This window comes from Citrus sinensis, chromosome 5 (assembly GCF_022201045.2).
Source record: "Citrus sinensis cultivar Valencia sweet orange chromosome 5, DVS_A1.0, whole genome shotgun sequence".
NCBI classification, from domain to species: domain Eukaryota; kingdom Viridiplantae; phylum Streptophyta; class Magnoliopsida; order Sapindales; family Rutaceae; genus Citrus; species Citrus sinensis.
This window is the reverse complement of record NC_068560.1, coordinates 15,998,875-16,069,785: the sequence shown is the minus strand read 5'-3', so window position 1 is coordinate 16,069,785 and position 70,911 is coordinate 15,998,875. Positions and strand designations below refer to the sequence as shown.

Sequence of the window (70,911 nt, the reverse complement as noted above, 5' to 3'; positions counted from 1 at the left end):
TTGTTGAATGCATTGTAAATTTTTAGTTACAAATGACAAAAAGAACAAAAAAAAAAAATGGTATGTTCATATTCTATATGGTTATTGGTCATCATCATGAGCATCTAACTGGTTATTGTCATGTCAGATGTCAGAATTTTCTTTGGGTGATGTCCCTATAAACTTAATCTATTATTATTATTAATTGTTTTAATGATAAAATGATAACTACTTTTTCTTCTACTGTATAATGGAAAAGCTTAATATTAACACTTGTGTCTGTCAAATAACTATTTAATTTGAATTGGTGTGCACTTCTTACGGTCAGTGCCAGAGTGAGAATTTTCTTAGGGGAACATCATAAGAATATATTAAAGTTATATATTTGTCCAAGCTAGATCTAACCTTTTAGACACATGTATATGTTATATTGAATTTGGATTTTGTTAACCGGTTAAGTGGTGAGAATCATGTTTTTATCTTTAGATTATTGAGCTTGGCAAGAAAATGTTGCATTGATGAACTGCATAATGCCTGACAAAAGTACGACCAAACTGTTATGTTATGTATAAGTAATTTATTTTATTTGTAAAGGGTTTACGTTAAATTTTTTTTTGAAAGATATCATTATATTTATGAAAATAATTTGAAAAATATTATAGCTTTTAATGAATTAAAAGCTTTCAGTTTGGCATTTTACGAGTGCTTTTGATTGCCTTTATAAACTGGGATTGTTAATTTTGTGATATTCATGAATTTCAGAGATATGGATGCATGCAATTGAGTCAAGCTTAGTTAACTTCATGTACTGATCTGAAAATAAACTTTGAGTAGTTAATATATTCTTATGATGTTCCCCTAAGAAAATTCTCACTCTGGCACTGACTGTAAGAAGTGCACACCAATTCAAATTAAATAGTTATTTGACAGACACAAGTGTTAATATTAAGCTTAATTCTCACTCTGGCACTGACTGTAAGAAGTGCACACCAATTCAAATTAAATAGTTATTTGACAGACACAAGTGTTAATATTAAGCTTTTCCATTATAAGAATATATTAACTAAGCTAGCCTCTTAAACTACTCAAAGTTTATTTTCAGATCAGTACATGAAGTTAACTAAGCTTGACTCAATTGCATGCATCCATACCTCTGAAATTCATGAATATCACAAAATTAACAATCCCAGTTTATAAAGGCAATCAAACGCACTCGTAAAATGCCAAACTGAAAGCTTTTAATTCATTAAAAGCTATAATATTTTTCAAATTATTTTCATAAATATAATGATATCTTTCAAAAAAAAATTTAATGTAAACCCTTTACAAATAAAATAAATTACTTATACATAACATAACAGTTTGGTCGTACTTTTGTCAGGCATTATGCAGTTCATCAATGCAACATTTTCTTGCCAAGCTCAATAATCTAAAGATAAAAACATGATTCTCACCACTTAACCGGTTAACAAAATCCAAATTCAATATAACATATACATGTGTCTAAAAGGTTAGATCTAGCTTGGACAAATACATAACTTTAATATATTCTTATGATGTTCCCCTAAGAAAATTCTCACTCTGGCACTGACTGTAAGAAGTGCACACCAATTCAAATTAAATAGTTATTTGACAGACACAAGTGTTAATATTAAGCTTTTCCATTATACAGTAGAAGAAAAAGTAGTTATCATTTTATCATTAAAACAATTAATAATAATAATAGATTAAGTTTATAGGGACATCACCCAAAGAAAATTCTGACATCTGACATGATAATAACCAGTTAACTTCATGCAAAGCCATTTTGGTACTTGGGGGTGCCATGGCTCCTAAAGTAGCTCTATTTTGGTGCTTGGAAATGCTCCTACGAATGTAAATAGTACTTGCATTAAGTTAGGCTGTTGTAGTCTACAATAAGATAGAGAGCGTAAGAACATAAAGGAAATCATTTGTTATTAATAGATTGAGTTGGGAAATTGTTGTATATATACATGAGATGAATAAGAATGGCACTGATGTATATTTGGTGAACTTAGATGAATAAGAATGGCACTGATGTATATTTGGTGAACTTATACAATGTTAACTGACTAAGAAGGCTGTTTCTTAGGATGTGATCAAAGCTCAAGGAAAGAAATTGTAGCTTTTCTTGGGCAATTTTCAATGCTCAGTTGTGCCATAAATTTGACTCCGGAATCTGATTCATTCATTTGGTTTTTAGAAATCATACGATAAAATGTAAACATAACTATTAAAAAGAGATATATGTATATGTCAGCTTATAGGTAATGTTAAGGACCTTTTCACCGTTTTGGGAGACAAATTTTTCATACATCTGCTGTACGGGAGTTGACCTGCAATATTGTTGTTGATCATGCATTTCATGAAATAGAGCAAATCCTCTTTGTGAAAGGGGTTCATTCATACAGTTTGATGTCTGCCTCACTGTATGAAATAATTTTAATCTTGTAATTACTGATTCAAGGAAAATCTGCCTTCAAAATGGGATAGATTTATTCTTTTCAGTTTGGACTTCTTTGATGTTCTAAGGTGGGGTTTTGAAATTTCTTTCTTTTGTAAATTATTGTTAGTGACTAAAATATATATATATGTATCTGGCTTCCTCTGATTGTTCTTTTATTATAGGGTCTTTATCTAAGATAATATTTATTTTTTGCCAGTTGCCTGGTCGTACAGATAATGAGATAAAAAATTACTGGAATACCCGAATCAAACGACGCCAACGTGCTGGTTTACCTCTTTATCCTCCTGAAGTGTCTTTCCAAGCATTGCAAGAGTCTCAATGCCAGAACATCAATGGAATAAACAGTGGGGATAAAGGCCATCATGATCTCCTGCAGGCCAATGGTTATGAGATACCTGATGTTGTATTTGACAGTTTGAAGGCCAACCAGGGCGTCCTACCTTATGTCCCTGACATTCCTGATATTACTGCAAGCACCATGCTGATGAAAGGTCTGGGTTCTCAATACTGTAGCTTCGTGTCGCCGGTAATGCATCGACCGAAGCGTCTTCGAGAATCAGTGCCATTATTTTCTGCTTATGGTGGAAGTGTTAAAAATGAGTTCTCATTTGATCAGTTCCACAATGATACTTCGGATAAGATAGCTCGATCTTTTGGGCTGTCTTTTCCACTTGATCCCGATACTACTCCCAAGGCCCCCGAGTCTTTTGGGATGTTACAGGGTAGCCACACCCTTTCAAATGGCAATTTCTCTGCTTCTAAGCCCAATTTGGGGGCTGTGAAGTTGGAGCTCCCTTCACTCCAATATACAGAAACTGATTTAGGTAGCTGGGGAACATCTTCCCCACAACCTTTACTTGAGACAGTTGATGCTTTTATCCAGTCTCCTCCACCGACTGGGACACTTGACTCAGGTTGTCCTTCACCACGTAACAGTGGCCTGCTAGATGCTTTAATCCATGAGTCTAACACTCTGAAAAATCATTCCTCGGATAAGAGTTCAAATTCGTCTTCTGTTACACCTGATGTTGCTGATAGTTGCACCCGGAATTTTTGTGAAACAGAATGGGAAGACTACAGTGATCCTCTTTCTCCTTTGGGTCATTCTGCAACCTCTCTCTTTAATGAGTGCACTCCCCTTAGTGCCAGTGGAAGTTCCTTGGATGAACAAGCACCTGTGGAGACGTTTGGTAAGCATCTACATTTGATCTTGATTATTACTTTGAAAGGTCATTCTGGAACTTTTGAGTCATCCTTTTTATGAAATGGTTTAGTGCAGTTATAGTCACTAAATTGATTGATATCTGAATTACTTAATTGAAACACGGATGTTACAATTTATTTGCATTATTTGCATATTTTCTTGGTGTGATTAATGGGTTTGTCTTAGAACCCCCTACGCCAACTATTGTACAACTGTATGAATTCCCCCAGCTTACTGGTTTGGGCTATAGTCTATCAACTTGCTTTTTATTGTTCTGTAGGATACAAGGTGAAATCAGAACCAGTTGACCAGGCATGGACTCCAGATAGAGAGAAGGAAAGTGGTAACTTATTTGTTAGTCAGCCTGATGCTTTACTAGCATCTGATTGGTTTGAGCATGGTTCATCTTATGTTAAGGACCCAATTGTCATGAATGATGCTATAGCAACCCTTCTTGGTGATGATTTGCGCAGTGAATATAAGCAGATGTCCACAGGTACTTCTGCACCAAGTCAAGGATGGGGCTTCAGCTCTTGTGCATGGAATAACATGCCTGCCGTATGTCAAATGTCTGAACTCCCTTGAAATCCGCTGTTTGCCAAATGTATGAACCCTTTTTTGAAACTTTTGGCGCTTCATTAATGTTGATGATTAGTTTACTATTGGTAGTCACTAGTCAGGTCCTGGTGCCTGCTAGGTTTCATAGTTCATTTGGGATTGAGACTTGTAGTATGATTTGTACGGAGTCATGGTTATTTTGTTTGTGGATTTTGATTTCTTGCTTTCTGAACCAGTGTGATGCCTGTATGCCAATATGGAACTGATTAGGTGTGTATAAATGCATTCAGGCTTTTGTTACAGTTGTTAAAATAATTATGCACTTCCAAGGTGATATTTGCTTGCTTTCATGTGATAGATTTTACTTGTTTATATTGAATTTTGTGTGCAGTTTGCTGGTTTGAGCTCTGAAAGGAAAACAAATTTGACTTGTGCTCAAAGTATTAATCTATCTTTAAGCTGTTTAGGGTTGTGTTTCAAGTTAAAACTGCTTTGTCTACTTGATTTTGGGTGTAGCATCTTAAATGTTTACTAATTCATTGAAAACTCCATTCTCGGTAATGGTTCTGTGGGAATTTTTATGAAACCCTTTCATTTGGTTCTCTTTGATGGAAATTTATATTTTCCCATAAAATGATATACCTTTGTTATATGGTAAACACCCATTTTTCTTTGACAGTTGCTATTTATCAACCGTCATCAACGTACTTGGACAGCCAGCAATTGAAATGATTTCTTTATGGATTAGTTTTTGCCGGAATCAGGTTTCAGATAATGTCTAGGATTGGGCATTATGTGTTAACAGGGTTGCAACAATTCTTGTGATGACGTGATCATTTTTGGACAATTGTGTGATCATAGTTCATAAGATTATACTTTGAATGGCTTTCGAATAAAAACCTAAAGGTGGTGATCATAGTCTTCACTACTTTCTGTTCATTTCAGCCAGTTGATTACTTAGCTGCATTTTATACCATATAATTATGTAAAAAACTACAGGAGCCACGACTTAAGAATATAAAACTGGTAGCACATGCTTGACGACATAAATATACAGAATATTCTAACCACCACACATTCATGCACTTGGTTACGATACCAATCTGATGGTATCTTGTAGGGAGGCTGTCCTTACATAGTGCACATTATTAGGCTTTAACGATCACAGAAACAGAAACTTTTGTGCATCACATCTAAATGATCATCTCATCATAAAGCACATAACCTCTTCTCTGCACGGATGAGGTAGATCTTCTGGCTGGCAGTGACGGCGAAGGTGGATGTCTTCGGAAAGTTTGTATGGGGGGTGTTGGTGGGTACCTCACATTCATGCTACTAACCGATGTAGTATCGACACTCAAGCTTGTATCTTCAGATTGAGATGGTGATTCAGACGAGTCAGAGTAGCTGGTGCTACTTCCATAATCCGATCCTGGGGAGAAACCTCTGATATTGCTAGTTGCAGTGCCTTCCATTATGGATTTCAATGCATCCACCACCTTTAAGTTATTGTAAATATAATTACTAAGAGATTGAATTCATAAAATGGGACAAGTAAGTCTTTTGCAAGAACACATACCGTATCCATTGGCAATCTCTTCTGGGGATCTTTGCTCAGACATTTTTTGGCTATTTGAACCATCCAAAACAGCTGATGAACATCGTAGCAATCTATGATTCTGGGGTCGATTAAATCTGGGTAGTTTCTTTCCTTTAGCAGCGGTCTTGCCTGTAATGAAAATACCGGTGAACTTTGAAAAGATTTCCAGTTTAAATTTCACTGACAAATTGTGTGTGGTGTTTGCTAGAAGTCCTTACCCATCCCACAAGACCTTTCTCTCCAAGTGTTTTGTCATTAGTCTTGAGTCCTGTTATTAGCTGCAACAGAACCACTCCAAATGAGTACACGTCTGTTTTAGTTGACAATTTCCCACATTCAACATATTCTGGAGCCAAATATCCCAGAGTTCCCACAACTCCTGTCTCTGTAGAGTAATCCGAATCTTCGCGCTGAGTTTTCGCGAGGCCAAAATCTCCAAGCTGTCACACAAGCAATGTCACACTCACAAACATGAAACAGAGAACCAACCAAGCAGATAAGATATTGTGAGTAAATTGATAATTACCATTGGTTCAAAATCATGTGTCACAAGAATGTTGTTTGGTCCCATATCTCTGTGGATGATGTTGTTTTCATGCAGATACTGTAAGCCTTTGGCTGCCCCCAGTGCTATTTTCATCCTCTTTTCCCAGGTCAGATGCGTGCGTGTGTGCTCTGTGATAATCAATTCCTTCCAATTAGTCTTGATGAACAAGCCACAATAAATTTGGTAATTAAGTCAATTTAAGTTTGCTTACTTGATAGATGTTGATCCAAAGAGCCATTGCAAACATATTCATAAACAAGCAACCTTTTGTTTCCATCAGAACAAGACCCCAATAACATGACTACATTCTCATGTCTGGCTTTGCTAAGAACTTGAACTTCGGACTTGAACTCCCTGTCTCCTTGGCTGCTTGCATCTTTATGTTGCTTTACAGCAATCATTAGACCATTTATTTCTCCTTTAAACACAGAACCAAAGCCGCCTTCTGATAAATATTTCGAGCCCGAAAATCCATCTGTTGCGGCTCGTAGCTCAGCACAAGTAAAGTCTCTTGTCCATCCTATCTTTGGCCTTCTGTTTTGGCAAACTGGACAAATGGAGTTGTCAAAGGCTTCGTTAGGACTTGTTGCAAGCCAACTTTCAATGTTTTTGCTTATTTGCTTTTGGCTTTCAAGATCAGCATCTGGGCTGCTTGTAAAGTTTTCTTTATTCAAATCAATGGAAAAAGTGTCGTCTTCTTCTCCATTTGGTTCCAAGGGTGAAGAGTGCTTTGTCTCAGTGTAACCTGAACTTGAAGCTTCTTTGCTTAATACCCTAGAGATTGTCAAAAGCTGATCACTTGATGAAGCTTTAGGAAATGAAGTAGATTTATTCCTATTGTTATGCCATGGGGGTTCCCCTACACCGTCATCTTGTTCGTCATCTGAGTTTGGCTTGTGAGAAATCTGAGACTCTGAAAAATCAGGAATTAAAGAGTCTTTGAGTAAGCACTTTCAACAAAAGTACTTTTGAAGTACTTAGGTAGTCAATACTATCAAGTATTTTAGTATTAGTAGTAGGAGGGATAATGACACATTAATCTCTGAGGGAGATTAGTTTTACCAAGATGGTCTCTTATAAAGTTTTAGTACCACATTTCATCCTTGTGTTAACTGAAACTATGAACTTGAGGACATCGAAACAAAGAAATTGGCTAAAGTTCAATTAAGACAATTATCTTTCTCAGAAATTTTGTTTTTTCTAGCACTATGTTCTACTGTTATAGGTTTAAAGATAAATAATAAATGTCACTTTTCAATAAAAAAAGAAAAAAAAATTGACTTATTTTGATTAACACATCTTTTGGATAACCAATTGGTATATAAAAATATCGTGCTTATCAATTTGTTTTTCATATTGCCTCGAGTTCTGGCCAAGTAGTTTTAAAAAGTTTATTTAGCTAATTATTCGAGTTTAAATAAAAAGTTAAACATTAATTTGAACTTGACACACCTTCCTATTTTTTTTTAAAAAATATAAAATTATAAAAATTAATAGATGAAAATCTGTGTCTTGATTTATGTTAAAATATGACTGGGGTGAAATTAAGTGACTCACTTTTGGCCGAGTCTTTTCTCCTTGGACTTCCAGGAATCATTTCATCATATGAAACTTGGTCATCCTGATTGATTTTTTCGACCTGTAATTTGTTCTTTGCAATGGCTTTGTGCCCTCTTAGATGTTCCATTGAGTTGTCTCGTTTCATCCTTGATATTTTGCATGAAAGATTCTCCAAGTAGTAGCTTTTTTGTTTCACGTGCCTGTGCATGTCAAATTATACAACAATCAAAATATAATAATTTATAGAGAGTGTTGAGTCACTTGTGTATTTAACAACAGTGTGGGGGCTCTTACTATTATTTTGTTCTAGAATTCTAAATTTTAATAACTTCTTCAAATTTTAATAAAATCTATATCTTGAATTGGAATATTTCTACTACAACATTATAATTAGAAGCTTAAAAAGTTATCTCAAACGCAGTTATATAATTACCAAGATTGAGATTAATTTAGAGCTTACCTATCAAGTATGATCCAGGTTGCTTTGAATTTTTTGGCAACTCTAACAGCAACAGTCTTCAAAGAGACTCCTGGACGTACTTCTATTTCAAACTCGATCTGTGAATTTCAGGCCCAGTAAATTGCCACGTCAAAGATCATAACATCCTTAGAATTGCAAGATAATATTACAAATGACAAATGATAATTAGTGACATATCAGATAGAATGCAAATAAAAAAAGTAGAAGTAAAACTGCATGGATGTAAGTTGAGTCCATGATGGAAGCTCCAGGTTTGAATTTGCGATTAAAAAAAAAAACTACAAAATAAAGCACAATGATTTACATTACTCTTACATTTTCTGCTTGGCATAGCTTGGAAATTTGTTCAATCTCCACATTTGTTTGGTACTCTTCCTTCTTCCTTGAAATATGTTCTTCAATTATTTTCTGGTTTGTTCTAACCATGGAACTCGAGTCCAATCTGATCTTGTATCCCACTGATCATAAAAATTAAAAAATTAAAAATTAAAAAAGCTAGCAAAATGAATTTTACTTTACTCAACCGAATCAGTTTCCCTTTCCTTTGCATATCTCTCCTCTTCAATTCTCAATTCTGGTGTGACCCAAATTCAAAACTCCAGAGAATTTTACATTTTTTTCTAATTTCTATTGGGAATCTAGATACATATATTTTATTGTGCAGTTTAGGATTTTAGCTCAGGAATCTACTCCCCCTAATAACATCTGGGGAGAAATCTGTCCTTATTCCATGAGGACAGGAACCAGCCCATCATCGGATTACAAGTACAGGCTAAATATTTTACGAGTTGAACCAACTAACATACACAATACAATATTACCAAGATATGTATGTCTATTAAGATTTGGGAAATAATAATAATAATGGAAAATTCTTATTCTATTTTGGAGGTGGCATGAAAGAAAACGTACTAGGATTATTAACCTGATGAAGAACAGCAAGAAATTTAAGTGAATCTCCATGTTTAAGTGACAAGTTTTTCAGGATTCCTCCGATTGCACTAGAATTCACATCCCTTGATGCATCCTGAATCACCACCACTCTTTCACATAATTCTTCTGTCATTTTCTATGAATTCAGAAGCAAAAAAACACTTTGAGGGAATATACAAATTAGATCTTAATAAAATACAGCAAAAATAACAATGTCGAGAGAATTTTCGGAGAAGATGAATCAGAATTGAGATGTGGTTTTGTTGATAACAGAAAATGGGGTGGTCGTGAATCCAAGCAAGAATCAAATGGAATCAGTTTCAGAGCAGATTCGGATATACGAGGAATGGCCCTGGCAAATTTTCTTCATAGTGAGTGTGGTGAGAATTAGCTAGATTTAATAGTAGTTCATTGTTGAGGAGTTTGATGTTTCCCATGCTCAATTAGTTAATTATTGTTTTAATTAATTTCTATGATTGTTTAATTTTGATGATAACAAAGAATGTTGATGGTGATATTTTTGACGGTAGAAAACAAGAGAAATGATCCAAAAATGAGAAATTAAAAAAAAGAAAAGCTGAATATGCGAAGCTGGTTTTGCAGAACTGGAAGTGACATTATTGATAATTAAGTAGCTTAAACTTGTCTTTTGCTAAGTTTTATTTTACATTTTAGAAGCTTGATTCTGTAGACGCAGCAAAATGTTCATGGAAATGCAGTATCCAGGGCTTTAACATTATTTTTATTTTTGGGATTTTTTAAAGATTTTCTTGGGAGGAATTATTGGCTTTATGTGTGTGTGTGTGTGTTTTTTTTTTTAACGACTTGTAAAACATTTAAGGGTTGAAGGAGGCAAGTCCTAGACCATCTCAAGATTACGATGTCCGATAGAAAGGGTGAGAAAATAGAGAAGAAAATACAAAAGTATGTTATTAAAATTTATAATTGTAAACAAAATTAGTATTTATGTATGTTTGGTATGACTTTCATCCAATGATTAAAAGTATCATCGAATTAAGGGTAATTTAGACAAGTTGAACTTTTAAAAATAGAAGTTATACAACTTTTTTAAAGGCTTAAATTTTTTAAAGTACTCTTAATTTATTGCACAATCTTATATGATATATCATTCATTTCATAATATAATTTTTTAAAAATTTGTTTATTGGAGTAATTTTTTAATTTTTAGAAAAAAATTCTTATTGATAACAAAACATTACAGATATTTTTTTTTTAAAGTTCTATTTATTAAAACTCTATTAGTATAAGCTCTATTTAAAAAAAAAAAACTGATAAGAAACAAATCAGAAAATAACCACTTCCCCTGTTGGAACATAAGCAGTATGATTGGTCATGGCACCACACCGTCATATGGCTACTGTTATAGATTCTAGTTTAAGCGAGTCACGTGCCTGTCAAGTCTGTGCATGTGACCGTGTGTGTCTTTCCTCTTCCTTACGATAAATTAGAAAATTTGCAAAATGTGGTTGGCTATTATAGGTGCCTTATTTTTCGAGGGCCAACACTAAAATGATTTAGGTCTTGTTAGGTATTGATATTGAATAGTTATAACTTAAAAAGTATAATATTAAAGTATTTAGTAATTTTGACTTAAAACTAATATGAAATACCTTAAAACTAATAGGGTCTTAAACAAATGATAGCTAGCTCCCACAATATGAATTTATTTTTTTGCTACTGCGCTGGGTTGCCACAGCGAAGCACTCTCCAACAGGGGCTTTACCCACCATTTTCAAATCATTTCTGATAATTTTTTTTTTTCCACGAAAACTTAATTTTGTTTGTTTATTTCAAGATTTCAATACATGTATGAAGGGTTTAGTAGTATCTTTTGTTGTAGCTTTCTTTACAGATTCTGAAATTTGTCATATTCAACTGAACATGAAAATATTCTACATTGAAGTTATCTTCAAAGCGTTGCTCGACATGTCATGTATGAGCATCAGTCGAATATAAATATAAATTCAGAGGGATTATTGTTTATTCGTTGGCACTTGGCAGCATGCTCTCAATTAATCAATTTCGTTTAATTCAATGGTCAAATATGTAATTAACTAATATAACTATGGTCCTTATCCAAAACAAATATATATTATGGTCAATAATTCAATTCAAGCTCCGTTTAATATTGAAATTAGATAGTTATAACTTAAATATTACAACACTAATTAAAGTATATGATAGACACTAACTGTTGTAAGTTAAAAGTTAAGTTGATTTGATTTTACATTTGTGTGATGAAAAAATTATTATATGTTTACTAATTTTGTCAAAATTATTATTTAAAATTATATTTACTACATAGTACTAACTTTTATTTTATAAATATAATTTTTCTCCACAACAGTTACAATTTAAAAGATACAGTATCTCAATACCAAATAGAGGCTCAATGATAAAGAATTACAGTTTAAAAGGGTTGAATTTAAAGTTGGGAATAATATTATATTATTTACCATGAATACGGCCCATTTAATTATTACTTACCATGGGCCAACACTTTGCACAATTGCCTGAATAAAATGGTGTTTGCAAACACATTTGCGCGTCAAATATTGTCTATATATATAATCCTTTTTTTTTTAAGAAGCGAATCGATAATTAATTTGACTAAGAGTCCATTAAAGTTAAAACTCAATAAGCTGTTTGTTTCTGAATTTTTAATAAAAATAGTATTTGGTAAATTTTATAAATAATAAAACCGTTTATTTGATAATTTTCTTCATTTTCATATCAATTTTTAAAAACAAGGGGTTGCTTTATAAGTAGCTTATTAAATAAAACATCACATCTTTTTAAAGTTTTTACTATAACCTTAATATTTTAACAAAGATATAATTATATCTTATTTTTTCATACACCCATTATATCTTATTTTTTTATATACCCAAATATACAAAGGGGGATTGCCACTTTTCTCCTTACAGTAATCAACATATACCATTTACCCCATACTATTTTTATAATAGCCAAAAACCCTCTTGACAGCATAAGTTTACAATATTACCCTTATTTTCAACTACTCTTTTATTTACATTTATTATAAATTAAATAAATTAAATGAATAGAAACTAAATAAAAAATTAAGTATTAAAAACAAGAAATTTATGTTTTGATATGAGCAAAAAAATTAATTTTAATTTTTTTGTAATTATTTATTTTGTGAACATTTTCTTATAATAAACATTTTGTAATATTTTAAAATTAAATGTAAAAAGATAGGCAAAATATTTTATTATTTATTTTATAATAAATTTTTATTTGTCATTCAAGTTTTCTTATAATAAATTTTTTATCATTTTATAATAATTTTCTTATATATTTATTATAAGAAAATTTTCACAAAATAAATAAGTACAAGAAAAAAATTTATTATTAATTTTTTTGCTGATATCAAAACATATATTTCTTATTTTTAATGCTTAATTTTTTATTTAATTTCTATTCATGTGATTTATTTAATTTATAATAAATATAAATAAAAGAGTAATTAAAAATAATGGTAATATTGTAAACTTATGCTATCAGGAGGTTTTTGGCCATTATAAAAATAGCAATGGAAAATGGTATATGTTGATTACTGTAGGGGGGAAATTGGCAATCTCCCAAAATACAAATTATTAGATATCATATTACCACACGATTAAATTATCGCCACAACTACTGTATGTTCTGTCTAGTATCAAAGTTTTGATCCATTAATTTCATATTTTTTATACTTTACTTTTATTTTCCATTATCAGATTCAATAAGAGTTTTATAAGATTACGTAAATTTTCATTGAACTATGAACAATTTCACATTAAGGTTGACTATGACTTTTAACATTCATTCTATTTATATTTTTCTATAGTCATAGTGTTATTGTAACAAGTTTAATTTGAATATATTGCATATTAATTACCTTTTTATTTTATTCAGGTTATGTACTAATAAGAACTTTTATCATATTTTATGCAATAGATTATGAAAGTTCATTAGATTTCATTTAATTATTTTTTTTCATTTTATGTGTTTTAAAAAGAAAAAAACATGTTTAAACATTATTAAATATACTGTAAAAGAAAAGGTAATTTAGATTTACATCTATTTGGTCATTATATAATAAAACAACACTTTTGCAATAAAATTTACCAAATGCATGTATATACTTTTTAAACTCATAGCTAAAGTTGACAAAACAGGTGACCAAGTCATGTTCGTCTCGTCTCAGTATTGTGGCAATTTAGGTTAACCAAAACAAAACCCATTTAATAATCATGTCAAAATATTGAGACCCTAACCGGACACAAAAAATAAACGGGTTATTCAATAATCCACTTAATGTCTATATATTTAACAAAATTTATATCAAACATTTACACTCCTTTTGTGTTTGTGAGTGTGTGTAATTTATCGATATTATAATATATATATATTTACTAAAATATTATACATTTACACTATTAAAGTTCTAAATCTATATAGAATTTTATAAATAAAACACCATGTATATGTTCATCATTCCTAAAAGAAAAGAAGAAGAAGAAGAAGCGATAATCGTGTCCAATGTTTGAATTTTGATAACAAGAACTTATAAATTGGTTTAGAATAAAAAACATAATTGTGTTATTAATATAGTAAATAGGTAAAAACTTTAAATCTAATCCGACAAAAAAAAATTATATTGACCGAAACCCAACTCATTTAATAATAGAATAAAATTTGAGAATCTATACCCATTTATATATCATGTTCCTGTCAAATAAGTGAATAGTGTCAAATTTTGCCAGCTCTATTGATTATAAGCAAACAAAGCAAAAAATACTAGTAACTAAAATCAAGTTAACTTTCAACGAAAAATAATTAATAAATTACGCCTTTTTTTGAAACTCTGAAACAACTGCTTTTCAGAGCGTTACACACTTCTCCTTTATGTATATATAGGTGCTTTCTGGGTCAAAGGCGGATACACGAAGAAAAGGAAAGTTTCAGGAAAATCATAAGTGGGAAGAAAAAGAATGGCTCTGAAACTAAACACATTCTCCTTCTTCGTACCCAGGAAGCTCCCTTATTCTCAATCTTACCGAAGGAGCATCACCAGAACCAAATCATCTCCTCCAGCGTTGATGTGCTCTACTCTTGGCGCCGAAACTAAGTGAGTTTATTTATTTACTTTGAATTATTATTTTTATCATTTTTGTACATAGACCAAGTTGCTTTCTGCCAACATTGAAATGTATTTTGCATACAATACACTCTGTGAAGTGATCAGTTAATAATTTTTTATTTTAAGGACGTGCATTATGGTTATATATGTAGCATAATTTACCAACTGATGTTGCATGCTGTGTGATTTAATTAGCATAAAACAGAGATCCTATGCAGTATGCATGCCAGTTTCTGATTTTGTAATTTGGTCGTGTTGTTATGCGTGGAGCTCTTACAGCATGCACCAACAATTGATTCACACGAAACTAAAACACACTCAAGCAGCTGCGTGGTGTTGTGTGTGCTCACAAGTCACGTATATTGACTACATGATTGAAGGACCAACGAAAGCCTAAAAATCTAAAATCTAGATTTTGCTGTCAAGATTGCGCATGATAAAACAATTCATATTAGTTGCGTTGAATGAGAATTAAACAAACTAAAAGAGAAAAAAAAATTATGGCTCTGAGACTGAAAGCAATTTACTTTATGTCCCACAAGCTACCTTCTCATTCCCACTGCATCGGATCTCCTAGATGCTTGATGCTCTCTTCTTTACACCAAAACTATGTAAGCCTTCTTAATTTTTTAGTTAAATTTGGTATCATATATGGTAGCAAATTAATTAATCAAGGGTCATATTGGAGTATTTTCAGGCAAGATCTCAGTTTGCTTAGATGGGTCTTTGTCTTTTTGTGCTCGCTTACACTTTGTCTTCTTTTGTATCGGAAATTGTGTTGAGTCATAGAAATAGAATAATTTTCACTTAGGAAATTAAAGTTCTGCACTCAAAATGATTCTTCAATTTGGTGATCATCATCACAGGGACGTCGTGACGCATTCCATGGCACCAGAAAAAGTTGAAATATTCAAATCATTGGAGACTTGGGCTGAGCACAACGTTTTGATTCACCTGAAACCCGTCGACAAAAGTTGGCAGCCAACCGATTTTCTGCCGGAATCCGAAGCATCAGAAGGATTCTTTGAACAGGTCAAAGAGTTGAGAGAAAGATGCAAGCAACTCCCTGCTGAATATTTCGTTGTGTTGGTTGGGGAAATGATCACAGAAGAAGCTCTGCCAACTTACCAAACAATGTTTAACTCACTGGATGGTGTTAGGGATGAGACTGGTGCAAGCCTCACTTCTTGGGCAACCTGGATTAGGGCTTGGACTGCTGAAGAGAACAGACATGGTGACCTTCTCAATAAGTATCTTTACCTCTCTGGCCGTGTAGACATGAAGCAAATTGAGAGGTCCATTCAGTATCTTATCCGCTCAGGAACGGTAACATTTATAAGTCTTTCTTTACTTCCTTAGTATCTTACCCTTAATTATATATATTTATATACATATAAAATATATTTGTATATGTATATTAAATTTAAAAAATAGAGAATTATTAAGTAAATTTCAACGAAAAATAATAGACAATCAGCATATTTTGCGCTTTTTTTTTTTTAAAAAAACTAACTGGTTAATTGGGTTAAAATCTATGGACTAATTGTTTAAAAAAAATTATGAATTAAAAGAGAATTTTACATGTATTTATTTACACAAAATCTAAAATATCACTATTGTTTCTACATATTTACTAAATTATTCTGTTTATTCATATTTACTAAATTATTCTCTACGTTTAACTTGTTAAAATGTTAGCAATTTTTTGAGTAATTTTTAATAAATAACTGATCTAAACTGCAATGACTCAAGGCGATCAAATTTACCCATATATTTTTAATTTTTCAATATTAAATTTTGGTGTAATCTATTATAGGACCATAAATTTGAAAACAATCCGTACAACGGGTTCGTCTACGCATCGTTTCAAGAAAGAGCAACATTCATATCACATGGCAACACAGCGAGGCTAGTCAAGGAGCATGGGGACATGAAGCTGGCACAAATATGTGGCACCATTGCCTCCGATGAGAAACGCCATGAAACTGCCTACACAAAGATTGTTGAAAAGCTCTTTGAAATCGACCCGGACGACACCATCTTAGCTTTAGCAGGCATGATGAAGAAAAGGTTCAGAATGCCGGGACATTTGATGTATGATGGGCAAGATGATAAGACTTTTGATCACTTCTCAGCTGTTACACAAAGGCTTGGAGTGTACACTGGCCAGGACTATGCTGATATCTTGGAGTTTCTGATTAAGATATGGGGAGTGGAGAAGTTGGTAGGTCTTACAAATGAAGGGCATAAAGCTCAGGATTTTGTGTGTGGATTGCCTTCGAGGATTAGAAGAATATTGGAGAATAAAGCTCTGGTAGATATGGCTGAGAAAGCAGGCAGTGCTGTTCCTTTCAGCTGGGTTTTTGGCCAAGAGATAAGGATTTAATAAGGGCAGCTTATGGCTATATTTGATGCCTAATAAATTAATAATAGCCAAAGCTTGCTACTTTGTAATGTTAAACATTTGCATGAACACTTAATTTCAAATAACAACTTCTTTTTATTTTAAGTTTTGTTTAAAGCAAGCACTAAGAGAAGCTCCTTGAGGTTGATGATTGGTAAATTAATAAATAATAGAAATAGACGAATAGGGAGTGCCCTGGAGCAAGCAATTAATGGCTACAAAAATGAAACATCACTCCATATAAAACCAAAATTGAAGACATCTCAATTAGAATTAAGAAGAAGTGTTTTTTTTTTTTTTAATTGCCGAATGAAATAAGGGCAATTCGCAATTCAGTACTTACTTGCATAATCACCTATATTTTCCTCTAAAAAAAGTATCGTCTTAAGTAAAATAAATGCAAGCAATTGAATGTCTCAGTCAATGACGAGGGAGATGTTAATATGTCGTTGGCGAGTTTCATGAAGCCGTTGCGGTCATATTCCACCAGCTAGCCTATTTTGTCAAGGGTAAATTTTCCTGTACCATCCTACTAGAGTGACTATCTTCAAAATACCCTCCAAGGATACGAAAACATCACTCTACCCTTAATTGCCGTGATCTTCCTTTTAAAATAATGAGCTTAAAGGGTAAAATCGTATTTGAACAAACACTGTAACGAGCGTTAGCCTAAAGAATTGTGACATGTCAAATCACGGCACCCTTTCAACCACTCACAAGAATTTTATAATTTTATATAGGGTAATATAAAATCAGTTATTTTCAAAATTTTTAATGAGAAAATATATAAGTGGTCAAAATGTAAAAACAACATAGGATCCTTTTCTCTTGGCGCGAACCATCATCTTGTTCACAATTTAGAGAGAGAAACTTTGAAATAGAGCATCAAAATATTGGTCATAAAGAAGACATTTTTTGTTCAAAAGACAAAAAAAAAAAAGTGTCCATTGGAGAGTGGTTACTGGTAACCACAACCTTACGATGGTAGAGGTAAGGAATTTATTTTTTTCATTCAGTTATTTCCATTAAAATGGGTTTAGTAGAGTTTTAGGGGTATGCAGGATAATATTAACTAGAAGAATGACATGTGTTATATGAAAATTTTGTGCTATTATGTTATTATTTGAAGAAAAATAGGTTTAAACCCTAGTTCTTAGTGAAATGGGGCATTTTATTTTCATTGTACCATTAACAATTTATAGTATTTCCTTTACAAATAAGTTGCTGTTGGAGATTAAAAAAAGTGGTTGTTTAGGTTTTGGTGATGGATATTTTGGTTTTTCTTTTAATTTTAGATATCATGCCTACGTTGGTGTTGTTATTGATATTTGTAATGTTTTTATTATCGCATTTGTAGTTGAGGTTGATAGGCATTGTCAGCTTTCTCAGTGAAACTTTTGAGGTTGGCCTCATTGACCCCGACTTTCTAAGTATAGTTGTTCTGATCATTGCTGCAATGAAAAGAATGGTTGGGAAAAACAATTGTAGAGACGAGAGATTCATCATTGAAGTTACACTGCCATGGAAGGAAGAAGGGTACAATAGATAATGATCATGAGCTATATCAGATATGGCAGTTGTACAATGAGAAAAAGTTTACAGAGATTGTGTTTGACATGACCATCATACCACTTAATGTGATGAATGTAATTAAAAGAAGGTTGTTTAAGGATGATATAGAAGATGTTGCTGCTAGGCCTGATGCTGAACCTCAGAGTGTGTTGTCTGTGTTTCAAAGGCAAGCAACCGATAATGTTGAAGCACAACAACAGGTACATGCAACTGCTACTGGAAAAAGAGGTGGTAAAAGAAAGTCAGTGGTAAAATAGAGGTCAATAAAAATTTCATAGACCAAATATTGTCAACCTCGATGAGCATACATGTAGTTGTGGCCTGTGGCAGATCAGTGGCTTACCTTGTAAGAATGCAATGCCTTGTATAACTCACATTTGGGCTACTTATGAGAAGTTTGTTACCCATTGTTTCCTAGAGGATGCATATTTGAGATGCTATGTTGGCATTATTCATCCAATGCCGGAAAAATCTAAATGGCCACATGTTGAAGCTGATGAAATATTACCCCCAATTGTTCAAAGACCACCTGGCAGACCTAAGACATGTAGAAGAAGGGAGGCAGATGAACGATTAGCACATAGAAGAAGGCTCGCAGTATATTATTCATACTATCGCGGTGTTGGTCTCAATATAAAGGGCTGCCTTGTTGATCCAGCCAATGCACATAAGAAGACCATGCATATATTGGTAAGTTTGAAATTGCTTACAATTTAAACATTAATTTTTCAAAATTTTTTTATCACTGTTACGTTATCTTCAAATTACCCCCCACATAGAGTGACTACATTGTTAACATATATGTTTCCATAATATTGATTTTGATGATAACAAACAAGATTAATAATGATTAATCTTTTAAGCACAAATTATTTTTTATATATTTTAAATAAATCATTATTTTCACATTATAAATGTTTTATATTTAATGGAAAAATGATTTTATGAAATTGATTGTTTTTATTCTTTTTAAATAAATCATTATTTTCACATTATAAATGTTTCATATTTAATGGAAAAATGATTTTATGAAATTGGTTGTTTTTCAAAGTTTATGGTTTAATTGAAAGAATTTTGAAAACTTTGAAATAAACAAGTATTGCTTGAAATTTCATATTTGGACCTATTTGAAACTATTTAAATATTTTGGGTCATTCTATAATTTCACATAATTTGGGTGAAATCATAATTTCAAAAAGTTGTGGGATTGACAAAACATTATTCTAAAATTCTGAAATTGGATCTTTTTGCAAACTTACATAATGTTTTGGACCACACTATAGTTTTATAAAGTTTTGGGGTCAAACTGTAAATTTAGGAAAATTTTTACTGTAGTAGTTACTGTAGCAAACGGCAATCTGGATTTTGACAAATGGAAGTCCGGATTTTAGGCAGAATCTATCCGAATTGAAAGCGGAAATCCGGATCTTGATAAACGGAAATCCGGTTGTTGGGCAGTAAGCTACTGAGCATAAGCGGAAATCCGGATGTTCAGAAATTCAAAATTGTGGCTGTAACGGTAACATTGAGCGGAATTCCGGATGTCCATAACCGGCAATCCGGTTACGACCAAAAAGTGCATAACAGCTAGTTTTTGAGCTCAAACTATATAAATTCAAAACCAATTCATTTTTGGTAATTCAAGCAAGCAAGAACAAGTGCACACAACATATATTGAGCTTCAATTTCGTAACTCATCATTTATTAAATCATCTTTGTTCTTCAATTTATATATCCACTCTTAAAGAGAGATTGATTGTTGTATTTTTCATTTCTCATCAAATTGTGAGAGTACAAGTGTGAGAAACACTTGGAGTGAAGAGATTAGAGAGATAATCTCTTGTTGTAAAGGTTCATTGACACCTTGAAGTCAATTGTAAACATTTGAAGCCTTGGAAAGGCTTGGATAGTGAAATCCTCAAGCCTGGTGTGCTTGGAGGCATGAACGTAGACATGGATTGCCGAACCACGTAAAAATCCTTAAGTTTGCTTTCTCTTCCCTTACTCATTTATTATTGTGCTTTTATTGAATTTATTGTTTTCGAATTTATTAAGGCATTAGATTGGATTTGTGTGTGGTTTGCTTAGCTTAATTTTTAAAATCCCAATTCACCCCCCCTCTTGGATTGCCTAATTAATATTGCATACATATGGGAGTTAACTGATGTTTTCACATTTTTGGGATGTCAATTGAAGCTTTGTCACTATATGTTGGGAGTAATATGAATTTTTCACAAAGTTTAGGTGTAATAACCTTATAAACTCAAAATTTACTTAACTGTACTGAACAAAAGTATCGCAAGAACTTGGCAGCAACCTTAAGCTCAGGAGCATCATTTATAAGAGTGAATGTTGCTAGAAACTCAACACCTGGTGGGTCAGCAATTGAGCCATCACCTAATACTCCTACGCCTACCCTAGAACAATCAACAAGGGGTTCAGGAACAAAGAAGGCAGCAACAAAGGAAGCAGTAGGAATAAGCAGAGGAAAAGAGAGACAAAGGAATGCATCAACAGCAACAAACATATGTTTTGATCAATTTTCAATGCCACCAACAAGAGGCATTGAAATTAGAGAGGGAGGCAAATCTAGTGGGACCACTCCACAATATGGCCCAGTTCAAACAAAGAGAGATTTGAAGGGCAGAGCAGCCGCTCAAATTGGTTGTAAGTTTTTTCTTTTTCTTTTAAAAAATAATCTTTTGTTTCGGCAAAATGGTAACAACTAAGTGGGGCTTTATATTGTAGAGAAATACTGTTACAGTGAATGGCATGATGGTAGCAGTATGGACATTTATAGAAAATGGTGCTGCTGATTTTGATATTTTGATTTGCTTTTGAATACACTGCTACGACAATGCAGTATATATTTGTAATTAAAACCTAATTGTAGACTTTAAAAAACTGAGACGCAGTATGTGTGCTCATGTTTTTTTGGAATTGTTAATTTTATAATTTTATGTAATTAGTTAGGCTAAATTACTATTTCTTGGGGTTGTTGCAGTTAATATTTAGTATGGTCTGTAATCCCTTGTCATAGAAGCTGAAAAGACAAAATGTAATATGCTGTTAGTGATGGTGAATATTGACCGCAACAACTAGGTGTAATATTTTGTTGAACTGAAAGTATATATTACTGAATGTAATACATGAGCTTCTGGTACATGGAAGTTTTTCATTTAGCTATTTAATTTTATTTAAATAATTTCTACTAATTTCTACCCTCATACTTCAGTTATGAGCAACACTAAGCATATACATCATGCAAAGTACCAGCATGAACAGGATAATATACAGCAGCCTAATGATTGAATTTGATTTTGCAGCAAGTTTACTAATTCCCATCTCTAACATCTTCTTGTCTTTAATTCCTATTTCATCATCACTTTTGAAACTTTCATGCAACTTTCACAATCCTCTTATGAGTACTCTATACTCATACATATTTTTGGTTTCTACCATATAAAGAAATTGCAGCCTTCATTATCACATTTGTAGTACAACTTTTTAGGATTTGCAGCAGACTCTGAGATGTATACAGATGCACGTTTACCACAATCTTTTCATGTTTCGTTTCTGAACTTGAGCACCTTCCCATTGATCTCTAACTTCTCATTTTCATCTTCATCTTCATCTTCTACATCAAACTAACTTCCTCTTGAAGACGACATACCTACTGTTATTTTATTTTATTTTTTTTGTGATGTCTTGTTTGAGATTTTTGCTGATACAAAGCTTGTTCAAATATGTAAAATAAAGGTCAGTTTGATTTTGAATTTGAATTGTTGTAATCAAAGGGAGAGAATGATTATTATTATTATTTTTTACTTTCAAAATGAGTGGTTGAAATCACAATGCAAATCACAGTAAACAAGTGTTATTTTATGGCATGCCTTGTAATTTTCTTCAATCAAAAGCCCAAATAAGGAATCAATTTAAAACTTTTTGACCAAACAATTAAATATACATTTTAATATTAATCAATTTAAAAACTTTAACACTACCACGTTTTTTGACAGAAATGTACATCAAAACCTCATCCAATAATATTGTTATATAGAATATTCTGTTTCATATGAGGATAATCACGTAATTTAATTATTCAATGTCAGTCAACCATTTTAAGTCACGACAATTGGGGGGTAGAGTGATGTTTTCGTATCCTTGGAGGGTATTTTGAAGACAGTCACTCTAGTAGGGGGTACAGTACAATTTACCCTTTTGTTAATAATAAAAGAAAAATTATTATTACACCACCTCTATTTTATCTTATATTCATTTAATCACCACAAAATTCTAACATGTTCTCTACACCACATTTTTTTTTAAAATTTGTATCAATTAGCCACTTTTGCACTAACACCGTTAAATAATTTAAATAAAATGATAATTTTACTCCCAAATAAATTAAAAGATTATTTTATTTTTTAAAAATTTAAAAAATTAAAAATTTTAATTATAAAAATATCCTTAAATTTAATAAAAATAAATTCCAAAATTAGAATTTTTATTTTTTAATAAAACTTATTTTAATAAAAAAATTATTATAAAAATAATTGCAAAATTTTTGGATTTAATAAAAATCTCCTAAATTATTAAAATTTTGAGATTTATTTTTTTAGTAAATAAATTCAGTTGAGCACATCTATTTGTGATTTGTTTTTAATTAAATTTAGCGGTATTCTTATAATTATAATTTTTTAATTTTTCAAAGCTTTTATAAGATAAAATGATCTTTTAATTTATTTAGGGGTAAAATTATCATTTTGTTTAAATTATTTAATGGTGTTAGTGCAAAAGTGGTTAGTTGATACAAATTTAAAAAGAAAGGTAGTATAGAGAATATGTTAGAATTTTGTGGTGGTTGAATGAACATAAGACAAAACAGAAATGATGCAGTGATAATTTCCCATAATGAAAGAAGGGTTATTATCATTTAATTATTTAAAAAATTGTAAAATATCAAATGAATATAAAAAATATTGTTTCCTATCATTTTACTATTATAACTCTGTAAAATATTTCATTTAACTACTTTTTGATTAGAATTGTTAGTTGACCAGTCAAAGTCAATTAACTAATAAAATATTAATTTTACCTTTATTATAAAATATACAAATAGATGTATCAAATAATAGATATAAACTTATTGTTATGCCTTTAAATTTTTAAATAATAATTCTAACCATGAATTTATGAATAATCTTGAATTTATTATAACAATTAAAGTAGTGAATTGACAAAAACACCCTTGAATAAAAAACACTTAAATATGGGTAGATAAGTTTTAAGTGTTTTTCTTTTTCTAGAACATATTGTATGTGTTTTCAACAAAAGTATCTAAGGGTATTTTTGTTAATTCACTACTTTTATAGCTATAATAAATTTAAGGTTATTAATAATTCATGGTTAAAACTATTATTTAACAATTCAAGAGAATAAGAAAGTTTTTCGTCAATTATTTGACACCTCTATTTGTGTATTTTGCCATAAAGAGGAAAATTAATATTTTACTAGTCAACTAACGATTTTAATGAAAAAGTAGTAAAATGAAATATTTTACAAAGTTATTGTATTCAAATGAAAGGGAACAATATTTCTTTTAGTCATTTAGCATTTTACAATTCTTGAAGTGGTGAAAAGATAATAACATGAACGGAAAAAAATTTAAAATTTGAATAAATCAAATTCAAATCAAAATTTTTTATTATTATTGTGAGAGGAAGACAATATCCACTGAACCAAATAGTATATTTTTGTAGTGGCCACATGCAGCCACGTATATCTTTTTGTGACCTTATTATTATTATGTTGCTTTCTAAATAAGAGAAATGAGGCACCCGCATGTGATGGCTACAATATAATTAATCAACAAGAAAATGCACAGGCAGCAGTTTTTTTCTTTTCCTCGTTCTAAAATGTTTGTCAATGCCTGAAAGAGTAAGATAACATAACACAAGGCATATTTGAAATTAATGCACATAAGCATGTGAGATGTATGTATCATCAAATACACTTTTTTTTTTGGGCTTTTGGGTAAATATAAAATAGAAATGCATGTGAAATTTCATGAAAGTGACAAAGAATAATAGCTACGTATGTAGCAATGACACTTACATCTCTCACAAAGTCTTAATTCGGGAATGTAAATGTGGAGTATAGTTGTGTCTCATTCAATCGATTTCAACGGCTGTATGGAATTCTATGCGTATGCTGGCTAATTAATAGTGAGAATTCATATTTACACTTGGTTCGATTCTCCAACTTGAGAATGTGTATTATCGAACAAACATTAATTGAACAACACGATTAGTCATGGTAGGCGTGGGTGCGGCTACGGGTGCATGCTTTGGACTTTGGACTTTGGAGGGTCCAGCTGTTGGGTTGGGCGGTGTGGTTAATATATATAATTTTTTAATCTAAATATTTAAAAATGAATTTAACTCATTCAAATATTTGTGATGAAATTGTAAGGTAATATAATATTAATTAATTAGTAAATAATAATAATAATAATAATAAAAGACACTAACCACTACTGTCAGAGCTGGCAAAACAGGTCACCGAGTCGTGTTTGTGTCGTGTCAGTTTCATGTTGTGTCAAATTTAAGCCAATCTAAACACGAGCCATTTAATAATCGTACTAAATATTGAGATCCTAACTCAACAGAAAAATAAATGGGTTATTTTATAACTCGCTTAATATCTATATATTTAATAAAATTTACATCACACACACACACACACACACACATACACACGTACATATATTTGTGTGTGTGTGTCAATATTATAAACTATACATATCTACAAATATTTTACACATTTACAAATGAAACGCTATTTATATGTTCATCATTCTCCTAAAAAAAAAAGAATCATGTCTAATGTTTGAGTTTTGATAATATGAACTTACTAATTGATTTAGAATAACAAATATAATTGTCTCATTTATCAAATAAATGGGTTAAGAATTTTAATCCAACCCGACTAAGAAAAAAATTGTATCGACTCAAACCCGACCCATTTAATAATCGTGTCAAATTTGATAACATATACTCATTTATTTGTATCATGTTCGTGTCAGATAATAGGATCGTGTTAAGTTTTGCCAGTGTATTCATAGCAATAGCAACAACACAATTCACCAAACATTAAGCTGTTATTTAATCCGCACAATAGAAGTTACTTATTCAATCAGCACCGCGATCCCAAACTGGCTAGTTTACTTAGTTTTTAATTATGAAATTAGTGAACATGATGATATCATAATTGGAAAGATACAAATAACCCAAATTTATTGTAATGTTTTTTTTTTCTCTCATACATGAAAGAAACATTTTAAAGTACACAAAGGAAACTTAAAACAACATAGGGGGGCAATATTTTCTTTTCTTTCGGCAGGGAGTGATGCATTTTTCATTGAATGCGTGGGAACATTGCATATGCATCATATATGATCCTGCAAAAATAAATATCCAAAGAAACGGCACATATATCTCCAAAAATGCCAGATTCTTTTCTTCAATCAACCTAATGTACATTCTTCTTCCAGGTGAAACAGGGTAAGAAGTTGTAAGTTGATAGAAATCACTAGTGACTTGTTGCATAACTTTTCAATATTTTTGGCAATAATTGCACAAGACTCAGAGAATATGTAATAGAATAAAAATATACATGTTTCGATATATTATGAGTAGTATTACACATTTCAACTTTTTTTTGTATTAAAAAGCTATCACAGTTGATGTGTTATTCATCAATTAGTTGATGAGATAATATCATTAATTCAAAGCCAATGGAATGAGTAAACTGAAATGTCTAGTCAAAGCTCAGGTAATTAAGAAAAAGGAAAGCTGATTGAATAGTAAGACATGGGCCTTTATCCATTGAAGTGTAAATAGGTAGCATCGCTCACAATTGTTTATAAAAAATTTTGGGATGTCTATCATTATTCGTATTGACCACTACAAAATATATTACATTCAATTTTGTATTTTTTTATCACTAAACTTAGAATAATGTGTTTAGTACCCCTCATTGTGTGGTATTAAGAATCCTCACAATATTAGGGTATTATTATACAATGTTTGGTAAATACACTACATAAGATTGTAATGTGGTTACAGTAAAATGCTAATACAGTCAAACCCGCACAAAACAAACCCATGGGGGGGGGGGGGTTGGGTTTATACGGGTTTGAAGCTATTTAAAAAAAAAAAATTGTTCTGTTCTCATCATTGTCATTCTCAAATCACTCTCTGTGTCGTTCCCCTTGTGCTCAGTAGAAGCCAACTTCACGACGCTCCACCACGACACTATCTCCCTTCGCAGTCACCTCCCCGTACGACACCCACACTCCGTGCGACCCCAACTCCACTGCTACCCTTTGCGCGACACCATCATTGTGCCGACCCTTCACCGTCTAAGGTTTGATTTTGAATTTGGCTTTAAGTTTTTAATTATGTTTGATTTTTAAATTAGTGTTTGATTTTATTTGTCTTGTCTATTTCTTCCATCCACAAATATCCATATTAAGATAAATAGAGAGAGCGAGAGCGAGAGAGAGAGAGAGAGAGAGAAGGGAAGAGAAGAATTATGCAGAAGTCAGTTAGCAGATTCGATATTATTCATGAAATTGATTTGTTGAAGGGTAACGTGCTGAAGGTTCCTTGTCAATAAGGCATATGAAGATTGATCAATTATTTTTAAATGGTGATTAATTTATGATATGGATGCCTAATTAGATTTTATACCAGTTTGATGATTTAGTGTTGGAGTTTATGTCTTTGGCTAATAGGTAAGGATGAGTTAGGTTATCTGCAGTTTCTATTTACAATTTTTTTTTCATAGTAGTTTTCAGTGAATTGTAGCTAGTAATTGATATTTTTTTTGAGAATTTTTATTGTCCTTTCTCCAGTATGTAATTTGATAATTACGACAGTGGATATTAAAAATATCTAAGCCTGGGCAATTGATTGTCTTGGGTATTTAATGATCATGTTCTATAAAGATTATTGTGGCCAACTTGCATTGCTTTGGCACCTATACATCTATTTCCTGCGAAACAATGCTTCTTTTTCTAATCTTGGTTTCATCACTGCATTCTTTTATTTTGTGCCTAGAAAATGCTTTTTTTTATATATTATATTATGTATGTTACAATTTCAATGGACATGTATAAAGATGGAAGAAAATGGGGATATTTTTTTTTTTCTACATGATTTGTTTAAGTCATTAATTAGGACTAGGGTCCATGGAAATAGAATATACATACATATATATATATATATATATATATATATATATATATATATATATATATACACATACATAAACACAAACATATACACATATACGATGGGATTTTTTTTTCCACATGATTTGTTCAAGTCATTAATTAGGCCTAGGGTCCATAGACTCTCTGTGTGTGTAATGATAATAATAGTAATAATAACCTCTCTCTCTCTCTCTTTCTCTCTCTCTATATATATATATATATATATATGCATGCTTCTATTTTCTTCTTTGTGAAAATGACAAAAAGAATGTGCTATCATTTAACTTTATGGACATTTATCAATGCCCAGCTAGCTTATTTGTTTTTTTTTTGGTTCATTTTTACTTGTTGTTTTAGATATGGACATGAGAGGACAAATTTTTTTCGACATGTGGCAAATGAAATTGAGGTTCATGTTCATTGTGACATTTTTTGTGTGTTAATGATATTGATCTGAAGGCATAATCAAAGAAAATTAATTCGTAATCGTACATTCCAAAACCATGCCACTCGATTACAATACTTAGATAGCATTATAGGCGATAATGACATACAATTTTAACCTTACGTAAAGAATTGTAGTTTTTAATTACAAATTGAAAAAAATATATATTTGTAAAATTAACTATTTATTTTAGTTATATAAATTAATAATTATTATTAACATTCTTAATTTATAGATCACAATTTTCTATTATTCTTAACTGTAATTATGTAAATTAAAAATTATTGATAAGAGCAACATAAATAAAACATTATTATTAATAATATAGTATAAAATTAATATTTTCTTATAATAAACTATTTATTATTATTAATTATTAATCAAGTCACGTACTTTAAATGGTATCAGAGCCATACCCATCCTTGAAACTTTCATGTTTTCTAAATCAACGTTTTCCTGACCAAAATGATATAATTTTAGGCTTTTTCTATTTTGCTCTCTAGAACTTCAGGCGCAGAGAGAACTTATCCTTCATGGCTTCCACTTCCTCTTCACCTCCTGTTACTCTTTCTTCTACTCTTTCTTTGCCCAGATCTTGCACTTCTCATACCACCAATAAGATTGAAAACCTTGTAGAATATTCCTATATCCCTGAATCAGCCCAAATCAGTGAGTCCTCCTACCCTCTTATTAGCCCTTATCAGTTGTACAAACGAATTAGCTCCTTTACCCGCAGTATCCGCACCCTCATCTCTACCAGACGCCCTCACCCTAAAGAATATATCCAGTCTTCCCGCCTGGATCAGTGTGCTCTTCAAGCCACCTCTGCTGAGCAATATGTCACTCTGGAGATTCCCTCCAAGTTGCTCTCCAACTGGAAACGAGAAGGTTATACTCATCTTCATCTTGGAGGCATCAGATTAATCCTTACTCTTCATGGAAGAAAAGGATTACCGGTTATAGCTCGCCTTGCTATGCTTGATACCCGGTTTAAACAGTACCAAGATGCTGTTATCGGCACTGTTCTCACCACCTTCCATGCAGGCAGTGTTTTACTCACCTTTTATCCAAACTTTAACCTTTCTCTTCAAGACCCCAATTTGCCCACAACCTTGAAAGTCCAAGTTCAGATCCAAGGTGCTGAACAAATTTCTTCTGCCAAAATTGCCACCTTACATCACCAATTGGTCTATAGGCTTCAAAATCATGCCTTAGATCTACCCACTCCTGAACATCATTTTGATACCCTCATGATCTTAGCTGAATCTGACCAGATCCCAACCATAATTTGCCCACAACCTTGAAAGTCCAAGTTCAGATCCAAGGTGCTAAACAAATTTCTTCTGCCAAAATTGCCACCTTACATCACCAATTGGTCTATAGGCTTCAAAATCATGCCTTAGATCTACCCACTCCTGAACATCATTTTGATACCCTCATGATCTTAGCTGAATCTGACCAGATCCCAACCATAATCCAAATCCCAAGACAAATTCCCCGTCATAAGCTCATCAAGCTTATGCTTCTTGAATGGATCTTTAACTATGAACAGTTCATAACAATATAGCTCCAATTCAGGCATCTGAAAATATGTTTGAAAGACGCCCTGATGGAACAGTCCGAATGACTTTTAAACCACCTCCAAGTACTCTACAAGAGCCTCCTCGGCTCTCCTTTACCTATTCTTCAATGATTACAGCTGTTCAGACAGCCCAAGAAAATCTGCCCATTTCAGGGTTCAATTCTGAAGGCTATCCTGTTTATCCAGCCAAGCAACATGGCCATTTCCTATACGATGCCCCTGGCTCAGGCATGTGTGACCCAAATTGTCCCTGCTGGGATGATTGGGACGAAGACGATGATTATGCCACCACCAGGAAAAAGAAACCCAAAAAGAAAAAACCTCCAGTTTCCTACCACTACTATGATCCTAAACCGCTACAAGATCCTCTACCTCCACCAGCTCCGTTACCCTTTTACCAAAAAGAACTCAAATGGATTGCCAAGCATTGCAAATTTGAGACTCCAATCCCACTTCCAAAACCCCCACTGGCTTGTATGATGTTTTCATCCACTTCTTCAGACTATTCTTCCTCTTTTCCTCCTTTAGACACTCACACAGATTCCCAACGAAATATCATGTCCAAACCCTTTCTCCCTTCACCAATTACCTCATCTGGCCACCTAGAACCTCCAAAACCTTTTGAATCAGTCCTCAACTGGCAAACCCAGAATGCCAGAGCACAGAATGATACTTTGTTGAATATCAACTCCAAAGTTGAGAACATTAGCTTACGAACTGAACAACTTGAGACAAAAGCTGACCCCATCTCTGCACAAATGCAGCAGATCCACCAAAATCTCCAGTCCAGAATTACTCAACTCGATTCTGAGCTACGAGCTATGCTTGCCCAAACCCTATTATGGCTCAGAATTTGACCAAAAGGAAAGGGAAATCAGACGCTTAAAAGCTGAACTTGCTCAGATTGAATCTGAAAAACAAAGACCTACCCTTTTTACCACGTCACCTCTTATCCCTTCCATAGGTCCAACTTATCATCCCTTTGCCTCTATGCTTTTACCCATCAGACAGTATGATCCTTCCAAGTTATTTTGCATGACCCATACTCTTTTCAGAGACAATCCCTTACCATCACTACCTAAACCTAAACCAAAGCCTAAACAACAACCACGACCCGTTACATTTCATCAGTTATCTATTACTATCCCTGGCCAACACTCTCCTGGTCATGCTCCGGCATCGCCACCAGTACCTCCTCCACCAACTGAATCCCAACCACCTTCTCAATCTAAAGATAAACAACCAATGCACCAGTTCAGTGCCTACACAGTCGATTACTCTTCTACTACAGATGACCAAACTTCTTATTCAAATCTAGCTGTTTCTGATAGCCACACTGAGACTGACACAGAATCTTCAGTATCCACTAGTGATTCTGAAAAGTCTTATGCTGATATCACCAGAATCTTGATGGCCCAACCTGATCAACCTCCTCAAGGCCAAACTTCCCATACAGAACCATATGTTGATATTCCCTCAGAAGTTGAAGAAGAAATGCCTGAATCCTCTGCCACAAACCAACCCCCTCTAGCTCAAGCCCATACCAGTTCACCCAGTCAAAAATCTTCAAATGGCCCATGGTTCACATTTGATGATCTTCCATCTCATAAATGGCGTGATCGCCTTAATGAAATGTCTGCCTGGATTGACCTTCAAATGCTACGTTCAGGAGCCACAACTCAATCAGTCCTTAGAGAGTTTGCTACTCGTTTTACGGGTGCTCTAAGAGATTGGTTGATTCTTTAGGCAACTACGGACAATTGCAGTTTGTTCAATTACCAAAAGTCTCAAGTGCCCTTGCAGTTATCCATGATCAATTCCTTGGAGACCCCTCTGCAGTCTTTGAAGCTGCACGACGAGACTATCTTAACATGAGATGCTGTTCCCTTAATGCTAAGGATCTTGACTTCCATTATAAGCGAATGTCTTTGCTATTTTATAAGCTTAATGGATTCAATGAACCGACATTAAAGCATGTCTTTCTAGCCTCTCTTCCAGATGAACTCCAACCTGACATCCAGCGACAACTCACAGCATCCAATCTTTCCCTTGACAACATCTCTCTTGGTAAAATTTTCCAGCTTGCCAAAACTTGTCTCGATAAACTTTGCGAACAGAAGCAGTTTTTCAAAGAACTGTTGAAAGACAAGGAGCCATTTCGGAGTGCTTGCAAAAAGCCTTATTTGTAGATCAAATGCAAAAAGAAAAAGGATTGTGATTGCAGTCCTAAAAAGAAAAGGCATTTTAAGAAATTCAGAAATCCAGAATTTTCATCCAGACCTCGCCGATCCAGAAAGCCTTACAGATTCTTCCGAAAGAAGTCATTTTTTTCCAGAAATTTTAAACGGAGAAAATCAAGCAGATGTTTCATCTGCAAGAAGAAAGGCCATTATGCCAAAGACTGTCCCAACAAGCGAGAAAAATCTATTCGGTTAGTTGAGTATCTCTAAGCCACTACAGATTACTCTCCAGAAAAGGATGAACTGGAATTCTATTTCTCTGAACAAGATGAACCCAATGATGAAACAGTGTTCGCACTGCAGAACTCCTCTGATGATTCAGACAGTGATCAGTCCCAAATCATTTTCCACCAACTGTTACTGTCCCTTGACACTACTATTCCTATACCATCCATCAAACTCCAAATCTTGCCCTCGAAGTTCCAAAGGCCCATTCCAGCAATTGGTCTCATCGACACTAGTGCCCAACGCAGCATGTTAAACCCATATCTTCTTCCACCAGAATACTGGATAGACTATGAAGAACATTTCAAAGCTGTCAATGGCAAACTCTTCACCACCTCTTTAATTACCAAAAAATCCATTGGTATCCAAATCTTCTCAAATTGTGTCATTTGGACCAAAGTTATCGGTTCAACCCTTCCTAATAAGGATCTCTTGTTATGTTCTGACATCCTTCACCGGATCAAACACCTCCAAATCCTTCCCAATGGAATTCGAGTCAAGTCCATGTTCAAACCTTTCACAGACATTCTAAAACTCTACAATCTGTCTGAAACCCCTAAACCATACCAGGATATTTCAAACAAGCTTTTGAGTTTCTGTCCAGAGTCCCATTCTGATATCACCCATCCAAACCCATTGTGGAAAAATAAGTCTTTCTTCATTAGGTTACCTTTCAAACTCAATGAAGACATTAACCCAACCAAAGCTACTCACCCAGGAATGAGTCCTTCTGATTTACTCCTAACCCAACAAGAATGTTCCCAACTGTTAGCCCAAGGTCTTATTGAGCTCACAAATTCTCAATGGGCTTGCCAAGCCTTTTATGTTGAAAAGTATTCTGAAATTGTCAGAGGCAAGAAACGCCTAGTTATTGACTACCAGCCATTAAACATGGTTTTACAAGATGACAAGTTTCCCTTGCCCCGTCGACAAAGCATGTTTACTTTTCTAAAAAATGCCCAGATCTTTTCAAAATTCGATTTAAAATCAGGTTTTTGGCAATTAGGCATTGAACCCTCTGAGCGTTACAAAACTGCTTTTTGTATTCCAAATGCCCATTTCCAATGGACTGTCCTACCCTTTGGCCTCAAAACTGCCCCATCCATTTTCTAAAAATCCATGGTCAACATCTTTCAGCCTATTCTGCATCATGCATTAATTTACATTGATGACATTTTGTTTTTTTCAGAATCACATGATGAACATCGTCAACTGTTAACTCAATTCTATGATATTGTCCAAAGTCATGGAATTATGTTATCGGCCAAGAAAAGCATCATTGCTACCGAAAATATTGAATTCCTTGGTATAATCATAAAAGATGGCCATTATCAGCCAGGAAAACACATTGCCCAAGAATTGCTTCACTTTCCAGATCAGCAACTTTCCAAAAAGCAAGTTCAACAGTTTCTCGACATCATCAATTACATCAGAGACTTCATCCCACATGTGGATCGCTACACTCATCACCTTTCAGCTTTATTGAAAAAGAAGCCCCCAGAATGGAATGCTGACCACACAAATGCTGTTACTACTCTCAAGCAGATTGCGCAAAATCCGCCTCCTTAAAAGTTGATTACTAATGGAAAGCGCATATTGCAGACAAACGCAAGTGATGACTCATGCGGTGCCATCCTCCTTGAAGAAATCAATGGAAAAGAACACTTTATCGCTTACGCTAGTGGACAATTTTCTGACACACAGAAGCATTACCATAGCGTGTTCAAAGAAATCTTAGCGGTAAAGAATGGCATAAAAAACTTTGAGTATCATCTGATTGGACACCATTTTCTCATCCGTATGGACAGTTCAGCCTTCCCCAATATTCTCAATTTCAAAGGTAAAACTGTTCCCGAAAAAATGTTACTCAGATTAAAAGATTGGTTTTCCAAATATGACTTTTTGATCAAGCATATAAAGGGATCCCAGAACCTCATCCCTGATATGCTATCCAGACTCTCAAAACCAGAAAAACCTCTCACCCTGTTTTCCACTACATACCACTTTCCGATCATCTCCATGGCTACATCACTACCCCCAGAAGCTCTCACCAAGAAAATTTTTCCCTTTAATAAAACATTTTCTTCTGTCTTTGCCATCCAAGAGTTTGCAAGAAAAGCTCTCTTTCGCTTCTTCATGAAAGCCTACCTTGTAGCAGAACCCTTTCCATTTTCCTCCTTCCACCCAGAAAATATGTTCCTTACAGGTTTAACCCTTGATCCATCCAGAGAAACCACTGAAGATGTGTTATGGTACATCTAGTGCCTAACAGTCCTTTATGCCACTAAGTTAGTCCTACCAATTACTCTCACTTTGGAACATCTCCTTGACCCAGACAAAACCACCTCTCTTACCTGGACATTACTTGAATGGTTCTCCCCCATACCATGGTGGAGAAAGAAGCTCCAACAACTGTCAGAAATTTACAACCTGGAACATATGCCTGCCTCGGAAGCACAAATGTTTACCTCAGTCTTTATCATTCACAGGCCATACTTCCAACATCCAGACACAAAACTCTTTTGGACTCAAGACCAGGTATATGCATGGTTCACTGCATTACATCTAGCTGTCATTGAAAATAAAATCCAAGATGTCCTTCACAACTACCTTTGCCAATTAAACCATCAACCTCCACCACTTAAAGACATATTCCACACCTCCTTAGGCCCACAACATGACCTCCTCATGATCCCCACTCCATCCGCCATATCCAAACCGAAATCCACGGGAATCATTATCAAAGAAGAAAGGCCAGACTACACTGACTTTCTTTTCCAAGACTCCCAAGACCCCTGGGAAGATTTCTTTCCCCTCAGCCAACATCTCCAACAGTTTCCACAACCATCCATGAATGAACCAGGATCCTCATCCCAACCTTCCAATGCTGACATGGCCACTAAACCCTCCAAAATTGACAAAGCCACTCAAACATCACCAAGGCCAGGATACCGACGAGATTGTCCTTATCCCCCTTGTCGTGGTCCCCACTGTAAGCATCCAAAGCTCTCCAAAACCTTTTTCCCAAAATCCAACTGTGACAATCCCTATGAAACTGAAAGCTCATCCGAAGACGAGTACATGAATCTCCGCTCTCCATAAAGTTGTTTGTCTTGTTGCTTTCAATAAAGTAATTTGTCTTGTTGTAATAATTATGTTTTACTTTATGGTTTTGTCTTGGCTTGCCTTACGCTTTAGCTTTTGCCAGTTGTAAAAGTCTTTGTAAGCATGCTTTATCTTTTGTCCATTTGTCTAAAGTCTTGATCAGTGGGCTTGGCTTTCTAAAAAAGTGTGCTACAGGTCATGATCACTTGAGAAGTCATGATCTCTCTATATTGTCGTATCCTTTACTTTTGAAAAAAGATAGGGGTTCTGTCCTATCTTCTCTGAGAATTCTCCTATATAAAGGATTCTCCTTTTGCTTGTAAGATATAAAAGTTTGAAGTAATAAACTCTTGTGTGTTTTATCACTATGAATCTTTAAACCTCTCTCCTCTCTCTGCAAATGAAGCTCTTTAGAGAAAGAAAAAGAATAAAGAATTAAATTTGTTCATTTTGAATCCTAAGGAAGTATGCTCTGCACTTGCCTTCTAGTAAGGATCCTGTGCATCAGAAAACTTTTGGAACAAATTCTTATCTGGTTTGGTATCCTGTTTTAGACTAAAGGAAAGTCTATTTTGGGTTAAATAACCCGAGAAAAAAGGTGTTTTAACAAAAGTTTTGATTCCCCATTTGAGTATATCGACGGAAAACCGACAACGTAAATTCCAGAGGTGATCCTGAATAAGCACTAGTCTGGTCTGCACTGTCGGATAACAAGTCACGTACTTTCAATGGTATCAGAGCTTAATGTCTTTATTGAGTTTGAAAGCTAACCTAATGAAGAAAGACTTATTTTTCCACAATGGGTTTGGATGGGTGAACTCAGAATGAGACTCTGGACAGAAACTCAAAAGCTTGTTTGAAATATCCTGGTAGGGTTGAGGGGTTTCAGACAGATTGTAGAGTTTTAGGATGTCTGTAAAAGGTTTGAACATGGACTTGACTCGAATTCCATTGGGAATGATTTGGAGGTGTTTGATCTGGTGAAAGATGTCAAAACCTAACAAGAGATCCTTATTAGGAAGGGTTGAACCGATAACTTTGGTCCAAATGACACAATTTGGGAAGATTTGGATACCAATGGGTTTTTTGGTAATCAAAGAGGTGGTGAAGAGTTTGCCATTGACAGCTTTAAAATGTTCTTCATAGTCTGTCCAGTATTCTGGTGGAAGAAGATGTGGGTTTAACATGTTGCGTTGGGCACCAGTGTCGATGAGACCAATTGCTGGAATGAGCCTTTGGAACTTCGAGGGCAAGATTTGGAGTTTGATGGATGGTATAGGAATAGTAGTGTCAAGGGACAGTAACTGTTGGTGGAAAATGATTTGGGACTGATCACTGTCTGAATCATCAGAGGAGTTCTGTAGTGCGAACACTGTTTTATCATTGGGTTCATCTTGTTCAGATAAATAGAATTCCAGTTCATCCTTTTCTAGAGAGTAATCTGTAGTGGTTTGGAGATGCTCAACTAACCGAATATATTTTTCTCGCTTGTTGGGACAGTCTTTGGCATAATGGCCTTTCTTCTTACAAATGAAACATCTGCTTGATTTTCTCCGTTTAAAATCTCTGGAAGCAGATGACTTCTTTCGGAAGAATCTGTAAGGCTTTCTGGATCGGCGAGGTCTGGATGAAAATTCTGGATTTCTGAATTTCTTAAAATGTCTTTTCTTTTTAGGACTACAATCACAATCCTTTTTCTTTTTGCATTTGATCTGCAAATAAGGCTTTTTACAAGCACTCCGAAATGGCTCATTGTCTTTCAACAGTTCTTTGAAAAATTGCTTCTGTTCGCAAAGTTTATCGAGACAAGTTTTGGCAAGCTGGAAAATTTTGCCAAGAAAGATGTTGTCAAGGGAAAGATTGGATACTGTGAGTTGTCGCTGGATGTCAGGTTGGAGTTCATCTGGAAGAGAGGCTAGAAAGACATGCTTTAATGTCGGTTCATTGAATCCATTAAGCTTATAAAATAGCAAAGACATCCGCTTCTAATGGTATCAGAGCCATATCCATCCTTAAAACTTTCATGTTTTCTAAATCAACATTTTCCTGACCAAAATGGTATAATTTAAGGCTTTTTCTATTTTGCTCTCTAGAACTTCAGGCACAGAGAGAACTTCTCCTTAATGGCTTTCACTTCCTCTTCACCTTCTGTTACTCTTTCTTCTACTCTTTCTTTGCCCAAATCTTGCACTTCTCATACCACCAATAAGATTGAAAACCTTGTAGAATATTCCTATATCCTTGAATCAGCCCAAATCAGTGAGTCCTCCTACCCTCTTATTAACCCTTATCAGTTGTACAAATGACCTAGCTCCTTTACCCGCAGTATCCACATCCTCATCTGTACCAGACGCCCTCACCCTAAAGAATATATCCAGTCTTCCCGCTTGGATCAGTGTGCTCTTCAAGCCACCTCTGTTGAGCAATATGTCACTCTGGAGATTCCCTCCTTGTTGCTCTCCAACTGGAATCGAGAAGGTTATACTCATCTTCATCTTAGAGGCATCAGATTAATCCTTACTCTTCATGGAAGAAAATGATTACCGGTTACAGCTCGCCTTGCTATGCTTGATACCCGGTGAGAACAGTGCAGACCAGACTAGTGCCTATTCAGGATCACCTCTGAAATTTACGTCGTCGGTTTTCCCTCGATATACTCAAATGGGGAATCAAAACTTTTGTTAAAACACCTTCTTTCTCGGGTTATTTAACCCAAAACAGACTTTCCTTTAGTCTAAAACAGGGTACCAAACCAGATAAGAATTTGTTCCAAAAGTTTTCTGATGCACATGATCCTTACTAGAAGGCAAGTGCAGAGCATACTTCCTTAGGATTCAAAATGAACAAATTTAATTCTTTATTCTTTTTCTTTCTCTAGAGAGCTTCATTTGCAGAGAGATGAGAGATGTTTAGAGATTCATAGTGATAAAACACACGAGAGAGTTTATTGCTTCAAACTTCTATATCTTACAAGCAAAGGGAGAATCCTTTATATAGGAGAATTCTTAGAGAAGATAGGACATGACCCCTATCTTTTTTCAAAAGCAAAAGATACGACAATATAGAGAGATCATGACTTCTCAAGTGATCATGACCTGTAGCACACCTTTTTAGAAAGTCAAGCCCATCGATCAAGACTTTAGACAAATGGACAAAAGATAAAGCATGCTTACAAAGACTTTTACAACTGGCAAAAGCTAAAGCGTAAGGCAAGCCAAGACAAAACCATAAAGTAAAACATAATTATTACAACAAGACAAGCTACTTTATTGAAAGCAACAAGACAAACAACTTTATGGAGAGCGGAGATTCATGTACTCGTCTTCGGATGAGCTTTCAGTTTCATAGGGATTGTCACAGTTGGATTTTGGGAAAAAGGTTTTGGAGAGCTTTGGATGCTTACCGTGGGGACCACGGCAAGGGGGATAAGGACAATCTCGTCGGTATCCTGGCCTTGGTGATGTTTGAGTGGCTTTGTCAATTTTGGAGGGTTTAGTGGCCGTGTCAGCATTGGGAGGTTGGGATGAGGATCCTGGTTCATTCATGGATGGTTGTGGAAAATGTTGGAGATGTTGGCTGAGGGGAAAGAAATCTTCCCAGGGGTCTTGGGAGTCTTGGAAAAGAAAGTCAGTGTAGTTTGGCTTTTCTTCTTTGATAATGATTCCCGTGGATTTCGGTTTGGATATGGCGGATGGAGTGGGGATCATGAGGAGGTCATGTTGTGGACCTAAGGAGGTGTGGAAAATGTCTTTAAGTGGTAGAGGTTGATGGTTTAATTGGCAAAGGTAGTTGTGAAGGACATCTTGGATTTCATTTTCAATGACAGCTAGATGTGGTGCAGTGAACCATGCATATACCTGGTCTTGAGTCCAAAAGAGTTTTGTGTCTGGATGTTGGAAGTATGGCCTGTGAATGATAAAGACTGAGGTAAACATTTGTGCTTCCGATGCAGACATACGTTCAAGGTTGTAAATTTCTGACAGTTGTTGGAGCTTCTTTCTCCACCATGGTATGAGGGAGAACCATTCAAGTAATGTCCAGGTAAGAGAGGTGGTTTTGTCTGGGTCAAGGAGATGTTCCAAAGTGGGAGTAATTGGTAGGACTAACTTAGTGACATAAAGGATTATTAGGCACCAGATGTACTATAACACATCTTCAGTGGTTTCTTTGGATGGATCAAGGGTTAAACCTGTAAGGAACATATTTTCTGGGTGGAAGGAGGAAAATGGAAAGGGTTCTGCTACAAAGTAGGCTTTCATGAAGAAGCGAAAGAGAGCTTTTCTTGCAAACTCTTGGATGGCAAAGACAGAAGAAAATGTTTTATTAAAGGGAAAAGTTTTCTTGGTGAGAGCTTCTGGGGGTAGTGATGTAGCCATGGAGATGATCGGAAAGTGGTATGTAGTGGAAAACAGGGTGAGAGGTTTTTCTGGTTTTGAGAGTCTGGATAGCATATCAGGGATGAGGTTCTGGGATCCCTTTATATGCTTGATCAAAAAGTCATATTTGGAAAACCAATCTTTTAATCTGAGTAACATTTTTTCGGGAACAGTTTTACCTTTGAAATTGAGAATATTGGGGAAGGCTGAACTGTCCATACGGATGAGAAAATGGTGTCCAATCAGATGATACTCAAAGTTTTTGATGCCATTCTTTACCGCTAAGATTTCTTTGATCACGCTATGGTAATGCTTCTGTGTGTCAGAAAATTGTCCACTAGTGTAAGCGATAAAGTGTTCCTTTTCATTGATTTCTTCAAGGAGGATGGCACCCCATGAGTCATTACTTGCGTTTGTCTGCAATATGCACTTTCCATCAGTAATCAACTTTAAAGGAGGCGGATTTTACGCAATCTGCTTGAGAGTAGTGACAGCATTTGTGTGGTCAGCATTCCATTCTGGGGGCTTCTTTTTCAATAAAGCCGAAAGGTGATGAATGTAGCGATCCACATGTGTGATGAAGTCTCTGATGTAATTGATGATGCCGAGAAACTGTTAAACTTACTTTTTGGAAAGTTGCTGATCTGGAAAGTGAAGCAATTCTTGGGCAATGTGTTTTCCTGGCTGATAATGGCCATCTTTTATGATCATACCAAGGAATTCAATATTGTCAATAGCAATAGTGCTTTTCTTGGCCGATAACATAATTCCATAACTTTGGACAATATCATAGAATTGAGTTAACAGCTGACAATGTTCATCATGTGATTCTGAAAAAAATAAAATGTCATCAATGTAAATTAATGCATGATGCAGAATAGGCTGAAAGATGTTGACCATGGATTTTTAGAAAATGGATGGGGCAGTTTTGAGGCCAAAGGGTAGGACGGTCCATTGGAAATGGGCATTTGGAATACAAAAAGTAGTTTTGTAACGCTCAGAGGGTTCAATGCCTAATTGCCAGAAACTTGATTTTAAATCGAATTTTTAAAAGATCTGGGCATTTTTGAGAAAAGTAAACATGATTTGTCGACGGGGCAAGGGAAACTTGTCATCTTGTAAAAACATGTTTAATGGCTGGTAGTCAATAACTAGGCGTTTCTTGCCTCTGATAATTTCAGAATATTTTTCAACATAAAAGGCTTGGCAAGCCCATTGAGAATTTGTGGGCTCAATAAGACCTTGGGCTAACAGTTGGGAACATTCTTGTTGGGTTAGGAGTAAATCAGAAGGACTCATTCCTAGGTGAGTAGCTTTGGTTGGGTTAATATCTTCATTGAGTTTGAAAGGTAACCTAATGAAGAAAGACTTATTTTTCCACAATGGGTTTGGATGGGTGAACTCAGAATGGGACTCTGAACAGAAACTCAAAAGCTTGTTTGAAATATCCTGGTAGGGTTGAGGGATTTGAGACAGATTGTAGAGTTTTAGGATGTCTGTGAAAGGTTTGAACATGAACTTGACTCGAATTCCATTGGGAAGGATTTAGAGGTGTTTGATCTGGTGAAAGATGTCAAAACCTAACAAGAGATCCTTATTAGGAAGGGTTGAACCAATAACTTTGGTCCAAATTACACAATTTGGGAAGATTTGGATACCAATGGGTTTTTTGGTAATCAAAGAGGTGGTGAAGAGTTTGCCATTGACAGCTTTGAAATGTTCTTCATAGTCTGTCCAGTATTCTGGTGGAAGAAGATGTAGGTTTAACATGCTACGTTAGGCACCAGTGTCGATGAGACCAATTGCTGGAATAGGCCTTTGGAACTTCGAGGGCAAGATTTGGAGTTTGATGGATGGTATAGGAATAGTAATGTCAAGGGACAATAACTGTTGGTGGAAAATGATTTGGGACTGATCACTGTCTGAATCATCAGAGGAGTTCTGCAGTGCGAACACTGTTTCATCATTGGGTTCATCTTTTTCAAAGAAATAGAATTCCAGTTCATCTTTTTCTGGAGAATAATCTGTAGTGGCTTGGAGATGCTCAACTAACCGAATAGATTTTTCTCGCTTGTTGGGACAGTCTTTGGCATAATGGCCTTTCTTCTTGCAGATGAAACATCTGCTTGATTTTCTCCGTTTAAAATCTCTGGAAGAAGATGACTTCTTTTGGAAGAATCTGTAAGGCTTTCTGAATCGGCGAGGTCTGGATGAAAATTCTGAATTTCTGAATTTCTGAATTTCTTAAAATGCCTTTTCTTTTTAGGACTGCAATCACAATCCTTTTTCTTTTTGCATTTGATCTGCAAATAAAACTTTTTACAAGCACTCCGAAATGGCTCCTTGTCTTTCAACAGTTCTTTGAAAAACTGCTTCTGTTCGCAAAGTTTATTGAGACAAGTTTTGGCAAGTTGGAAAATTTTGCCAAGAGAGATGTTGTTAAGGGAAAGATTGGATGCTGTGAGTTGTCGCTGGATGTCGGGTTGGAGTTCATCTGGAAGAGAGGCTAGAAAGACATGCTTTAATGTCGGTTCATTGAATCCATTAAGCTTATAAAATAGCAAAGACATCCGCTTGTAATGAAAGTCAAGATCCTTAGCATTAAGGGAACAACATTTCATGTTGAGATAGTCTCGTCGTGCTGCTTCAAAGACTGCAGAGGGGTCTCCAAGGAAATGATCATGGATAACTGCAAGGGCACTTGAGACTTTTGGTAATTGAACAAACTGCAATTGTCTGTAGTTGCCTAAAGAATCAAACCAATCTCTTAGAGCACCCGTAAAACGAGTAGCAAACTCTCTAAGGACTGATTGAGTTGTGGCTCCTGGGAGTAGCATTTAAAGGTCAATCCAGGCAGATATTTCATTAAGGCGATCACGTCATTTATGAGATGGAAGATCATCAAATGTGAACCATGGGTCATTTGAAGATTTTTTACTGGGTGAACTGGTATGGGCTTGAGCTGGAGGGGGTTGGTTTGTGGCAGAGGATTCAGGCATTTCTTCTTCAACTTCTGAGGGAATATCAACATATGGTTATGTATGGGAAGTTTGGCCTTGAGGAGGTTGATCAAGTTGGGCCATCAAGATTCTGGTGATATCAGCATAGGACTTTTCAGAATCATTAGTGGATACTGAAGATTCTGTGTCAGTTTTAGTATGGCTATTAGAAACAGCTAGATTTGAATAAGAAGTTTGGTCATCTGTAGTAGAAGAGTGGTCGACTGTGTGGGCACTGAACTGGTGCATTGGTTGTTTATCTTTGGATTGAGAAGGTGGTTGGGATTCAGTTGGTGGAGGAGGTACTGGTGGCGTTGCCGGAGTATGACCAGGAGAGTGTTGGCCAGGGATAGTAATAGATAACTGATGAAATGTAACGGGTCGTGGTTGTTGTTTAGGCTTTGGTTTAGGTTTAGGTGGTGATGGTAAGGGATTGTCTCTGAAAAGAGTATGGGTCATGCAAAATAACTTGGAAGGATCATACTGTCTGATGGGTAAAAGCATAGAGGCAAAGGGATGATAAGTTGGACCTATGGAAGGGATAGGAGGTGACGTGGTAAAAAGGGTAGGTCTTTGTTTTTCAGATTCAATCTGAGCAAGTTCAGCTTTTAAGCGTCTGATTTCCCTTTCCTTTTGGTCAAATTCTGGGCCATAATAGCATTGGGCAAGCATAGCTCATAGCTCAGAATCGAGTTGAGTAATTCTGGACTGGAGATTTTGGTGGATCTGCTGCATCTATGCAGAGATGGAGTCAACTTTTGTCTCAAGTTGTTCAGTTCGTAAGCTGATGTTCTCAACTTTGGAGTTGATATTCAACAAAGTATCATTCTGTGCTCTGGCATTCTAGGTTTGCCAGTTGAGGACTGATTCAAAAGGTTTGGGAGGTTCTAGGTGGCCAGATGAGGTAATTGGTGAAGGGACAAAGGGTTTGGACACGACATTTCGTTGGGAATCTGTGTGAGTGTCTAAAGGAGGAAAAAAGGAAGAATAATCTGAAGAAGTGGATGAAAACATCATACAAGCCAGTGGGGGTTTTGGAAGTGGGATTGGAGTCTCAAATTTGCAATGCTTGGCAATCTATTTGAGTTCTTTTTGGTAAAAGGGTAATGGAGCTGGTGGAGGTGGAGGATCTTGTGGCGGTTTAGGATCATAGTGGTGGCAGGAAACTGGAGGTTTTTTCTTTTTGGGTTTCTTTTTCCTGGTGGTGGCATAATCATCGTCTTCGTCCCAATCATCCCAGCAGGGACAATTTGGGTCACACATGCCTGAGCCAGGGGCATCCCATAGGAAATGGCCATGTTGCTTGGCTGGATAAACAGGGTAGCCTTCAGAATTGAACCCTGAAATTGGCAGATCTTCTTGGGCTGTCTGAACAGCTGTAATCATTGAAGAATAGGTAAAGGAGAGCCGAGGAGGCTCTTGTGGAGCACTTGGAGGTGGTTTAAAAGTCATTCGGACTGTTCCATCAGGGCGTCTTTCAAACATGCTTTCATATGTCTGAATTGGAGCTGTATTGTTATGGAACTGTTCATAGTTGGAGATCCATTCAATAGGCATAAGTTTGATGAGCTCATGACAGGGAATTTATCTTGGGATTTGGATTATGGTTGGGATCTGGTCAGATTCGGCTAAGACCATGAGGGTATCAGAATGATGTTCAGGAGTGGGTAGATCTAAGGCATGATTTTGAAGCCTATAGACCAATTGGTGATGTAAGGTGGCAATTTTGGCAGAAGAAATTTGTTCAGCACCTTGGATCTGAACTTGGACTTTCAAGGTTGTGGGCAAATGGGGGTCTTGAAGAGAAAGGTTAAAGTTTGGATAAAAGGTGAGTAAAACACTGCCTGCATGGAGGGTGGTGAGAACAGTGCCGATAACAACATCTTGGTACTGTTTAAACCGGGTATCAAGCATAGCAAGGCGAGCTGTAACCGGTAATCATTTTCTTCCATGAAGAGTAAGGATTAATCTGATGCCTCCAAGATGAAGATGAGTATAACCTTCTCGTTTCCAGTTGGAGAGCAACTCGGAGGGAATCTCTAGAGTGACATATTGCTCAGCAGAGGTGCCTTGAAGAGCACACTGATCCAGGCGGGAAGACTGGATATATTCTTTAGGGTGAGGGCGTCTGGTAGAGATGAGGGTGCGGATACTGCGGGTAAAGGAGCTAGGTCGTTTGTACAACTGATAAGGGCTAATAAGAGGGTAGGGGGACTCACTGATTTAGGTTGATTCAGGGATATAGGAATATTCTACAAGGTTTTCAATCTTATTGGTGGTATGAGAAGTGCAAGATCTGGGCAAAGAAAGAGTAGAAGAAAGAATAACAGGAGGTGAAGAGGAAGTGGAAGCCATGAAGGATAAGTTTTCTCTGCGCCTGAAGTTCTAGAGAGCAAAATAGAAAAAACTTAAATTATACCATTTTGGTTAGGAAAACGTTGATTTAGAAAACATGAAAGTTTCAATGATGGGTATGGCTCTGATACCATTTAATAATACTATTAAAAATTCAACAAATATAATAATATTTTTATTTAAATAAGTTTATTATTATTATTTTTAATAAATGTGACCTTATTTTATTTTAATAATATAATTATATTATATTCAATAAAATAAGGATAAAAAAAAAATAGAGAGTAGATTTTCACTCCCACCTCCTCTCATAAGAGTGAAATCTCAATTCTCACTTCAAAATGAGTGAGACCTATAGAATAAGACTCCCTCTTCTTTTCTTAAATGTGTAAGTAAACACTGAATGGGTCGTCGCTCCAACTCTGTAAGTAAACGAACCATAATTTGCAAATACTACACTATAATTTACGGTCTACACCCTACTGGGACCTAATTGACGAAATTGAAAAGATACTGACCTAAGAGTAAAGTACATGTAAACATATAACTATATAGAAGGCCTTTTCCTCCCGCCTAATATCCTCCTAAAGTGGGAAATCTCTCTCCCCTGTGCTGATGTTGATGTCTCTTTCCCTCAGAATCAGCCCTCAAGCCTTGCACGGCCATCACTTGGTAAGTTTTCAAACCAAATCAAAATTCTTTTTTGGCTTTTTCTTTTAATTGCATCATTTAATTGATTCTTCATTCTTATAAATGCTTCATTTCATTTCAATTAAGGGTTTCAACGAGTATCCGACGATTGTCACAATTCCGAGGGTCTGCTTCCCGCTGCCCTTTTCCTCGCGGAATTTACATTATTGCCCTCTGAATCACAGCAATTTTCGATCACTTTGCTCGATTAACGCTGACAGCAATGTTAGTAAAGACAACTTTATCATCTCCATATTCAGTTTTTAGTTTAGTTTAGTCAGCAGCTATTTGTTTATTGAAAATGGAATTTTTTTTATTAAAATTGGATTATTTATGAATAGGCTGATGGTTTTTCTGATGCTGGTAACTACTCGGCTAATGATGAAGGTATGTCATGTCACGTACACTGGGAACATGATTTTCATCTATTGGGAAATTATCTACAAACCGCTTATTACCCATTTTCATATTTTCCTGTACTTTTTAAATTTCATTACCAAAAGTGATGGGAAAGTGTCTACTTGATTAAAAAAATGAAACAACGGGTGGTCTAGAGATAAATTCAGAGATCCTCAGTGGCTACTTGTACTTTCAACATCTAATAGGTGGTTTGTAGATAATAAAGTCAAGGAAAATGTTTGTTTTTACATTTTTGATGTTTAATAATTATAATGCTAAAAACTAGTGTTTCATTTATACGACTTTCAATTTCTCATGAATTTGCTTTATTGATGTGTTTTTGAAGGTTCAATGGAAAAGTCCAAAAGTAGTCAGAAAAAGTCTTTCTCGTCTAAAGAGTACTCACTCCTTGACTTGCAAATATTTTTGATCAATTGTAAAGGCTACTGAATTGTGATGATCATTTGATTATGATGATGCTAGTCTGTTACTTTCGTTCATTTTGTTTAGATTATCAATTTATGTGCAATTGTTATTGTGTTATTTACTTGCAATAACTTAGCTTGTATCTTGAAAGAGAATTATGCGTGAGAAAGTTTTCTCCTCTGAGCATGTCTCCTTTGACTTTATTTATTTATTTTTTTCTCTTCTAAAAGAAAATTTCTGGCTAAACAATGTTTGCATGAGTTGATTCTGTTCTTCTTCTTTTAATGTTTCTTGTTTGTTGTGCTACTGGAAATTCTAATAAGTAGAAACAACGTGAAGGCGGAATTGGAACTGTATGCTAGAAAGGGTTCTAATTCTATGGTTGTTTTAGGCATGTTTGCTTATAATAGCTGTCACCGGTGCAACTTGTCAGGGTGTTGAAGAAACTGAGGAGATATGGAATTTCTGGAATTTTGTCATATGGGCTACTGAACACAGCCTACTACCTCACAACCTTCCTCTTGGTATGGTGAGTAATATAATAAGGCCATTCACATCTACCTCTGACACTATGCCATGCATGGATCTGCTGTTTGTGCAACTTTGGCCTATTATAATTGTTGCCTGTAATGATGTTTTTTGTTGAGAACAACATTTTAATCAACTTTAGAGACACTTGGAAAGTCCTCCCTAGTGACACCTTTTTGTTAGAGATAGTAATAGGGGCCATTACCCCATATGTTGGGAACTGAGCTCAAATTCTGGAGATGAGAAAACTTTTTCTTTCTCGAATGACCTAGAGATCTTTCTATAAGCTTTATACTGAGTATTTAGAAATTTCATTTCTGCTCCTAGAAGAACAGTTTTTATCACTCTGAAATTGACGCTCTGAGTTAAAGGTTATTTAACCCAAGGCTAATGGCCATTCAAAATGCAGTCAATAAACATCTCGTATGTTAACTGTTGTAAGAGAACCTACAAAGTAAAACCCCTAAATTCCTTGATGTTTGTGTAAGAAAATTATTTTCTCATGATTGCATAGCATCGTGTACGTTCTACGAATACATTTATGTAGTCATGCAGTGTTTGACACAAGGCAGCTCTTCACCTGCTTTCTAGGTTTTATGTGGCTCCTGTTCCTGGACGGATGGGTTATGTCGCAGCTGTTGAGAGGTAGAATTTCTACTTCAGCTTCTGAGCCAATTTTTCATGTAATGATTTAAGTGCTTTGCAGATTTCTGAAAGTATTGGCCATGGTTTGGGCTGGCAGCCAGGTTACTAAGCTTGTAAGAGCTGCAGGGTAAGCTGCTATAACTTGGACTTGCCTTCCTTATTTTAGCAGTTCACTAATACCTTGATGTTATAGGTTGACTTGTCCAGTTAAGTGCTTTAATTTATAAGCGACAACTCACTGCAAATTTATTGCAAGAGCTCGAGGATGAGCTTATTTCAGAATTTGTTTCCTCGTTTTAAAATTTATTAATGTTGTGATGGTTCCTGTTTCTTCACAAAACTATGTATTTATTTTTTCTGTTCTTGATCTGTAATAAACTTTTCATGCATCATCCATCAAGATCCTCTTAATTCAAAAGAGGTGTTTTTTTATGCAGCGCCCTTGCTCTTGCACCTTTGGTAGATAGAGGATTGTCATGGTTCACTGTCAAATTTAAATTTCAAACTCAGGGAAAGGCAAGTGAGACAAAATTTCAAGCTTTTTTAATATTGTCCAGTTGAGTAATTCTCACTTATTTCTAGCTGTTTCCAGGCTTTCATGGCAATTGTCGGATTTTGCTTTGGACTGGCTGTTATACTATTTCTTGCTGTGACATTGCTTTGGGCATGAAAGCTACATCTATTTCTTCTCACTTGCCTGGATGGAGAGAGCCTTTCAGTTCATAATCATTTCATCCACTTAACTCTAGTCAATATGCAGTCATTGCCATCTTGTAATGTTCAAGCTGATCCCACAGCATATCGGGGAGTTGGTACTTGTAGACTACAATTATCTAAATAAACTAAATTTGTTTGTTTTATAACGTTGCAAGTGCAACTTGATCCTAAAATGAAATTCAATTCAATCATGTTGCTTATCCTCATGCAATTTTTATGGTGCGTTTACTTTATGGGAATGGAATTCAATTCAATCATGTTGCTTATTCTCGTGCAATTTTTATGGTGCGTTTACTTCATGGGAATGAGTTGGGATGAGAATGGGCTGGGAATGATAATGAGATTTTAATGTTTACTTGGCAAAAATAAATGAGAATGAGAATGTGCTGGAATGTCATTAATGTGTTTACTTGGCAAAATAAATAGGAATGAAGAATGAAAATGAAAATCAATTTATTAAAATACCCATAGTATTAATAATTAATAAAAATAATTAATTTATCATTATTAACAATATTATCATTATTGTTTTTGTTGTTGTTAATATTATTTTTATTAATATTATCATTATTAACATTTATTATTATTATTATTAAATTTTATTAACTTTATTATTTTAGTTATTATTAATTATTGTTATTATTATTAATATTATCATTATTAACATTTATTATTATTATTATTATTATTATTATAATATTTTATTAACTTTATTATTTTAGTTATTATTAATATTATTTTTATTAATATTATCATTATATTAACATTTATTATTATTAACTTTATTATTTTATTTATTATTAATTATTGTTATTATTATTTTTATTAATATTAATGATAATATTAATAAAAATAATAATAACAATAATTAATAATAACTAAAATAATAAAGTTAATAATAATAATAACAACAACAATAAGGATAATATTTTTAATAATGATAAATTAATTATTTTTATTGTTAATAATGATAATATTAGTGAAAATAATAATAATAATAATAATAATAATAAAGTTAATAAAATTTAATAATAATAATAATTATTATTAATGACATTTAAAATAATAAAATTATTTGTGATTTGAACAAGGGTAATTTAAGAAATATGAAAAAATTAGAAGGATAGAAAAGTAAATTTATGTTTCATTCTCATTCTCACATTTTCATTCGCAACCCCCCGTGGGAATGGGATTCCCATTCCTTATTCCCAAATTATGTGAAACCCACACATTTTATTCATATTCTCAAATTACATTTTGCCAAGTAAACATAAGTTTCATTCCCATTCCTTCGTTCTCATTCTCCAAACCCACAAGTAAACACACCATTAAAGGAAAACACACAATGTTCGACCTGATAGCTCTTTGAAAATACAAATCTAAACAGTTCATTTCTTCCCAAACAGGGTAGGGATAGGGCATATGCAGGCTATAAGTTAGTTTCGAATGATCAGTAGCAGAGTGATCGATTATAGAAATCTGGCACCATATACAGATTGTATACAAACGATATTGCAACATTTAGTACTGCAGTTCAACTATATAAATTGTGTATATGGTAATCTAATAAATATAGCAGAAAATATACCCAGTTAAGTTCATAACTTGTTTTGCACCAGTTATTTTTACACAGAATTTCCTGTATCTTACATAATTCATCAACAATACAAAAATTGCTTACAGGCAATCCTAATACATAGTGAAGTTACCCATGATTTAATATTTGATACAACAGTCAATCCACCAACGTTCTTCAGGTGTGCAAGATTATGTAAGCAGCTCAAAGTTCAATTTGCCTGCAATTTGAATCAAGCATTGATTTGTCAATCAACAAAGTAGCATTTTCAGAACGAAGTTTTAAAAGGCTGCTGGTGTTAAATTAGCACAACAATAAGATAGCCCACACATCCTACATTGGCAAGGACCATATAAGGAGCATATTAGCAAATCACAAATTGTTAATAAAATTCTAAAAAAAACTTCCGCCTCAGCACACTTGCAGTGAATTATGACAAATATATCTTGCATAGAGTATGTTTATCTCACTGTTATGTAAGACAGTATACATCTATGAATTTTTTATGAGAACCAAATTTTCTTTCTCAGTCAGTCAAAAATTTGGCTGACCTTATGAAACTTCTAGTTCCAACCATCAACATGGGAAAAAGGCTTCATGGGAACCAACAGAAAGTGATTGTAGAACAACGAGGATAACATATGGCTGCTAAGTTGTAAGACAAATTTTGAATTTAGCCTCCATAAATAGTGAAACCAGGTCAGAAGACCTAAAGATGGTTATTCTAGAAAGCTGATATATATATATATATCTCCAAATCTTTTCCATAGGTCTAATAAAAAAAATTAAAATTTAAAATTTAAAATGCCAGAATGCATGTCAAAAGTTACCTCCCAAGTTGCTGGAATCCCAAAAAGCTGTAATTTTGAAGTCCACCCTTGGGACGACAAAAAGTTGTTTGCTTGGTGGGTAGCAATTTATTTCCTACTTCATCTATGCATGTCTGAAGACCATATGCATTGCAAAATAATTCCACGTCCGATTCCTAAAGAACCACATGCATCTTTCAATATCCAATTGCATTATCCCAACAATAAAACCAATAAATTCCACCTTCTGCCGAACATACCTCCATCATCAAGACTTTAGATAAGTGCCCTAAAGGATAGGGATGGAGCTTATAACAACAATTATGTATACAGCACAAAGCAAGTGATCGAACCTATAAATATCATAAAAGGACAGCAAAAAGTGAGAACAAAAACAAAGGTCGTTTTAAGAGCAAATTCCTATAATGCAAAATCAATACCTAATTAAACAATAGCCACCCATTTGAAAGCTTTAAATTAATTATATCAGTAAAATTTAGTAATACCTATATGAACAGGATGCCAGAAGAAAATGTTTATAGCAAGAGTTACAAAATTGATTACCTCATCAATATAAGGTTCAATAATGCAGTACTGTAGATATGATGCCTCAGCAGCAACAGTCGATAAAAAACGCCTATAATTGCCCATCTGAAAGTACCTTTTATACATTGAAAATGGAAAAGAAGGACAACATTTCAGTTACAATGAAATTATCATTGAATATGGGATAAAAAAGAATAACATCTCAGTTTTGAATAAGTTGAAAGTCTAAGGAAAATTGAATATTTGAAAATTTGTTTGTTACCGTAAGGCCTGGCGAGCAAACCACATTTCTTTTGACTTGATGATAGGAGAAGGCACGTGACGAAACCAGAGAGAAAGCGACTCCCCCTGTTGATCAGGAAAATAACTATATTTCATAAATTCAAGTCCCCAGAAGGCCATTCCAATAAGAAGGGGGAAAAAATGTCAGCAGTAGAACCAACCACTGGTTGACCATTAGAATCAAGGTGAAGAAGCACATAAAATGAACGAAATTCAGCTTCCTTCTCATGAATAGGTTTGGAGCTCCGATTAGCTTCATACAGATTATAAAGAGATGTCAGAGCTTTTGTAAGCTGCTCCAAGTTGAGGTAGTGCAAGGGAGAAATGCTCGAACTGCTACAGCTACTTCGAAGCTTGTGGTGAGATATGACATGAAATTTGACCTGTGGGATGAAATATATGGACTCAACATTAGATGAAGCCATTGGTTTAGATTTTCTCACACAAAGTAATAAACAATCAACTACCCAAGTAATTCTCAAAAAGGTGTATATCTGATATCCAGAGCGGAGAAAAGTGTGTGGAACTGTTTTAAGTTCCAGATTAAATAAAATTTATCTGAAGTTAATATATTTGCAGTGCATGATATATCTGCTGAAGTTCTATTTGCCCATCAGCTGGATCCAATAGAAACACTACATTTTGGTTATCTAGTGTTTGCAACACTTTGCAACAATCTTCTGTCTGCAAAATTATCAAGCTCTAAAACTATTTATTTATTTAAATCAAAGGCAAAAGTGATCCCGAAACAACCTCACGAACATATCCAGCACCGTTGAAATTTGGGTTTCATTCCTTATTAATTTAATCACGAGATTAAACAAATTACTGTTCCCCAATAATCTATCACACACAGTCAGAGCTTGGCGTGATCATGATTTAGAGATGTCTTCTGCTTATGCTCTACATACATGTTAAATTATGTAGCCCTGTCAAACCAAAGAATGAAAAATACTCATCAGTCCTAGTACAGCAAGTTCAACGCCTTTTTGACTAGTAAAGCCAACTGGCTTATTATGGTTTCAACATCATTTCAATGAGTTTGCACTGGGACTTGAAAAATGCAACTGAAGTCAACCCATTTCAATTTGAAAAGATGATTGTTCATAAGAGACTCTCAAGTATGTGCTAAAAATAATATTAGTGAGAGAAAGGATGAATAAAAGATTAACAAGTTTTCTTACTATCTTTTCGAACATGTTGATTGCTTTGTCATTGACAATATTCTGCATGATAAGGTCTTGCCTCACGGACCTCGTCCTATCAAAGACAAAATCATGAATCACTTCAAAAGGATGTTCCGTAGAATCCAGCAAGCTTAAAAGGTAGTTTAGAGTTTCTTCCAGTACTGGGAGAGGCCGCACATCTGATGCCCGCACTTCCTTGGCCGACATCGTCCTGCAAAACTAGCAAGAGCACATATTTCGATTAACTAAAACACCCACTTGCATTTTTCAATTTTCCATAATATTCATTGCTTCATAATCTTCCGTATGAACATTCAATTCGTTACCATAAGCAATGCTATGCATACAAAGTTTGTATCCAAACTGAGTGGCAATCGACGGGTTGGTTGGTACCACATAACTATCACATTGCATTATCTTATTTAACACAATAGTAGCAATACAAGCTTAAAATGAAAATAAGCAACCTTTTTAACAGCAAGGGCTGGAGATGAATTGCGAGGATCTCCATGAAGTCTCTCAAAGACAGCTAAATCACGAAGGCGCTGGCGCTGGAGCCTCTCCGCCTCTGGGTCGGTTTGTAAAAAAACAATAATAAAATTATTAAATCAAATCAATGGGAATGAATGAATAAAGAAAGGTGAATGATGAACAAAAGGTTGAATATTGTTATATGAAGGAGATTGGGTACCTTACCTGGGCACATAAATGGGCAAGTTCCAACAATAGCTTCTTCTTGTTTTTCTTCTTGGGTTTCTCTTCTTCTGTCGCGGACATCATTGGCTGAGCTTGAGCTTGAGCTTGAGCTTGACTTGGGAAACGAGAACCTGTTGTTGCTCCTGCTTTGATTAGATGATGATGATGATGATGAAGAAAAATGATTTCTTCGTTGTTGTCGTTGAGAATGAGATTGAGAATGATGTCTTCTCTCCATAAGTCAATTGGATTTGGGTTTGGATTTGCAAATGCTCTCAAGTGAGTCCGTCAATGCCGAGTGTTTTTACATTTATCTGTCTTTGTGTGCTTTCAATTATTGGGTTTCGATTTTTGATGAGGGTATCACAATCTCCTTCCTTTAGAAGAAATCATATTAGTAGATCACTTCCATAACTTTTCGACATCATGTAATCTGATTAATGATATGGGTCGCAAATAATGTGTCACTTGATACCACGTCCTTTAATATAGCTCCGAATAAATTAAATACATGCATAAATAAGAAGGTTTCTTATTCCACTAATGAAAGCATCTTTTCACTTTCTTATTCCACCAACAAAAGCACCTTTTTACTTTTTCACATACCAATGGATTTTACTTGGAAAAGAAAATGTCACATGGCAATGAATTCGAGTTCATAACTTTGGTTCCAATGCACGAGATCTTATAATACTTATAAATGAAATTCTATCAATTAGTATTACACAAAAAAAAAATCAATTATAGAGAGTAATACAATTGAATATGTTCTTTATAGACAAACTTAGAATTAATTATTTCAAATAAGATCGATTCAAGATAATAGGGTCATTTTCTATCATATACGGGGAGAATTGTTGCACAAAATGTTCTTCTTGATGATGGTATTGAAAAAATACTACTTAATATAATAAAAAATAAAATTGAGCCTCTTTTTATCAGTAATCTTTCTCATTATGTCCCTCAAATAAACAAATAAAATTCAATCAAATTTACAAAACTACGAGAGTGCAAATATTATTTTCCCTTTATATTATTTTCCCTTTTCTTTTCCTTGTTTAATGTCGAATCGTTTACAAGGAGAGAAATGGGATCAACCACTGAAATTTTTGTAACCATAATTGTAAATCATTTTAGCAAGAATCCTTCAGTCGACCATTCAGAAAAGCCTGGTCTTGATACAAAGGAACTTAGTCAGGAACCAGTCACATATGAAAGAAAAACAAGTAAATTGCCCAGCCAAAGCAAAAGGAATCACAAACAGTTCCATTTCACAATCAACAGCTTTGCAGATTCTCTCCTCTTCAATTCCCACAGACAATATTGGGTATTTGGTAATAAAGAATACTGTGGCGTGAAATGTTTTCTTGTGAGCAGCACTGCAAATAACCTCACTCAGTTAGAAGAAACAGGCATCCAGGAAAAAACTAGACTCCATTTTATCATCAAAAGATGCAGCCACGGTTGAATTGATAATACAACAAAGGAAAAGGAAATAATCACAAAAAGCAGGGGAAAAAAAAAGAGAGATTAAAGGACACATGGACTGGAAAATTATAGAAGGTTTACTAAATCACCACAAACATCTAAGAAAACTCTCAGTTGGTAAGCTCCATGATAGCTGAAACTATGTCCCCATCTGCAGCCTTCAGCGCTTTCACAGCCTTTGCCCTGGAGACTCCTGCCTGTGTCATTACTAACTCTATGTCCTTAGGCTCAACCCCGGTCTCATCTACTTCTTCATCGTCCTGAGCCATGGCTGATGACTCAGGTTTGGAGACCACGTGGCTGAGATCAGGAGCCTTAAATTGCTCTGCTGCCTGAGTCTGCAATTGTGAGCTCAAGTCCTCGATCTTTGCCTCACCAAAGATTACATATGTATCTGTTGTCGGGCTCTTGAAAACATCCGGTTTTGAGATAACAAACAAGATCTAATAAAACAACACCATCATGTTAAACAAACTAGAGAACTTAAAAGAGGCAGAGTCCGTATAAATATTGAACAACATCAATAGATCAAAGTGCAGAGAACCAACATTCTTGCTCTTTTTGACGGTAACCCGGCTAACACCAGGGATAGGTTTCATTCCAAGCTTTAACATTGCTTTGCGACTCTTCTTTTCACTTCTGCTCTGTTTTGACCTACCACCTGCCTCTCCATCTCGGTGTCCCTCTAATACAATAACAGGAGGAAACTATTAGACGGCAATTATATGAAAGCGGCAAAACATAGATCAGCTGGCTTCCATCATTATTGCAACCTTCTTAATATCTGGAAAGGGATGAATTCAACTAGGAAGTATTTAAATAAGACTTTCACTATTTCTCTTTCTTATTATAATTTTTTTTCCCCCGTTTGAGTATTCTTCAATGTTACTTCCTTGAATCAACTAGGTCATTTGTTCTTATTTCATATCAATTTGAATGAAATCACTGGTACCACAAGAGTGTGCAATTCTTATTTATGTAACAAGAGCATGGTAGAGGCCTAATGCATGAAAATTGGCCGTCACAATATGAACATAGAAACTTAGTAGTGACCAACAGATAATCAAATGCATCAAAAACAAATCCCAGGTCTAAAAGGAGTTTTATAGATTTACAAAACAGTTCAGAATCAACATCTTACATCCAAATTTAAGACATATATACACACACAAGCAACTTTATTTTTGTCTCCCTTTTTGCATTACAGCTGTGAAATGGAAATAACCCATTTAGCATGCATCTGTTACCAAAATTATTTTTTAAATAAAATTTTCTAAATTACAGTTAAACTAACAAAATGGACACTCTCAGCAAAACTATTTATCAAAATAACAATCAATTTGCAATTTGAGGCACAATTATCTTTATTAAGAATTCCTGTGCCACTGCTAAATACAGCCATATGAAGGTCCGCAGAAGCATGTGTACGGACACACATCCTTCATATTCCACCCGTTCTACTAGCTCATGTCATACTTCTACAATCTCCGAAATTTATCCCCAAAGCATAAGAAACTATCAAAGTATTCACAAACAACTATGAGAACATCTTTATGCGTTTTCTTGCAACTCAGTAATGTTACTAACATCAAAACTGATACACTAAAATGAATTTAGAGCAGAAGGAAAAAAGGCAACAATTGATCTTCCAACTGTCTTGCATGCAGTTTAACTAACCGTCAGCTTCATCTTCGTCTTTCTCATCATCTTCATCCTCATCCTCGTCTTCATCTTCATCATCTTCTACAACAGGCTTATCATCCTACCAAAAGAAAGAGTAAAAGCATAACAATTAGCAAATTGCAATCAGTAATCCATCAAGTTGTTTTCAAACAAACTATAAAAAAAACAAATAAACAAATTCCAAAAAATCTAAAATGAATCATAATATTGTCAGAGCAGTCAAGCAGATGGATGACTATACTGCCAAATTACTAAAACCCAAAATTAAAAATTAAAAAATCAACGGATATCTATGATGGTTGAATGAAAGGAGATCTGATATCTGTCAGTTATCAAAATCATAAACTATGTTCTAATTCACGCCAAATAAAAATAATAATAATTTACGTAAATAAAATAAATTAATCAAAGATAAAATTAAACAAAAAAAAAAGAGAGAAAGAGAGATAAGAGGGATACATCGATTTTTTGCTGTTCGAGAAGAGAGGCGAGAAGCTCTTCTTGGGTCTGAGCAGTCATGGCTGTTCTTGGGGATAAACAGAGGCAAATTCCTCAAGACCTTGAAAATTGAAATTGCAACGCAAAAACCCTAAAACCCTGTTATTTTTCTATGCCCGCAGATATGCTGGAAAGAGTTAATAACAAATGGCTCCATATTGTTTTTAATAAACTCACAATAAAGGTTAAACCTTATACTATTTCTACATAGGTCCCTATACTGTAGGGATGTTAATTTTTTCTGATGTGATTGGATCTTGTGGGACATATTTTTGTCCTACACAAAAATATAAGGGTGAAAGTGAGATTTTTTTTTTTTTTATCTCATTTATATATACGGGACGAGACTGAGATTAACAAATCTCGTCACATCCCAATCTCATTGCCAAATGCCAAGTATACTGTAGAGTTGACAAAACTTGACACAACTCAATTATCCGATACTAATATGGTAGGATAAATGGATAATGAACTAATGGTCATCAAATATTACACAATTATTAAATGAGCTGAATTTGGGTTACCACAATCTGTTTGTGTTGGGTTAGAATTAAAATTTTTATTCTAAATTAATTTGTAGGCTTTTATCATCAAAACTCAAATATTTAATATGATTCTCTTTTTTTTTTTTGGGAAGGTGAACATATACATAGTGTTTCATTTATAAAATTCTATATGTATTTAGAACTTTAATAATGTAAATATGTAAGATATTAATCCTTCTATAGTGATGGCATTCTCACTTTGTTAAAGTGAGATGCGTACTAAGATATAAAAAGGTAAATATTTCAATTCATTAACTGATTAAAGAATGTGTTTTTGATCTGCTAGTGTATTGAAATTTGTGATTTTTTATTTGTTAGTGACATTCTCACTTTGTTATAATGAGAATGCATACACACACACACACACACACACACACGCGTACATATATATGTTTGAAGTAAATTTTGTTAATTATATAGATATTAAGTGGATTATTGATGATTTGTATATTTTCGTATCGGGTTAGAGTCTCAATATCTTGACACAATTATTAAATGATTGTGTTTGAGTCAACTCAAATTTGACACAACACGAAACATACACGACCCGATAACCCATTTTCTAGCTTTAATAGTAGTGGTCTATGCCTTTTATTATTATTATTATTCACTAATTAATTAATATTATATTACATTACAATTTCATCATGAATATTTGAATTAGTTGAATTCATTTTTAAATATTTAGATAAAAAATATATATTAACATAAAAAAATTAAATCTTTTTCTAAATAAAATGAATAAAACGGGCATATGCTTTTTGACCTAGTAGTTAATACCTTCTTAATATCAATATACTTATATTTTAATAATAAAAAATTGAATAAAAAGTGGTCTTTTTTGTTTTTATTCATCAACTAATTTATTTAAAGAAAAAAATTATCAACTAAGTTATAGCCATCCAAGCTGCGTTCTCTTCGACTTTTCGAATTTAGCTTTTCAAATATTTATTTACTTATTTATGTGGTAATTAAAAAGGTGAACAAAGAAATAACCTCTCAAAAAAAAAACTCTTCAAATAAAAATAAATATATATTATTTTAATAAAAAAAATTTACTTTATAAAAGTAATAGTTAACACTTCTCTTTCTTGTTGAATTATAAGATAAAAAATATAATACTAAATTAAAAGTTTCAAAAGATTATCGAAAGGAAATTATTCAAAATCAAATAATTTTTCTCTCTCTTTAATATCTTTTGAAACATTATTTTTTGTTATCGTGACTCTTCAAATAAGTAGTAAAATATCATTTGAAGAGTATTTTAGTGATGTTCAAAGATTAACCCCACCCCAATAACTAAATCCTCCAAAGCCCAAAGTCCAAAGCCCGCACCCGCACCTAGCATGGCTAATGGTGTTGTTCAATTAATGTTTGTTCAATAATACACATTCTCACGTTTAAGAATCGAACTTAGTATATATATGAATTCCCACTATTAATTAGCCAGCATATACATAGAATTCGATTCAGCCATTGATATCGATTGAATGAGACACAACTGTATTTCACATTAACATTCACGAATTAAGACTTTGTAAGAGACGTAAGTGTTATTGCTACTTACGTACGCTAATATTCTTTGTCACTTTCATGAAATTTCAAATGCCTTTCTATTTTATATTTACCCAAAAGCCCAAAAAAAAAAGGTGTATTTGATGATACATACACGTCACATGCTTATGTGAATTAAATTTCAAATATGCCTTGTGTTATGTTATCTTACTCTTTCAGGCATTGACGACATTATAGAACGAGGAAAAGAAATAAACTGTTGCATGTGCTTCTTCTTGTTGATTAATTGTAGTGTAGCCATCTCGTGAAGCGTGTCCCATTCCTCCTATTTTTAGGTGAAATTTTATAATACAATAGAGGTATCATATCAATTCCCAACAAACAAATAATTTGATGACATATGTGCTTTTATTTTAAAAAATCTCCATGTAAGCGTGATTAAATTAATTTAATTAAACATATCATGCATGCATTAATTAATTTTGTTATTTCTAATGTATTCTAAAATTTATCATTAGATTTTTTAGAAAGCAACATAATAATAAGGTTACGTAAAGATTCATATGTGGCTGCATATGATCATTACAAAAATATACTATTTGGTGTAGAGAATATTGTCTTCCTCTCACAATAAATCAAACAAATTAGGTTTGAATATGATTTATTCAAATTTTAGAGTTTTCTTTTTATTATTAACAAAATAAGTTATCTAGTGGTAGAGATGGTGTTGGCCTAGCCCATCAATGAAAGGCCCATGCATACTCATACTCGTACCTTACCATGCCCACCCTATAATTCATGCCGTCCTAGGTCGTGCCTTTTTTTTTTTTTGAATGAAAATCGAACCTATAACATTTGTGCTAAAGTATTGGTCAAATGTAGGCTTTGCTGTCATCTTTACTACTCTTTTAAAATTTTTCTGCAACTTAACCTAATTCTCTGTCACTGAAATTAAATTTGAGACAACAATCCACTTCCAGTTTTAAAATTGTGGTCCCTTATACTTAATTTATTTACTTGTGTCTGATTTATTTTTTCATTTGTTCGTCATCCCCACTACAAGAAAAATAGGATATAACAACAAGAATGTAGCCGGGTTTACCAGATGATTGTTGTGAAATCCACTTTTTGGCAACGTGCTTAATGCACGCGCTGTTAAAAAGTATTAGAAGTATAGATTTTACAACATGAAATCAAAAAGTAATGGGTATGATTCGTGATCTATGATTGAGTTGGTGGGTTGAGTAAACTTTTATCTTTGTTGGGTTCTAGTTTAATAGCAAGATTTGTCATTAAATTTGGGACTTATTTCAAGCAATAATTTATAGTTAATACTTTTAGTATTAAAATTATAGATTTTCTTGACCTCCTATAAGTTTTTATTTCTCTAATTGTGTTTATTTCATACACGCATGCATATGAACACGCGAACCAATTATTTATAATGGTCCTTTTCTTGTTAAACATGTTTTAATATTAATTCCCTTCCTATGATAAAAGATTTCAACTTCAATTCAATTTTCGCTCAATTTTCAGAAATTGATAATTCAAGAGATTGAGAGAGAGATAAATCATAGAATAAAAGAAATTTTGGTTATTTTTATTTTTTAATAATGGTAAATTCAGAAATAAATGAGATTAATTGAAAACTAAGGACATGTGAAAAAAATACTTGGGATAAAATATTACTACCCTCACAAAACTGTTTTGGCATGAGGAGCGCCTCAAAATAGACGATACATAGAATTTACTACTCATTACACAACAACGAGTCATACAATTCATGTATCAATCTAATTTAATTGAGGGTATTTTAGTAATTATATATGTTAAGCATATGTAGATAATTTCAAACTACCGTGACACGTGGAAATAATTAAATAATCATAGTCACACTACAAGGCTAAAATCAAGGTATACGTCTCCTATGGTCAATGATCATATTCGAGGGGAAATAACCCCTATCTTGTAGGGCAAAGTTTCGTGCTATATCTATCTCCTTAAGGAATTTTAAAGTAACTCTAAGATCATATGTCAATTATATAATAAATAAATGATATTATGACATGCAAGCATTTATTTTTAAGAACATACCTCCTCTTGAAGCCATAAGAATTAGGATTCGGTCCTTTCAAAAGTCCAAGTCTATTTAGAAAACAATCTCTGCATATCCTCAAAAACCATCATTTGTTTATCGTCTAGACTCAGGTACATTATTGCTCCATTTTATATTTTACTGAGTTTGTGAAACTTAAATCTTTTTTTTATTTGCTTTTTTTGGTGTTTATATGTTAATTTACGTGAGATACTGAAATTTTCTTATTTTCTTTGTTTAATCTTTTGATTTTCATTTTTCAAAGACTTTTATATTACTGACGGACTCTGACGAACATTTTCCCTCGGTAATATGTATTATCGAGGGATTTTTATATTTACCAAGGGATTATGTCCCTCGCTAATACATGTTTTTGTTGTAGTTATAATCCATTTTTTTTAATTGACTATGACAATTAGACTATAACTCATATTATACGAAACTATTATTGATATTTGCAATAAAATCATAACTCACATTTATATGAGATTATTACTAGAACTAGTTTATAATTGTGAGGGCAACAGCCCATCCACTCGGCCAAAGACCGAGTGATTAGATATTAATTCATTTGATTATTCATGTGTAGGAAATGTTATTATAATATTTTAAAATATATAAAATGTTAGGAGATTGAGCTTCCTCCAAGATCACTCCAAGTAATTTGTCAAGCCATAAATTAACAGAAAAATTGAATGGAGAATACACCAATCACACAACACGAGATTTACGTAGAAAATTCCAAGTTCGGAGAAAAACCACGGTCGTTGTCAAAAGACAACCAGAGAAAAATATTCATTATGTGGAAAATTTTTACAAACATATTCTCAAAAATAATTTTCTCTCACCCAAGCCTCAAATACATGATCCTGAGAAATATTCTTTAACAAAACAAACCCATAATACCCATATTGAGGAGACAAATACTCGTTCAATATATTTACATACTTAAGAATATTTCTCTCCTCTTAATTTGGATTGCTTCTCTGGGATGATAAAAACTTATGAAAGGCTTTGCTATTTATAACTAAATAAAAATCACTGTTCAAACGCATTACTATTCATACCGCATAACTGTTCATGCAGTGTTACTGTTCACCGTGTAGTCAAACCACGTTACTGTATACCATCTTTTTTTTCTTTTTTCTTTTTAATCAATTTTCAACATAAACGATAGCAAAAGTTTTAAACATCACTTTTTTCACTTTGGGATATTGCCGGCACACATCACATGCATGGCAGGACAAGAATTTAATTCTCTATTATGATTTTTATACTTTTTCTTTTCTCTTATAGGTTATTCTTTTGCTTTATTCTACATTTGTGCGGTAATTAATCTTTATTTCGAATCATTCACGTGATAAAAAATTTTATTATCTCTTATTATGAATGTAGTGGGCTGAACGTTTAGAAAATACTTTTTATTTATCAATTTTCTCCTTTTTTTTTTAAGGCTACCAGTATTTAAGAATCTACCGCACATTTTAACTTAACAATTATTTAATTATTAATTAATTCTTAATTTTAAAGCGACTAACTCGAAATTAATTTATATCTACTTATAAATATAACAATTAAGTCCAATAAATTTAATTTCATTTAATCATGAGCCCATTAATAATAAATCAAAATAATATTTGGCTTTTCTCCAATTTGATTTCTTTAAGCGCAATTTATTCCATAATCTTCAATAAAATAAATTAACCATCTAAAAATATAAATAAAAGAGACGAACTAATATAAAAATAGAGAGGAAATATGTTAATATATTATGCCCATCACCAATTAAACTTGATACTAATTGTTACATCGAATTATTGAATTAATTTGCAAGGAAAGGAAACCTAGCCTAAATGATTGGTAGAAGGAAAAATAAAAGAATTTTCAACAAAGAAGGGAAAAATAAAAGAAATTTTCAAAAAAAAAAAAAGAAGCTAGCCTAAACGAGCCTGTTATTTATTCTCTCATTGATTCCATTCTGATGCTGCAGTCCAGTTTGAAGTTTGAGTATCGTTTCTTTGTTTAGGTAAACCAATATAATAATGCGGCATGCCATTGCCTATTTCTCCCCTACATATTCAGCTACAGTTTCTGCTGCTGGGCCTCACCCTGAGGCAGTGGTTGTTCGATTGTCGACTCTTTATCATTTATTTTATCTCTTCTTTTAATTTTTCCCCACAAATAGGGCAATAACAAGCACACAGATATCCCTCCTTGCACTATGATGCAATTAGTAACTTGGCAATTGGAAAAAGTTATAGAAATTGTAATATCAAATGTTTAAAAAAAAAAAAAAAGATTTTGAGGATTTCTACCACTGCACCTTCTAATGGGCTAAATAATGCTACAAGTATAATTCCTTTCTCTTGTACACAGAACCCACCATATTACTATATGTGAGAACTTTTTAAAAACAATATAAACTTCACTCTTGTTAATTCATGAGCACAAAGACTTCATTTATATAAGCATTTAAAACATGAAAAAGAAAATAATACAATTGATATGAGCGAATAATGATAAATTAACAAAGATTGAGTCAGTCAATCTTTATGCTAATTAACAATCAGCTTTTCTTAATAACTAATTGAGACATAAAAAATCAATTATTAACTGATTGTTTTGAATATTCTATCAATATTACTTCATTCTTATCAATAGGGAATAAGGTTATTATGCAATATGTAAGTATTGAGCTTCAAGGGCTTTATTTTATATAATTGATAAGTTAGGATTCATTCATCCTATCACTTACTCTCTTTTTGAGATCATTGAAGGATAAGAATAGAGGATTCAATTGAATCACTTTTGCTTATTGTGATTTTGTTTACTCATTAGCCTTGCTCGCATGCTAGTAAAGCAACACTTTGTAACTGTTCCATGGCGTTTTGAATTTGTTAATTTGGATGTCTCATGACCTTAAAATTTAGGATGTGTTTGGTACCATTTTTTTATTGAACATTTTTTATTTTATAAAAATAATTAATAAAAAATGCGTTTGGTAGGAGGGTTTCATAGCGATAAGAAGAAATTGTCGAGAATGAAATATTTTCATTCTTTAACTTTTCTTAACAAATGTAGAAAACACATTATTAGCATTATCTGAATTTTATTTTCTATCTTGTATACATTAAATGTATGGGGACCATACTTTTGTGACGTTTGTAATCTTTTTCTGTGAAAAAAAATTATGGGCCCAAAAGTATTAAATACAAACATGGAACTTACATGATAAATACACGGTAGATTTTGTTATGTTTATGCATAAATAAAATAATAATTAATTTTTGTTGAAATAATCATGGATATTATATAAATTAGTATACAATATTTTTTTAATAAAACTTTGAAATAATATAAAAAATAAAACTACTCATAATTTGATACCAATAATTATTATTACATTATTTTACTTGTTTAATCAATTTTTGCAAAAATATATAAAATAACGAAAAGATAAATCTAAAATTTATACATATAATTTAACTATTCTAAAATAATTTTTTATAAAAATTATATTAAAACACATTTTCACTATTTATATTTTTCAGATTAACTTTCGAATACATTTTCATTTTTACCAAAAACTAATCCTTCTTATTTTCTAAACAAAATTCAAAAACACCGAAACGATACCAAACACACCTTTGTTTTTGAGATTATTTTGTGTTTCTTTTATTAATTTAATAAAAAAATATTGTGAATGGGGCAAATTGTCATGGGCAAATAATCTCAGATTTTATATATTAAGACCATATCATGAAAATCGGAAACAAATTAATCTGGCTTTTTTTTTCTCCTTTTGCATAAGTAATGAAAGTTTTCGAGTTGGAGACAGCCTGCAGAAGCCACCAAAAAATAAAGAAAAATAGCAGAGCATATTTCTAGGCTAATAGCCAGCTGTGAGAGTTGATCATCAAATTCATCTCTTGCTTTATAAAGCAAATTGCAGCGTGCGACGTGGTCCATTGAATTATTGAATTGAATGGTAGGACAACCAACAAATTAAATACTGCGTTTTGAGGAAAAGAACTAAAGAAGCTCAAATTATTGATTAATTAATTTTACAAGAAATTTTCTGCTCTCTTTGATTCCATTACGGTATTGCTGCAGCTAGATTTAAAGTTACAATATTCTATTAATGAATAAGAATATATAATGTTGCAACAAGGCGTTCACACATGCAATTTTGTGATCAGTGTTGGAAAAGCTCTCTTTGTAAGTGGCCCTTTCATGTCTTTCACTACCTGGTAAGTTGGGTTATTGCATTTATTTGATTTTTTTTTTGAAAAAGAATTATCACTTAACCCAAAGCCGAGCCCACTTCTTGTTGCTTATTCTTTATCGGCTTCAATTACTAATAACAAATTATCACTCCATTTAAATTCTAACCACTAATTTTATATTTGACTACACCTTTAAAAATAAAATAAAATAAAAAACCACTAACTTTTGTGTTTGTTCAAAATTCTTTTTCCCAAAATAGAAAATATGCTTTCCTTTTTCCTCCTTTTTGTCCTTTTCATGGGACTAAATCTCGTCTAAGCATAGTTTAATAATAATAATAAAATTATTGTAATATAATTTTAATATTTTACTTTCTGGGTTCAGAATTTCGGGCACTAACCAAACAAAATGTGATTAATGTCTAGTTTTTTCGTGGAAACTCCTTCGGTGGTTATCTTCTCCTTGCAGTAATAACTGTAAAATTATTACAAAAGCAAAGAAAACTACATATAACATTCTTTTTCTCTGTCTCTCTCTCTCTCTATACAGTAGAGTGGTCTCTTTTAATTAAGAGAGAGTTGAAGAAGAGTCATAAATTTCTCATCTTGGCTTATTGACTGAAAATTCACGTTGCTGTTCTTGAAAATTTTGAGATCTGGTTTTGTGTTGATTTGGAGATGGGGAGCCCAGAAGATTTTGCATAGAAAAGGTGGTCGTGGATCATATTTCTTTTTGTTTTTGACACAATTTCCATGCTTCAACTACACGCATTGTCACTTCCTTTGTTAATAAAGTGACAAATATATTCGTCTGCTCAAATGAAATATCTTCTGCTGGCTATCAAACCTGGGCTTAAGCCTTTTCTTTATGATTTTTTTTAATATTTTTTTGATATACTTTTCTCTATGATTTTGATCTCAAGCTTATGTATGGGATTTACAAGGCATCCTCTTTTGAGCCGAAAGCTTGTGCCATGGCCTTTATTGCTCAGGTTAAGTTCTATAGTTGTTTATCACTTTAATAAATTTAGCCACATCTTTGTGCTGACAACCTTTGATCGGTTTAATGTCCACGGGGATTGTCTTCCTCTCCCTGAAAGCGTATTCAATAAGGCTATTAAGAAAAATTATGATGAAAAACACAAGTTCAAAATTGAGCTTACTCCCAGACAGGTAGAAATTTTGTATTTCCTTCAGTGGTTTGGTGACCATTTCATCTTACATCCTTGAATTCATAATATTTCAAGCTTCTTCCATGAATTTATGATATTTTAAAATTTTCTTTTCAGGTTAGGAAGCTCTCAGAACTTTTCCGGCCTGTTGCAGCCCATGCAACTGCATTACCTATTCTCACTGCTTCCCTGCCAAGAGCTTAAAATAGGGAAGTTTATGCACTTGTAAGAGAGTCAAACCGGGAAATATTTGCTAGAGATCCATATTCTAATGCTAGTTCTAGGAGATGTAATGGAATTTCTCCTGGAAGGGCAATCATGTATTGTATATTTAAAGGATCTGCACTAAGAGAGGAAGTTCCCCTTGATATATACATTACTGGAAAAGAGTATCGTGCTTCTGGTCTTTAGAGAGAGAGGAAGAGCCTGGCAGCTAATTCACACTGATGCTTCTTTAGACAGGTACCAGAGAGGCCATGAAAGAGGGCAACAACACCTTCTAAGATACCCATATTCCATATATGGTGACACCATCACTCTATCCAAGGGACTTGCTCCTGCTGATCCTCTGTACTTGGCTGAGAGAGATTATCAGACTTATTATGTGGGTTCCAGACATGAACAGCTATTCAGAGTTTTCCTCTGTAGCTACAGCCTTGGATTCCTACAAGCTATTATGGTGCTTCATCTGTGGACCCATATCTGCCACCTCCAAGGAGAGAAGACATGCCCTCAGGTTCCTACTCTGCTGCTGGATTGAGGGTGACTTACAGAACTGATCCCTTAAGAAGGGGAGAGAATGATGAAGCTGATGGGTAAACTATTGTATGCCACAAGCGGTCTATCAAACTACAACAGGCGATAACCCTATGAAGTGCCCAAGCCTTTATTTACACATACAATAGTTTGATAGACCGCTTGTGGCATTCAATAGTTTACCCATCAGCTTCATCATTCTCTCCCCTTCTTAAGGGATCAGTTCTGTAAGTCACCCTCAATCCAGCAGCAGAGTAGGAACCTGAGGGCATGTCTTCTCTCCTTGGAGGTGGCAGATATGGGTCCACAGATGAAGCACCATAATAGCTTGTAGGAATCCAAGGCTGTAGCTACAGGGGAAAACTCTGAATAGCTGTTCATGTCTGGAACCCACATAATAAGTCTGATAATCTCTCTCAGCCAAGTACAGAGGATCAGCAGGAGCAAGTCCCTTGGATAGAGTGATGGTGTCACCATATATGGAATATGGGTATCTTAGAAGGTGTTGTTGCCCTCTTTCATGGCCTCTCTGGTACCTGTCTAAAGAAGCATCAGTGTGAATTAGCTGCCAGGCTCTTCCTCTCTCTCTAAAGACCAGAAGCAAGATACTCTTTTCCAGTAATGTATATATCAAGGGGAACTTCCTCTCTTAGTGCAGATCCTTTAAATATACAATACATGATTGCCCTTCCAGGAGAAATTCCATTACATCTCCTAGAAATAGCATTAGAATATGGATCTCTAGCAAATATTTCCCGGTTTGACTCTCTTACAAGTGCATAAACTTCCCTATTTTAAGCTCTTGGCAGGGAAGCAGTGAGAATAGGTAATGCAGTTGCATGGGCTGCAACAGGTCGGAAAAGTTCTGAGAGCTTCCTAACCTGAAAAGAAAATTTTAAAATATCATAAATTCATGGAAGAAGCTTGAAATATTATGAATTCAAGGATGTAAGATGAAATGGTCACCAAACCACTGAAGGAAAGACAAAATTTCTACCTGTCTGGGAATAAGCTCAATTTTGAACTTGTGTTTTTCATCATAATTTTTCTTAATAGCCTTATTGAATACGCTTTCAGGGAGAGGAAGACAATCCCCGTGGACATTAAACCGATCAAAAGTTGTCAGCACAAAGATGTGGCTAAATTTATTAAAGAAGTGATAAACAACTATAGAACTTAACCTGAGCAATAGAGGCCACGGCACAAGCTTTCGGCTCAAAAGAGGATGCCTTGATTCAGGTGCAAATTGATGGGTTACCTCCGTTTATACAACACTTTTTAATTTCAAAATTAAAATTCAATTATAAGAATTCACTTGGTTAATATCATACAACTCCTTGTCTTTATATTATCTATTCACTTTCTATGCTCATTTTAAAGTTTCCCAAAAGCCGAAGCTGTTAAGATTGTCAAGACGACAAAACATTTATACTCCCTTTGCTTCATATGAACAGATTCTCAGAAACATATAAACTTCACAAGTACTGATCGATTTATACTTTCAAAAACAAAAGTTTTGACATCAACTGATGTTTATATTTCCATTAAAAATAAAGCCAACCACTCAGCCCAACAAAAGAAAAAAAATGGAAAAAGAAATTTTAATAGAAAAAACTTAGCCCACATGAACGAAAGGAAACCTAGCAATTTAAATGCTAGTAATTTGTCTGAAAGGGGTCGATAATTGATGAAAGAATGTGTGCACCATCTTAGTTTCTCATATTTTGCACCACGGGCACTAATATATAATAAATATTCACCTGGAGACCGGGAATCATCTCTGCTTTAGGTTAAAGAATTGCCCCATTGCCTAGTGGTAGACTCAACAACAAAAAGATGCCTTGGCATTGTACTATCAACATCACAAGTGCCTTTGTCGGGGCAATAAAACCTTTGGTGAAAACCATCACTTATAACTCAAGAATATTCATGTTGTATCATCAAGAATTAATAACAAAATTATGCGGAAGCGTAACTAAATCCATAACGCTGAATTACTCTCTAGGGTTGTGTGGTTGGCCTTTCGGATCTACATGTTCCCCTAGAGAGCCCTTTAGTTCTATCTACGCTCTCTCTCTCATGATGGAATATCGAAAGAATAGAAAAGATACGTGTGACCTGGGGACCATGACCACTTATATAGACAATATTTTCCTATTGTCATTAGGTATTCCTAATTATGCCAATCATAGAATTAAAATAACATTGGGTCTTCACACATTAAAGGCCCACATCATATTTGATACATTAAAGTTCATAATACTGAAAATCTTAATAGATCACTTTTAATTGGGCTTAACCTTATATGACAGTCCGCAACACATAATTATTCACATATAAGCCCAACGTTGGATTAAAAATCCAACAATGCTAGATTAAAAAAATCCAACAATTAAAAAAAACAACAAATTGTATTTGCTTTAAAACATTCAGTTTTAAGGTCATGTGGTCGGCGCCAATGGCAGCCACCAGTGTTAAGGGTTTTGCACCAGGAGACCGCGGTAAATGGTGCATAAGCGACAACCATGGCCACTTCTTCTAAAAGGAGAAAAAGAAAAAGATGCTAGGGGTTTATGGCTTACATCGTTAAGGTCCTTAAAGTGTCACAAATTTTCCTTTTTAGTAGAATAATTAAAAAGTTTTTCATTGAAGTCCTAAATCTAGTCGGGCTTTATGAAACACTAGTTTTGGTCCAATAGAGAGTGGGCTTGATGGATTAAAATGTATAGTAGTAAGCCCACGAAGGTTGATTTAATTTGTGAATCAATTCAAGATCCGGTCAATCAAACCGGTCGAGCCTTGAATCGGTTAACGATTGACTGATCAACGGTCAACGTTGACAGTTAACTTTGACCATTGACTGTTGACTAAATTTTGACATGGTTTTTTTAATTTTTTATGTAATTTTAAATTTAAGTATTGGTAGGTTTATATATATTTTGAAATAAATTAATTGAAGCAATATGTCGCCAAAGTGACCTATCTTGTATAAATTAATTTATTTTAGAATATAAACCGTTCTATACATGTAATTTCTGTAAATATCGACTGGCCCAAAGGAAGGTTCATATTTGATAGAATTACATGTGCACCTGTCGTAATAAACGCGTGATGATTATTCGGCTGTACATGTGAACAATTAATCATCCTAAAAGAAGATTTATTGTTTGACATGTTCTTATTATCAATGTTTGATTACTACACTAAGATATCACTTACAAGTTAATATTTTGTCCAAAGATAAAATATTAATAGAGTATCCGGTATCTTGAGATTGGATTTAGCTTTATTTGAATTTATTTTTGTTTTAAGACTAATTTGAGCTTGTT

At 33.9% G+C, this 70,911-nt stretch overlaps 6 protein-coding genes and 1 long non-coding RNA gene across 20 annotated transcripts in view; 4 read left to right on the top strand and 3 right to left on the bottom strand.

Annotated features, from left to right (window-relative positions):
• The window catches only part of LOC102619465 (transcription factor MYB33), a 7,030-nt gene extending 1,838 nt beyond the window's left edge, over nt 1-5,192 (top strand). For 6 of the 7 annotated variants that reach the window (XM_015528162.3, XM_052442007.1, XM_006471198.4 and 3 more), the window contains exons 4-5: nt 2,664-3,657; nt 3,952-4,579. In XM_015528162.3, coding sequence (XP_015383648.2) covers nt 2,664-3,657; nt 3,952-4,256 — 1,299 coding nt within the window. In that variant the 3' untranslated portion in view covers nt 4,257-4,579. Of the gene's footprint in view, nt 1-2,663; nt 3,658-3,951; nt 4,580-4,908 lie in introns of those variants that run through there. The other variant, XM_025095846.2, reaches the window with a different exon arrangement.
• Nucleotides 5,193-5,238: 46 nt separating this feature from the next.
• LOC102618977 (probable serine/threonine-protein kinase PBL24) lies at nt 5,239-9,766 on the bottom strand. Of its 2 annotated transcripts, none has more exons than XM_006471196.4 (9): nt 9,330-9,766; nt 8,733-8,875; nt 8,397-8,494; nt 7,934-8,136; nt 6,588-7,289; nt 6,356-6,504; nt 6,048-6,269; nt 5,809-5,958; nt 5,239-5,728 (listed from the first exon to the last, which is right to left on the bottom strand). In XM_006471196.4, exons 1-9 carry the CDS (start codon nt 9,481-9,483, stop codon nt 5,423-5,425), a joined length of 2,127 nt encoding a protein of 708 aa, XP_006471259.2. In that variant the 5' UTR covers nt 9,484-9,766; the 3' UTR covers nt 5,239-5,422. The 2 variants fall into 2 exon arrangements, with proteins under 2 accessions (XP_006471259.2, XP_052297965.1); XM_052442005.1 differs by having other exon boundaries at nt 9,343-9,474.
• A 4,532-nt stretch (nt 9,767-14,298) lies between these two features.
• LOC102618674 (stearoyl-[acyl-carrier-protein] 9-desaturase 5, chloroplastic-like) lies at nt 14,299-17,041 on the top strand. Its single transcript, XM_006471195.4, has 3 exons — nt 14,299-14,508; nt 15,387-15,846; nt 16,337-17,041. Exons 1-3 carry the CDS (start codon nt 14,372-14,374, stop codon nt 16,904-16,906), a joined length of 1,167 nt encoding a protein of 388 aa, XP_006471258.2. The 5' UTR covers nt 14,299-14,371; the 3' UTR covers nt 16,907-17,041.
• A 9,718-nt stretch (nt 17,042-26,759) lies between these two features.
• LOC102618398 (uncharacterized) lies at nt 26,760-48,708 on the top strand. 3 transcript variants are annotated; one of them, XM_006471194.4, is made up of 11 exons: nt 26,762-26,926; nt 28,134-28,185; nt 45,742-45,775; nt 45,881-46,018; nt 46,135-46,180; nt 46,539-46,590; nt 47,052-47,147; nt 47,738-47,791; nt 47,853-47,918; nt 48,229-48,307; nt 48,384-48,708. In XM_006471194.4, the coding sequence occupies exons 2-11, from the start codon at nt 28,136-28,138 to the stop codon at nt 48,459-48,461; spliced, it is 693 nt and encodes a 230-aa protein (XP_006471257.2). In that variant the 5' UTR covers nt 26,762-26,926; nt 28,134-28,135; the 3' UTR covers nt 48,462-48,708. The 3 variants fall into 3 exon arrangements, with proteins under 3 accessions (XP_024951619.2, XP_024951620.2, XP_006471257.2); XM_025095851.2 differs by lacking the exon at nt 47,853-47,918 and having other exon boundaries at nt 26,760-26,926; XM_025095852.2 differs by lacking the exons at nt 48,229-48,307; nt 48,384-48,708 and adding an exon at nt 47,985-48,183 and having other exon boundaries at nt 26,760-26,926.
• A 1,373-nt stretch (nt 48,709-50,081) lies between these two features.
• LOC102618115 (SAC3 family protein C) lies at nt 50,082-54,068 on the bottom strand. 4 transcript variants are annotated; one of them, XM_052442605.1, is made up of 10 exons: nt 53,605-54,068; nt 53,376-53,476; nt 52,906-53,127; nt 51,883-52,104; nt 51,702-51,787; nt 51,458-51,554; nt 51,154-51,246; nt 50,915-51,069; nt 50,636-50,729; nt 50,082-50,304 (listed from the first exon to the last, which is right to left on the bottom strand). In XM_052442605.1, the coding sequence occupies exons 1-9, from the start codon at nt 53,840-53,842 to the stop codon at nt 50,648-50,650; spliced, it is 1,296 nt and encodes a 431-aa protein (XP_052298565.1). In that variant the 5' UTR covers nt 53,843-54,068; the 3' UTR covers nt 50,082-50,304; nt 50,636-50,647. The 4 variants fall into 4 exon arrangements, with proteins under 4 accessions (XP_052298565.1, XP_052298566.1, XP_052298567.1 ...); XM_052442606.1 differs by having other exon boundaries at nt 52,906-53,119; nt 53,605-53,759; XM_052442607.1 differs by having other exon boundaries at nt 52,906-53,119; nt 53,600-53,618.
• A 624-nt stretch (nt 54,069-54,692) lies between these two features.
• LOC102617644 (nascent polypeptide-associated complex subunit alpha-like protein 1) lies at nt 54,693-57,403 on the bottom strand. Of its 2 annotated transcripts, XM_006471192.4 has the most exons (5): nt 57,235-57,403; nt 56,770-56,854; nt 55,641-55,777; nt 55,182-55,535; nt 54,693-54,983 (listed from the first exon to the last, which is right to left on the bottom strand). In XM_006471192.4, the coding sequence occupies exons 1-4, from the start codon at nt 57,292-57,294 to the stop codon at nt 55,203-55,205; spliced, it is 615 nt and encodes a 204-aa protein (XP_006471255.1). In that variant the 5' UTR covers nt 57,295-57,403; the 3' UTR covers nt 54,693-54,983; nt 55,182-55,202. The 2 variants fall into 2 exon arrangements, with proteins under 2 accessions (XP_006471255.1, XP_052298265.1); XM_052442305.1 differs by lacking the exon at nt 54,693-54,983 and having other exon boundaries at nt 55,020-55,535.
• An 8,575-nt stretch (nt 57,404-65,978) lies between these two features.
• LOC112497015 (uncharacterized) lies at nt 65,979-67,496 on the top strand. The gene is made up of 4 exons (XR_008054465.1): nt 65,979-66,364; nt 66,578-66,646; nt 66,755-66,827; nt 66,944-67,496. It is a non-coding gene; the product is annotated as an uncharacterized LOC112497015 (long non-coding RNA).
• Nucleotides 67,497-70,911: the final 3,415 nt, after the last annotated feature.

Bases quoted from the DNA above. Each gene is read 5' to 3' on its own strand.
- LOC102617644 (XM_006471192.4), bottom strand. From the start codon at position 57,294: ATGACTGCTCAGACCCAAGAAGAGCTTCTCGCCTCTCTTCTCGAACAG. The intron at 55,778-56,769 runs GTTAGTTAAACT...TTATTGTATTAG, and splicing joins AGACGAAGATGAAGCTGACG to AGGGACACCGAGATGGAGAG. The intron at 55,536-55,640 runs GTTGGTTCTCTG...TTGTTTTATTAG, and splicing joins CCGTCAAAAAGAGCAAGAAT to ATCTTGTTTGTTATCTCAAA.
- LOC102618674 (XM_006471195.4), top strand. From the start codon at position 14,372: ATGGCTCTGAAACTAAACACATTCTCCTTCTTCGTACCCAGGAAGCTC. The intron at 14,509-15,386 runs GTGAGTTTATTT...TCATCATCACAG, and splicing joins ACTCTTGGCGCCGAAACTAA to GGACGTCGTGACGCATTCCA. The intron at 15,847-16,336 runs GTAACATTTATA...AATCTATTATAG, and splicing joins ATCTTATCCGCTCAGGAACG to GACCATAAATTTGAAAACAA.
- LOC102618398 (XM_006471194.4), top strand. From the start codon at position 28,136: ATGGACATGAGAGGACAAATTTTTTTCGACATGTGGCAAATGAAATTG. The intron at 46,591-47,051 runs GTACTCACTCCT...GCAACTTGTCAG, and splicing joins AAGTCTTTCTCGTCTAAAGA to GGTGTTGAAGAAACTGAGGA. The intron at 47,792-47,852 runs GTAGAATTTCTA...AGTGCTTTGCAG, and splicing joins TATGTCGCAGCTGTTGAGAG to ATTTCTGAAAGTATTGGCCA.
- LOC102618977 (XM_006471196.4), bottom strand. From the start codon at position 9,483: ATGACAGAAGAATTATGTGAAAGAGTGGTGGTGATTCAGGATGCATCA. The intron at 8,137-8,396 runs GTAAGCTCTAAA...TGACATGCACAG, and splicing joins ACCTGGATCATACTTGATAG to GCACGTGAAACAAAAAAGCT. The intron at 5,959-6,047 runs GTAAGGACTTCT...TTTTCATTACAG, and splicing joins AGAAAGGTCTTGTGGGATGG to GCAAGACCGCTGCTAAAGGA.
- LOC102618115 (XM_052442605.1), bottom strand. From the start codon at position 53,842: ATGGAGAGAAGACATCATTCTCAATCTCATTCTCAACGACAACAACGA. The intron at 53,128-53,375 runs GTTGCTTATTTT...TGCTCTTGCTAG, and splicing joins CAGCCCTTGCTGTTAAAAAG to TTTTGCAGGACGATGTCGGC. The intron at 51,070-51,153 runs GTATGTTCGGCA...GTGGTTCTTTAG, and splicing joins CTAAAGTCTTGATGATGGAG to GAATCGGACGTGGAATTATT.